Source organism: Lissotriton vulgaris, chromosome 7, assembly GCF_964263255.1.
Source record: "Lissotriton vulgaris chromosome 7, aLisVul1.2, whole genome shotgun sequence".
NCBI classification, from domain to species: Eukaryota; Metazoa; Chordata; class Amphibia; order Caudata; family Salamandridae; genus Lissotriton; species Lissotriton vulgaris.
The window spans coordinates 734,021,624-734,093,712 of record NC_141695.1 but is presented as its reverse complement, the minus strand read 5'-3'; positions in this window follow the sequence as shown (position 1 = coordinate 734,093,712).

Sequence of the window (72,089 nt, the reverse complement as noted above, 5' to 3'; positions counted from 1 at the left end):
GCACACTTGTCTTCCACACCTTCACTTACCCAGACAGTACCTATACAGTCAGGCAAATACCCTGTCACTCCCCATGCACTCCTCCAGTCAGCCATTCCGCACCATGTACTAATCCATTCACTGCGCCAAAACCGAAACATATATAAATTCACCCACATACTCTCGTTGCAGTTCTCTAATCATTCAGTCAGTACCCAAGTACTCATGCAGTGACCCAGGCTTTAACGCATGTGTGGCTCACTGGTTAGAGGAGACAGACCTGGAAGCAGAGGTCAGCCCGGGACCAGGGTTCAATTCCCGGCTCGGCGGGGTCTTGAGTCTTAAAATGTCCATGGACTCGACAATTCTCGCTCCGGTGCCTACTCGATTCACGGGTTCACACTCTGCGACTCTGGGCAATAGCTTGCTTAATCTCCACAACGGCCCCTCGCGGCAAGATGCCTGGCTTTCACCTTGCGGATACCCTGCCAGGGTTATCTCACAGGGAAATACCAGGGCGGGTTCCCTAAGCAAGCACTTAGAAACCGCTTGGTGATTTGCGCTATATAAATTCCTGTACATTTACATTTACATTTACTGCTACAAACCCCTGTCCACTACGCATGCAGCCCTATATATAACCACCTACACACTTGTATTTCACACCTTCAATTCACCAAGGAGTATCCATACACTCCAGCAATCACCCTGTCACTCCCCTTGCACTCCTCCAGGGACCCATTTAGCACTATGTACTAATCCATTTACTGTGCCGAAACCCAAACACTTATCAATTCACCCAGGCACTCTCCTTGCAGTACTCTAATTATTCAGTTACTACCCAAGTACTCAGGCAATAACCCAGGCCTTAACACATACACTGCTGCAAACCCCTTTAGACTATGCATGCAGCACTCTAACCACCTACACACTTGCCTTTCACACCTTCAATTACCCAGGCAGTACCTATACACACCAGCAATCACCTTGTCACTCCCATTGCACTCCTCCAGCGACCCATTCAGCACTATGTACTAATCCATTCACTGTGCCTAAACCCAAACATGTATAAATTCACCCAGGCACTCTCCTTGCAGTACTCTAATCATTGAGTCAGTACCAAAGTACTCATACAATGACCCAGGTCTTAGCACCTTCATTACCCCAGTCATTATCCATACACTCCACTAACACGCTATCATTCCCCTAGCATTTCTCCAGTGACCTATTCAGCACCAGGTACTAATCCATTCACTGTGCCAAAACCCAAACACTTATAAATTCATCCAGGTACTCTCCTTGCAGTACTCTAATCATTCAGTCAGTACTGAAGTACTCATGGAGTGACTTAGGCCTTAACACATGTACTGCTACAAACCCCTGTCCACTACGCATGCAGTCCTGTAACCACCTACACACTTGTCTTTCACACCTTCAATTACCCAGGCAAAACCTGTACACTCCAGCAAACATCTTGGTACTCCCCATGCACTCCTCCAGCCAGCCATCCAGCAAATATACTAATCCAAACACTACGCCAAAACCCAAACATGTGTAAATTCATCCAGGTACTCTCCTTGCAGTTCTCTAATCATTCAGTCAGAACCCAAGTAGTCATGCAGTGACCCAGGCCTTAACACATACACTGCTACAAATCGCTGTCCACTACACATGCAGTCATGTAACCACCTACACACTTGTCTTTCACACTTTCAATTCCCAAGGCAATATGGACCTGGAGAATGAGTCAGTTATTCGGGGAAGCAGTGGAACAGTCAAATGAGCACAATGTATGTAGTCGCCTAACTCCTTCCAGACTACTGAGTCTCTCCTACTAAAGTCCAGGGGATAGTCTTGCCTGTCTGCAATCACACAGTGAGTCTGAGTGCAGTCTTGGATTCATCCTCACAAAAGCATGTGCTTATTTAATCTATCTGCTGACATATAAGTGCTTATAAACTTATCGTAATGATAAGTATTAGCACTATGAAAACTCTGTCACTGTGTATGCACTAGGAGAATGAGTCAGGCATTCAGAGAAGCAGTGGAACAGTGAAATGAGCACAATGTATGCGGTCCCCTAATCCCTTCCAGACAACTGAGTCTCTCCAACTAAAGTCCTAGGAATAGTTTTGCCTGTCTGCAATCGCACTGTAAGTCTGTGTCTAGTCTTAGAATCATCCTGACAGAAGCATGTCCTTATTTAATTTTTCTGCTGATACATAAGCGCTTATCAATTTATCTTGCTATCATCTACTAGCAGTCTGAGAACCCAGTCACTGTGTATGTATTAGAAAAATGAGTTAGGCTTTCAGACAAGCAGTGGTACAATCAAATGTGCATAATGTATACAGTCACCTAATCCCTTGTAGACTATTGAGTCAGTCTTGGAAAAGTCCAGGGAATAGTCATGTTTTTTTAAACATACTGTGAGTCTGTGCGTACTCCTACTATCTAATTTCTCTTCTGAAACTTAAGCACTTATAAACTTATTAGGCTCTCAACTAGTAGTAGTCTGTGAACCCAGTCACTGTCTCTGCTCTTGGAGAATGAGTCAGCATTCACACAAGCAATGGTATAATTTGCTATGAACAAGTACTACTCTAGGTACTCATTTACTGTGTATGCATTTGTAAAAAAAGTATTATCTGTAATAATTATTCAATTAGTACCTGTGTACTTCAGTAAATTAATTATGATTACAAAAGGACATGTTTAAATGGTTTTAATATACAATGTGTTTGTTTAGTAATAGAAAAGTATATTTCAAAGATGTTTTATATATATTTATTTTTTACAGATATTGTTTATTATCATTAGAATACACTCATCATGACAAAAAACAGAAAAGAGAAAAGAACAGAAAAGGACTATTAATTTAAGAAAATTCAACAACAAGTCTTGGATGACCAACAACATGTGGGGAAATAAAATAGGTCTTCCAGTAAGAGAACAAACGAATCTATTAAAAAACTTTCAACACATACAAATAGTGTGCATATTGAGGCAAGTACACAGAATGCCTCAACAACAAAAAAGAATAATAAGAAAAGAAATGTACATAAAAGGAAATTACATTCAAAATACACAATGTGTGGTAAAAGGCGGCAGAGTCAGTATGAGGAAATAAGAAAAAAAATGTTTTACAATACAGTTGTGTTTAATTTGTTGAAAAATGTGAAGAAATACAACAAAAAGAGCACTATTTTATAAAAAGAAAAAGGAAATAAGAAATTATTGTGGAGAAAGCTTTTGAATTAAAAAGGACATTATTTATTTTAGTTTTAAACAGAATTCGATCACTAGATAAACCAATTCATTTTATGAAGGCCAAGAGTAAGAAGAAAAGAGTAATTAACAGAACTCATTTTTGTGATATTTGTTTGGTTGAATGGAAACACATTTCAAGTTCAGAGCCTTTCTTTAATGAAGAGAGTTATTTTCAGACCAATAATTTATTGTATGCAGTTGATACCAGTGGTCGAGCTTATGAGGTTAGAAATGGATGTCCAATTAAGAAAGAGAAGATGGTTCCCAGAAATGTAGAAGAAGTGATAGCTGATGAAGTTCTAGGTAAACGTTCTAAAGCCCCAGTGTAGACTAGGGATTGCAGTAGTATTTGTAGTATACAACAGGAATCTATTGATATTTTACATAATTTTTTACCACAGTATAGTAAAAAAGTATTAAACAAAAGATTAAGATGTGCAAGGACTAGATCCTTGCTGAGTGAAATAAACCACTGGTTTACAAGGTCATTCTCTGGCCTGTCTTTCTAGGAAAGCATGTCAAAGTGGTTTTCATCATTTCAGAATGTTAGCAGTACATCATTCTCAAATGCGGACGTTAGTCAGAAGATTGTATTATGCAAAAAGTCCAGCACTAATGTTAAATGAGTTGAACAATGATCTTTTGCGTGGGTCAGTATCAGATGTGAAGAAGGTTTATGATGAAATTGAGTTTCGTTGCTTTGGTCCTGAACAAGAGAGTGCAGAAACTGACACATTAATAGAAGAAAATGTTGAAGAGAATCTGCAACATACTACTACAAAAAATGTTGAAGAAAAAATGAAGTTTAAGGTGATTTCAGGTGAAAGGCCAAATTATTCTTGTATTTGTTGCCAGCGAACTCACTATAAAAATCAGACTAGGACTGTAAATCTATATTTAAAAAGTGAAAGAGAAAATAATGATAAGTGGAAGCAATTTGCAACTTATTTGTTGGTGGAGAATTGTTTTGATTTGGTTTCTGATCATTGTATTTGTAAATATTGTTATAACAAATTAGACGACAATAAAATGCCTGCTGGAGGTGTCCATAATAATCTAGAGTTGGTAACTATTCCTCCAGGACTAGTAGATTTAAATACGTACAAGTCTATTGTGATTAAATGTGTGCACCCATTTCAAGCTATTGTTCGTATGGAGCCTACAACAGGTAAACAGGTAAATTGCCTCCTACAGATTTACAGAGAGGATTAAAAGGAGGAGTTGTATATTTACCTCTAGATTTAAAGAAAAATATTGAAACTATTGTGTAGAGAAGGAAGAAAGTGAACCACTAGTTATTCTGACAAGAGTTAGTGGATGTTAGGAAAGTACAAAAGGCAACATTATATCTTATAAAAAACAATGAGTACTACAAAACAGTGTATGTGGAAGAAGAAGAAATACTTTTAGGAGATGATACTGCAACGTCAAGTGGTCAAATTGAAAAAGTGGACATGCACAAAAGTGAAGAAATCTATGAACATTATAGTGCACATCCACTTCATTCAAAAGAAATGATGGGGAATACTATTGAATTATTCCAAATGAAAAAAGCAAAGGGGAGTCCCATGAGTGTATGGGAAAAAATTTGGAAGCTCGTTTTCCGCAGCTGTTCCTAACTGGAAAAGGTGGACGATATGATGAACGATCAGTGCAGATGTCTGCATCTGAATATCGGACAACAAGATTGTATGCAGAAGATCCAAGATTTCGACAATGTATCCCATATATATTTCATCTTTTGTTTGAGAGTGACTTGTCTGGACTTTCATATGCGGTTAACCACATATTAAAAACAGGAGTACCTATTCAAAATATTTATGCAAAGGAATTTATGGATAAAGTACATAAGAGAGACAATCATTTAGAATCTCAGCTGATTAATTTGATGGCATGTCAGCGTGATACTAATGAGTATTGGTACCATCGTCATGGAGAACTAAATGTATGCTAAGGAGCTTAGGAACTCCTACTTGGTTTGAGTTTCTTCGAGAGGCAAATTCGAATATAAAACATATTGAATACAAGACACCTGGAGAATTGTGCTCTTTGGATCCTGTTAATGTAAGCAGATATTTCAATCATAGGTTTGAAGCTATGATGTCTTTTATCTGCATTAAAAAGAATCCTCCTCTTATAGAAGTAGTGGATTTCTTTTGGAGAAAGGAGTATCAAGCTAGAGGTGCTCCTCATATACTGATATGGATCAAGGATGCACCCAAATTCTGACCTGATTCAGATGACACTGTTTTGTCTTTTATTGAAGAATATTGCACATGTGCTATACGAAAAAACCCAGAAGAAAACACCTTAAGGCAACAAGGCTCACAATTCCAAAGTCATCGATGTGGAAAATACAGTCGACGAAAGTACACGTCTAAGGAAAAGTTTTTTACCAAATGTCGTTTTGGATTTCCACGACCTGTAATATCCAAAGGAAGAGTAAACAGTTTCTTGTCAACTGTGAGACATACCATGACTAGAAAATCCCTAAAAAATACTAACAATTTGAGAAGAAGGGAAGAATCAAAATATATCAATGATTATAATCCAGTTATTCTCTCAATGTGGAATGCTAATATGGATATTCAGTATGTTGCGGATAATTCCATTGTTGTTGCCCGATATGTGACATCTTATATAATAAAATCAGAAAAGACGGAGTTAAAAGAAATGTGGGAAGAGATTTTTCACAAGAAGAGTCTTAGTAAAAAATTGTACAGTTTCAGTTTGAAGATGTTATCCCATCAAGAAATTGGAGCGTATGAATGTTCAGATCGGTTATCATCTGCAAGTTTATACTCAAAATCCAGAAGAATCATTTGGGTGAGTCTAGGTCTTGCTGCAACTCGAAATTGAGTACTTAAATCTGTACAAGAAATCGAATATCTAGCAGAAAAAGATCTGGAAAGTACAGATATTGTCAAAACAAATATGTTGAACACATATTTTCCAAATAGAAGTCATCATCTTGAGAACATATGTCTCTATGAAGTACTGCAATACTACACTTTTAAAAGGAATACTACAGAAAACATAAATTAAGGAAAATATGCAGTGATTGGTTACGAAGGATGTTTGGTGAAACAAAGGAAAGGAAATGTGATTAATCACAGACAACTGAGTTGTGATACTTCTGAAAAAAGGACATTTTACTATTTAGCACTTTTGCAACTCTTCAAACTATGACATACAGAATTGGAATTTCTTGGAGATTTTCAGGGCTATGAAGATTCCTTCAATGCTTGTAAAGATACCATAGAATGTACAGTTTTTCCAAATTATCTCAAAATGTTGAACGATGAAATTGATCAAGAAGCTACTATTGCAGATGAGATTGTGAGAGACAGTTCTCAAGACAGTCAAAGTTCTGCTCCCCTGAGTTAAGATCCACTAGGACAACCAATTCTTGAAAATTAAGCAGCAATCACCATGAATGAAATGGAAACAGCAAAGCATTAAGCTGAAGAAGATATTATGGACTTAGGAAACTTTTAAGAACAAGTAAATGTTGAACAGAAAGAAATATATCAGCAAGTGAGACAACAGATTGACCATGGATTTGTTCATGCAAAGAAAGAATGCACATGCTCATCATTTCAACCTATCCGAAGCAATGTCAGTGGTCAAGCTGTAACAGGAAAAAGTTTCTTAATTAAAGTATTTTTTCATTTTAATAAGGTTTTTATTTTGTTTAAGAAAGATAGTACAGTATAATATAACAGCATGACATATAACAGAACCGATATGCAATAATCATAAAAGATAAGTGGAGATGAAAAAAGGTTCAGAGAAAATATGAAATGGAAGAAAATAGTAGAGAGAAAGAAAGAGAGGAAAAGAAGAGAGAAAAAGAAGAAGAGAGAGAAAAAGGAGGGAAAGGTTAGGGAGGGGGAGAAGAGGATAGGAAGGTAGAGAAAGGAAGCCAGGTAAGGTCAGATTTAATTTTTAAGGTGACAGAAGAGGAGGAAGCAATTGCAATTCTGTGCTCATCACATACAAAATTCCACCATGTATGTACAGACAGTTTAGAATTATCCTTCCAACAAGACAAAATTACTTTAAAAGCAGTTGCAATGAGAAGATCAAACAATTTAGCATTATAAGAATGTAGATCCAAAACATCAGATAGAGAACCTAAAAAAATATGCAACGATGAAAATGGTTCAGAGAAATGAAAAATACGCATGCAATATTTCCAAACTGCGTTCCAAAAAGTGAGAACTGATGGGCAATCAAATAAGAGGTGAGTAAGTGTGCCTGGGTGAGAGGAACAGGACCAACAAAGGGGTGAGGAGGAAGGGGAGAATTTTGTTATGCTTACGGGGGTAATGAGAGCTCTATGGTAAAGAAAAAAAAGTGACTGAGTAATACGGGCTGAAATCGAAGTCTTAAACAGTTTAGACCACAAACGATCCCAAACATCAACAGATAACGAGAAAGATAAATCATTTTCCCAAACAGTTTCAATAACAGTTTTAGGCCTAAGGCCTACATTCTCTAATAACAGTTTATAAATTAACGCAGCTTTGGGTATTTGTTGAGTAAACATAGTATATAATGGAGTGGAAGGAGTAAGGGAAGGGAGGGAATCAAAAGTAGGAAGGGTAGATAGGTGAGATAAAATGGCAGAAGTAATAATGTCAAAATCTTTGCGAAAATGTGCAGGTAAATCAAACATAGTTTGCATTATATCAAATGAAATAATAGATGAATCAGAAAAAAATTGGTACACAAACATAATATCCTTTTCTTTCCAATACTTGAAATAGAAAGATTTACCCTTGTACTTTAGATATTTGTTATACCATACGCTTGAGGAAAGAAAAGTTTGTAGTGGGGACGAATCTTTCGAGAATATATTATGCAACAGAGTATGTGAGTATTTCAGTACAGGGTGTATAGTCAAGAATGAGCAATTTGACATGAAAAGGGTGTGCTGGAAAGAAAAATCCTTTAACAAGGACCTTTCGACAGCAATCCATCTGGGTAGAGGGGTATCATTGAAATCGAACGCCAATGAGAAGGCTTGTTTTAATAAAAAGGCAGAATGGTACAATTGAAAATCAGGAAAGCGGACTCCACCTTCAGATTTTGGGCGTATAAGTTTATGTAAGGAAATACGAGGTCTTTTATTATTCCACAGAAATTTGGAGCAGATGGAGTTCAGCCGATTGAAATATAATTTAGGGATTTTCACAGGTAGCATGGATACAGTATATAAAATATGTGGAGAAATCATCATTTTGATGGTGTCTAAACGACCCCACCAGGAAAGGAAAAGGGGAGACCATAATTGAAGGAGTGATTGGATCTTTTGAGTAAGGGAGGAAAAGGTCAGTTTGAGTGTGTCACGCAAGGTAGAGGAGAACCAAATACCCAAGTATTTGATCTTGGATGGACACCATTCAAAGTCCGTCGATGCAAACATATATTGGTAACAAGATGAGTTGAGGGGTAGGACCTCCGTTTTAGAAAGATTAAGCTTATACCCAGAAACAGAGGAGTATAAGCGGACTTCTTCTAAAAATGGAGGAAGGGAAGAAACAGGATTAGCCATGTAAACCAGGACATCATCGGCATAGGCTGAAATTTTTGTCTCAATCGAGGACTGTTTGAACCCTTGAATTAGGGGGTTAGAGCGGATTTTAGTGAGGAAGGGTTCAAGGCAAAGAATGAAAAGTAAAGGGGAAAGAGGACAGCCTTGTCTTGTCCCTCTGGATAAGGGGAAGAATTTTGAGAATTGATTATTGACAAAGACACTAGCACGGGGAGCAGAATATAGTAGTTTAACTAAGGAAATGAAGTGGGAGCCAAACCCAAACCAATGTAATGCTTTAAACATGAATTTCCAATTAATTCGGTCAAACGCTTTCTCAGCGTCTAAGGATAGGGCAGCTAGAGGGGCTTTGAACCGTTTACTGTAGGAGATAATATTGGCAAAAACACGGGCGTTGTCAGCAGCAAGTCTACCTTTCACAAAACCAACTTGATCGGTTGTGATTAGCAGAGGAATAAGGGATTCAAGGCGGGTCGCTAAAATTTTGGCAAACATTTTACAATCGTAATTAATAAGGGATATGGGACGATAGTTTTTACACAGGGAATGGTCTTTATCAGGTTTGGGGATTATGATTATTAGGGCATCCAAAAATGAGCCAGATGCTTTGGCATTTGCGATAAAGGAGTTAAAAAGTTGTAAAAGATGGGGGACAAAAATAGAGTGCATGTTGGCGTAAAATTCAATTGGGAGACCATCTGGACCAGGGGCTTTCGCTTTCTTGAGGGAGGTAATTGCCTTGAGAATTTCCTGAGGGGTAATTTCAGACTCTAATTGAAGGAATTCGGTAGGGAGAGAAGGGGGAGGAGGAAGGTCTTTGAAGAAGCGGGAGACGTCATCATCATCAGGGTGCGTGTCATCAGTATAGAGAAGTTTATAATAGTTATGAAAAACTTGTGCAATATCCTCATCAGAAGAGACCTTTGTATTGGTTACCTCATTGAGAATAGAGCTAATTGATTTTCGCTCAGATTTAATTTTGAGATAGTTAGCTAACATTTTCCCCGCTTTATTCTAACCCCCATGAAATTTAGATTTAACCTTCAAGAGGGTATTGCAAGCTTCAACTGTGGCAATTTGATTAAGTTCAGATTTGGCTTTAATAAGTTGGTGGAGAGCGTCAGGATTCTTGGACTAGAAGTAAGAGTGTTCAAGGGTCTTAATGTTGGAAAGTTGGGCAGTGTATTTATCTCGATTGAGTTTTTTTTTCCGAGATACATAAGAAATTGTGAAGCCTCGTAAAGCAGCTTTAAAAGCATCCCAATTATTTGAAACTGACGTGTCTTGGGGTAAATTGAGGGCGAAGTATTCAGAGATAAAATCCTTAACTTTAGACATAAATACAGAATCGGAGAGAAGGAAAGTGTTAAATTTCCAACGATTGAAAGAGGAGGAGGTTTGGGCTAGGTCAAAAGTGGCATAAACAGGTGCATGATCCGAAAGAAAAATAGAACCAATTTCAGATTTCTGAATCGCAGGGAGAAGGGATTTACTGACTAGGATATAATCAATTCTGGATCTGGTGTGGTGAACATTGGAGTAGAATGTATATTCAAGTGAATTTGGATTACATGTTTTCCACACATCAAAGAGGGGCCGTGAGGCGATAGCATTTTGGAAGGATTTATGTGTCTTATCCGGCTGGAATTTGGAGGAAGATAGTCTATCTGAAAAGGGGTCCAACCATTGGTTAAAATCACCAGCTAAGACAATATTAGGGCAGTCAATGGAGGAAATGAGGATTTTGACATCAGACCAAAATTTGGGATCAGGACGGACAGGACCATAAATTTTGAGAAGCACCATAGTTTTTTTTTGTATAGTCACCTTTGACATAACCCAACGACCTTCTGCATCCGATTGAGAGGATAGAATTTGAACATCCAAACCTTTACGAAATAATATAGCAACACCACCTTTTTTATCAACAGCCGGAGAAAATATAACTTGACCCACCCACGCCCTCTTAAGTTTCAATGATTCGACATCTGTACAATGTGTTTCTTGGAGAAAAGCAATCTGAGCGTTTAACTTGGATAAGTGGGACAATACCTTTTGACGTTTAACAGGGTTGCCGAGACCACGAACATTCCACGTAACAAAGTTACACATGATGGAAGGCAAGGGAGGAGGGTAACAACCGGGTCCGATACACTGCAGGTAGGGAACAACAAGGAGAGACAATGGAGATAAACATGTCAGAAATGAGATTCAAATACGCAATATAAACAAAGGCAATACAAATCGGGTAAAAATAGAGAAACAGTAGACAAGGAAGCAACATATTCATTAGGAGAGTTGAGGAGGAACAATGAGGAGTACTGGAGTTATTAATAAGAGAGGAAATAAGTGACACAACTAAGAGAACGGAGCACAAATGAGGAAGGGATAAACATGAATGGCCTGTGAAAAGAAGAAGAAAAAGAAGGGAGAAAAAAAGAAGGAAATAGATAAGAAGCAGATCAAGGCAAAGACGCCAGATCTGAGATAAAAGAGAATGTTTAGATAGTAGGAGCATGGAGACGCCAACGCGGGCGTCCACCCCACAGAGCAAGGACAACGCGGGAATATAGAAAGGAGATATTCAACAAGAAGAGAATTCGTAGTGAAAAATGACACAAAAGAGATCTGGACAAGGCCACAACAGTCGTCATGACAGAAGAAGAATGGGTGCAGAATTTAGAAAAGAGTTATTTTCAGTCATTAGTGTCCATCGTGGAAGTAGAGCTTCTGTGGATCATCAAAGGTACGGGAACGACCATTGTGTGTTATTCTGCAGAGACAAGGATGAAGAATTCCACATTGAATGCTTAATTCCCTCATACGTGGACGCAGATTGAGGAACTCCTTGCGGCGTGCATTCGTAGCATTCGATAAATCCTGGGCTATGAAGATGGTGTGACCTGACCAAATAAGGCGACGTTTCGCTTTTGCAGCTTTAAGAACAGTCATCAATTCAGTGAATTCCAGAAAAAGTAGAATAATGCCTCTGGGTTTGGCCGGGTTAGATGTTGGACGTCCCAAACGATGAGCACGCTGTATATTTAGGGGAGTAGATTCCGGTTGGAGTTCTAAAAGTTCGTAGAGGAATTTGCGGATGAAGGACACCATATCACCCTCCCCAAGGGACTCCGGAACACCATAAATACGGAGGTTATTCCGCCTGTTACGATTTTCAAGGTCCTCTGTGTGGAGCTTCAACTGCTGTATCTCCTTTTCAAGAATAGGAATTTTTGTAGAGACATCCTGGACGTCACTAATGCGTTGTTCTAGTTGCAGGACTTTGTTTTCCATGACAACCCATCTGTCTTCTATCTGCTTGAGCTTCTCATTAGTTGCCACCATGAAAGGTTGTAGGCCACGAACCTCTTCTAAAATGGAATCCAGCACGGGGTTCTGAGAGGAGCGAATTGGAGATGGAGGGTCATTCTTAAGGCGTTTCGGTGTGGTGCCGGTGACAGACGATCTCGCATGGCCTGCGTTCTGAGACATGATGCCAACAGAGGGGCAAACTGGGAGGACGCAGGAATGTAGGTCACACCGTAACAATTGGTTTGTTGAGACCCTATGAGCTGAGGTATACGAAGTACTGCAAAGAAGAGGTCATGTAAGAGGTAACATGTGGCAATGGAGAAGCAATATTGCAAACCTACATGGTATGCATCGAAATGCAGCAAAACTCAATTTTATGCGAAGCCAAAGAAACCATCCAGGAATATGGTATCAAAGAGACAGCAAAGCGTCCATGAAATATGGGACCCAAGGTAAGTAGTAAGTGTACCATGAAGGGTTAACAGCGTAGGGAAGGAAGGTATGAGGTAATGCGCAAGGAGCACCTCAAAATGGCCGCCAAGATGTATTGTGAATGGAATCAGAAGTCCTGAGGAGAACTGTGGCGGTAAAAGTCAAGAAAACGTATTGGTAGCAGGAGACGCATACCTTGGCACATACCTTTTCCCAAGATGAGCATTCAGTGCAGTAGACGGGCCATTGGAGCTGTGGAAATGCCAGAAAACGGGACGCGAGCGCGGCGGCACAAAATGGCGGCCGCCCGCGTCCCGTGACAAGTGGAGAAGAGACGGCAGTCAAAAGATAGGAAAGCGGCAATTACGAGCGCCGCTGATGCTCGTAAGACACGGGGACCATGTTCCGCCGTGTATTGATGCCGTTTGCCAGACTCCGTGTGCGGAGAAAAATGCAGAAAAACAGTCAGGATTCCCGCGTAGGTCCGGAGCTCACGGGTGAAACGCCATCGCACGCCGGCGCGTAAGCCACGCCCCCCATTAATTAAAGTATTGACCAGTTATCTACAGACAACAACTGACTCACATTTGCCTTGTATTGCAACTGCTCCAACTGGGTTGGCAGCACACAATATTAAAGGAATCACATTACATCATTTACTAATGCTACCGGTAGAGCATGAAAAATTGGAATAAGATAAACTATCTGGAGAAGCTTGCTATGAAGTTTCAAGAGTGCTAAAGAAAATGAAACTTCTGATTATTGGTGAGGTAAGCATGGTCTAAAACTTAATGCTTGCTTTTGTGCATTTAAGAATGCAGCAAATTCTTAGAACAGAGTGCGATGTCTTATTTGGAGGAAAACATGTCATAGTTTTTGGAGATCTACTGCAACTTACTCCTGTAAAAGGACAACCAGTATTTAAAACACTTGTGCATGAAGACACCAGAAAGTATTTGGGAAGTGTTGAAAATGTTAACAATAGGTCATATTTTGAATACAAAGAACTCATTACAAATATGTGATAGGCAAATGATGTTGATTATGGAACTATTTTTCAAGATATAAGAATTGAAGGACTGACAGAGCATGACAAACAAGCTTTGCAAAGTCCACTACTTACAAACTTGTTTCCAAATGAAAATAGAGTTCCTGAAAAATTATATATGAAAATTGCAGAAAATAAATCTATAATCTGCTTAATACCAACACTGCGTGAGTGTTTTATATTCAATGAACAACTTTTGAAGCTAGAAAAGGAACACATAATACAATTGGAAGCTATTGATAAAATAAAGCATGAAGGAATCACTATTATGTTGTCTGAAAAACTGAAAGAAAATTTGATTCTTTAGAAAAATCTATATCTAAAACTGCTGGTTTAGAAAATAATCTATATGTATGTGTAAATTGTCGGGTAATTTTAAGGCGTAATTTGGATGTGGAAAAAGGTTTAGTAAATGGAGCAATGGGTAAAGTTGTTGATTTTGTTAATTATCAAAATAGAGATGGAATTGAATTTTTTAAAATCAGATTTGATCAAATTCAAGAAGTAAAACAAATTGGTTGTTGTTCAGGTCGTTTTTTGCTTTTTAAAGATTTAATGTCCATAGAAAACAATTTCTACTTTCTCTGGCATATGCATTGACTTTTCATAATTCTCAAGGTTTAAGTCTAGGCAGTGCTTTGGTGAACATTGGAAGTACCATATTTAAATAGGGTATGGCATATGTTGCTTTGTCCTGAGTCAGAACTTTATCTGGATTGTATTTGATTAATTTTGATGAGAGAAAGATTAGTGCAGATGCAAACTGTGTAAAAGAGTATAATCGGTTAAGAAGAGCATATGCTCGCAATTTAGGTGAATAGCATGTATTTGAAAGGCTTGTAGTAGGTTAAAAAAGAGGATATGAGAATATCTCTAGTGAAGTTATAGAAAAGGAAACAAATCAAGATATTTTGAGATTGTAAGCGAAAAGGACACTATTGAAAAGATTGTTAGGTATCAGTTAGAAAATAGTTCAGGTATCGACTGCTATGCTAATGCAGTGGTCATTGTTTTTTTTTTCTAGAATGTTTGCAACAGCAAATTATGGAGACTAGTAAAAAAATGTTTGTTCATTGTTGCATTGTATTCATGAAGAATTGAGATCTGATATAAGGAAAATCCAAAATGTTTCTGATATTTGTAATCTTTCAGATATATGTTCTGGTTCTACACAATTTTACGCAGAATACTCAACAAGATGCTCAAGAATTTCTAATGTATGTGCTTGCAGTATTGGAAAATGAAGGAATAGAAATTGAAAATCTTTTTGGCCTTCGTTATAAATGATAACATGAATGTGAAAATTGTATGTTTACATGTAGCACTAGCATAGATACTTAAAGATTTCTATATTTGACATTACCGGACTGTAAAACAGTGTCTTTAAACAAACTAGTTAAAGCAGCAAATCAAAACATGGAGTGTAGCCAATGCAAATCAGAAATGTTATCATCATAATATATTCAAAGATTTGGATAATATATACATTTAATGATACAACGTTGTAGAGCTGATTGAAGAAAATTGGAAACTTTAATTAAACTTTTTGTAGCAAGTCAACTGTCAATATCAAAAGAACTTTTGTAGCAGTAACAATTATTTTCCATGATGGTCCTTCAACAACATCTGTACACTACACTGTCTATTTAAAATGCAATAAAGGATGGACATATTGTGATGATGCTCAATTTATTTTTAAACAATGTTTGCCTAACAAATTACCAAATAACTACCTACCTTTTTAAAGCCAAAGTTTTAAGAACATAATTTGGCCTATTACTAATATGTTAAAATATATTAATACGATTACTATTGGACAATTTCAGTATAAAGGATTTCAGGAATACCATTTGGCCTAGAGGAAAGGTGTAAATTTGAATTAAGGACTTTTTCTTGCACATTCTCACAGCATATATTTGTAAAGAACATAATTTACAGTGTATGGAAATTAAAAAGAATTGTTCATTGAATTATTATTTGAGTTTTTTCATATTCAAGTAAGAAAATTCTCTTAGAGGGAAGCATTTTATGTATGTGTGATTTGTATTATATGGTATGTTATTGAGGATGTTGTTTTTATGGAATGTTCAAAAATAGTTGAGTATATTAAAAATATTTTAATCACAGATTAGTTTTTTTAAACAATCTTATTGATTGATTTTTTTTGCCCGCTGTTATGTGATGAGTAACATTGAAATCACTGTTTGCAGTGAAATTGAATATATTCTGACGACAGCAAAAAAGGCAAAAAAAATATTTATATAATGTTAAAATGATGTGTTGTAAAAAATATAATATTATATATTATAACTATATTTTTTCTTCTCATTCACCGATCCTAATTGTAAAATATAAAATTTTCTGAAAATTAAATTATAAAAAACAACGGAAAATAATGTTTAGTATTTTTTCATATCTAATACTGTCAAGGTAAGATTAACTAAGTATTAAAACGCACAATGGGCTGCATTTGCAAACTGGTGAAGAACGGGGGGAATGAGTTGACATGTGTGCAAACACGCTCTGTGGGCGTTTTAAGTTACGGGATAAAGTCCCCTTGAATCCTGAGGGTTCCTGGGGACCAACTAACCCACCAGGTATCTGCAGTAAGTGCCACAGAGTTGCATTGCAGAGAGGTGTAAAATGGGGCATGGCCTCGGACCACCTCTCTGCAACGCAGCTCTATGATGTTTAATTGAGAGACATGGTGGGCTAGTTGGACCCAGGGACTTACAGGGGACTTAATTCCTCAACTTAAAACACACCACAGGGTGTGTTTGCACATGTCATATCAGACCCCATCCCCTCCCTTCACCACTGTGTAAACACGCCCCATAACCTTTTTATTTTGGGAGATTAAGTCACCTTGAATCCTGAGGATTCTTGGAGCCTAACTAGCCCACTACGTATGTCCAGTAAGCACCACAGAACTGCGTTGCAGAGAGATGTAAAAAGGGGCACAACCTAGACTACCTGTCTGCAATGCAGCGCAGTGGTGCTTACTGGAAGCATATATTCTCTTTAGAACAATGACATTATGTTATTAACTAGTCAAGTTTCAAAGGAATGGACTAAACAGAAACACTAGTACAGCTACTATATTCTGTGCAGTATGTATGCAAACGTCTTATCACCTACATAGAATTGATACACTCTTTTAAATACTCAGTTAGAAACTGAGCAGTCTAGGAAAACTACTGTCTTTCCCAACCACATGTCCATTCATCCATCCAGCACTATGTATGTATCCTATCACTTTGCCAAAACCCAAGCACTTATACATTTATCTTGCACTCTCTTTGCAGAACTGAAATTACTCTAGTTATTAGTCATATACTTAAGGATTGGCCAAGCCGTTAACCCTAGTATAAGTCAATTTCTTTATATACTATGTATGCAGACCTGCAAGAAGCTACAAAGTATTAATACACTCTTCAAAATACCCAGTTTATGCCTATGTAGTTTTGGAATCTCTCTGTAATAGGATCCCATGTGACCTGAAAAAAAAGATTTGATTGGTTCATAACATGTCCCATTGTACCTATTGAAAGACCACAACCATTTCAATCGTTCTTCTTTGAGCATCTTTGGAGGGATATCTCTGTGCTTACCTCCTGTCACTCTCATGTAATTTTTCAATCAACTAGCAATATGTTTTTATTATAATAGTTTGCCAATACCTAAGCACTTATGAAGCAGATTTAGAAGCATCCTGTGGCAACAATATGTCACTTTTTGTAACATAGTGATGGCGCCAGACACTCCTTCATATTTATAAGAAGAGGAAAAGGCACCCTGTTTAGCTTTTCTTCTCCTTGTATGTGGGTGCTTTTACACAACACCCATAGAACAAGACACATCTCCAGATTTATCAGAAATTATAAATCTGGAGATATGTGTGAATGCTGCACCATTCAGTTGGTGTAGCAAGTCACAACAAGGAGAATTGTTTTCCTTTCTCCTCATTTTTTCTCTTTCAATGTATGCTGCATTGCACAGCATACATTGAAAGAGGAAAATGCCTTTACTGATTGTGTTTGTGCAGGAAGGTGTACCTTCCTGCACAAAAACAATCTCTCCATGACACAGACATGCTTGCACCATGGTGCAAGGATACCTGTGTCACTGTATGTCTGCAGTTTGTGCAGCAGTGCAGAGGAAAGCATAGAGTTGCAACATATTTATGTACATATGTCGCATCCCTGTGCTTCGGAAGTACCACAGCATAGTGCAGCTAAAGAATTTACAGTGTCACGCTGCAGCACTTTCTTATAGTTCTGCACTTATACATTCACCATGCACTACTAATGCATTCTTTCAGTCAATTATACTCTACACATACATTCAACCAAACTTTCAAAAAGTTAACATACAAATATAGTTCTATCTTTAACCAGAGAAGTTAGTTCTGAAAATAACTTTTTTTTTCTTTTATATTTGTTTTGGATTTTTCGGAACAATTTTGTACATTTTACAGAAAAAACAGGAAACTTCAGAAATTCCCAACAAAATTATCAAACAAAAGTCTAGCAACGATGATTGCATTGCGTAGCACAAACTGCATCGACAGACAGCTCCCCAAAAGAAATACGTTTGTTGCACTTTACGCAGCACTGTTTAAATATAGCAAATTCAGGGCATATGTCCGGTGGTGATGCAGCTGTAGATGCTCGAGAGGTACCAGGAACTGCAGGTGGAGGGTTCCTCTCTGCTCTCCTACACTACTCCCGAGCCAGATTGACCGGATGTAGAGTCTTTAGATGCTTTTACATGGAGGTAGTACCACAAGAATATTTCTTTTCTGCACTACTTCTGGACAAAACTCTCTCACAGATCTGGCAGGTAACCTTATTTGCGTTGACTTTCTTCTGCCCTTCCAGAAAAGTGAAGAACTTCCACACCACCAACAATGGCCTTTGAGGACATGGAGCTTCTGGCAAAAAATCTTCCTCCGAAGAATGTTCCAACTCCTCCTGAGGCTGGTGCGATGTTCTTTTGGTTTTGAAAAACACCACAAAAAATGATGAAAATAGGGTTCTTCTAAGCACAGAGAAGACTCTCCAAAGAAGCTAAAAGAAGAATGATTGAAATGGGTGGTGTTCTTCAATAGTTACAATTGGAAATGTTATGAACTAATTAAATCTTTTTTTTCAGGTCATATGGGATCCGCGCACCGTGCGCACACCCAGCACGCACCCTGCTCGACTTCGCGAAATTGAAGTTTAAAAGTAGTATAAGTTTATTACAAGTAAAAATATATAATTTTTATGAATACCTTCAATAATGTCTTGCCCTAATATGTATATTAAAGACATATATATATATGAATTTAGACATAAAAAAATTTGCAGGAGTCACATACAGTAATGCGCATGTGTCGCGAATGCGTGGGTAGCTAGAGTCGCATACCGGTCGCATAGCAATTACGCACATCCCAGAAAATATGCACCCGTCGCACACCGTGCGCAGATCCTTCACAACATTTCTAAAATGGCGGCTAGAATCTGCACACCGAGCGTAAAAGGTATGCTTTGGGTGCGCGACTCCAAAAAAACATAGGAAAAAAAATATCTAAGAAAATAATAAAAATATATTAAAATAAAAATATTAAACAAACAAAAAACATTTCAGTTTCAATATTTTAAAAAAACATTCTTTAATCCATTTATATTAAAAATATATAATGTAATTTAAAAGAAAAAATGTGTAAAAATTAAACAGTTGAAAAACTGTAGAAAATCGGAATCAAAAAAATACATATACCTTTTATTACATTGAAAAAGTATTATTTAAAAAACTTTCGTAATTCACTGAAAAAATCATAAGTTTCAGACATGTTATAGTTAGGAATTAGCATTTTAAAAACCTTAGAAATTCTCTGAAAAAAACCATAGGTTTCAGAGCTGTTATAGTTAGCTGGACATTTCACTCGTACAAAACCATTGAAATTCATCCGTTATAGTTAGTTCTGCTAACTACAACTCGCGCGCCTGCAATGCACTGCTGATGATCTCACATATTACATCATTCATGACATGGTCAGTGACATCACTGATGACATCTGAAATGACATCACTGATGACATCATCCACGTGACAATCTGATACACCTCATCACACAGTAGTATAACTTTTGATCACTCACTATAAAATTTAAACTACCATTTTTGAAACCATTGACACACCAATACAAGCTTCTAAAAAAACACTCAATGATACCTAGATCTGCACACACATCTAATCACTTACCAATAGATTCACTCATACATGCTGTCAATGATCAATAGAACACTATCAAATGCACTTATACACCTATGTCGATATTACACACCAGCACTCATCCTACTCACTTATGCAATCATCCTACTCACTTAGGCAAACAATCGATCATACTTACATTTACTCAGCTACACATTTATACAAACACCACTTCATTTAATAATACAGATACTAACTCATACTTAGGGGCCCATTAGAATGTTGGGAGGATCGCCACAGCCCGCATGGCATCCTTGCCCGCCCACAACCCATATTCCCCCCACCATTTTACTATGGCTGGGGGGACAGCAGCAGACGGAAACACAGTCCGCCGATTTTCCACCTTGGTCGCAAGGCGACCGGGCCGGAAAAGGGTTCATATGGTGGCGGTGTCTATCAGACACCGCCAGCCATATTATGATGGGCTTCGTCAGATGCCTTTCTGTGGCGGCAATGCCGCCATGGAAAAGCATGCGGTCTTTACTTTGGGGGCCCCCTGCGGGCCCCCATGGTGAAGGTGAGGTGGGGGTGCTCATGGGGCTCGGTGCCTGCCGCTTTGTGCATGCAAATACATAGCTTGCATTTATAACATTGCGGCGGGTGCTGGTCTGAACATAGCTCACCGCAATGTTATAAATGCATGATGCGTCCGCCAGTGTGGCGGGTGCATCATAATGGGCATGGTGGGACCGCCGCTCAGATCGCGGGCTGTCCCGTTTTCCATGAGGATGGCGGGCGGGCAAAGTCCGCCCGCCATCCTAACGGGGCCTTAGTGTTTTATAAAATCACCATTACAAATATATAGTCATCCATGCAGTCACTCATACGATCACTGAGTCTTATGTATAGTTATTTATATACAACAACTGTCACATACACTGCCTTTTATTTTTCTACTTTGTTGGACATGTAAAACTGAGAGATATATTTGCTCATCACCACACCCATAAAGACACTCACTCACCCATACAACTGTTTCCACATGCACTCCTAACCTCATAGACCTACTGAATCAACTATTCACACATGTTTACACAGTCACACACCCCCACCCATCCACACACACATTCACTCTCCCATACAAATACTCAACTTACTAATTAATACCTAATATAGGGGGTCATTAGGATCGCGGACGGACTTGAGTCCGTCCGCGACCCCAGAGCATGAGGGAACGTCCGCATGGGCTGCGGCGTTCCCTCTGTGCAGATTAGGATGTGACCGCCAGGGTGGCGGTCACATCCTCTATTTTTAACATTGCTGCGGGTGGAGCTTCAAGCTGCACCCGCAGCAATGTTAAAAATGCATGCACAGCATTTACGTGCACAAAGCGGCAGGCACCGCGCGGTGCCTGCTGCATTGTGCACGCAAATGCAGGGGGGTACCATAGGTACCCCCCATGTGCACCCCCACCCCCCACTACACGTAGGGGGCCCGCAATGGGCCCCTGCAGTGCAGTTACACATGCTTTTCCACGGCGGAAAAGCCGCCGCGGAAAAGCATGTTCCCAAGCACATCCTAATCTGGCTGACGGTGTCTAAGAGACACCTTCACCATTTTAGTGCTTTTCCGCCGCGGTTGTAAGCCAGCCGCGGCGGAAAAGCTGCGGACCTAAACCATGACCCACCAGCCATCCTAATGTGGCGGTGGGTCCTGGTGGGTCCGCAGAGGATTTTCCGCATCCTCCGGGCCGGCGGTGGCTTCCGCCGGCCCGGAGGATGCGGAAAATCCTCCATCCTAATGACCCCCATAGACTTTCATGTAGCTAGTAACCAACTGATCAGCAGTTTACACAACAACAGCCAGAGTCATACAGACATTCACACAGTTTAGTCACCAACCCATATATTTAGTAAGACACTTTAAATTAGTCACTTAAACAGTCAATCACACTGCTACTAAATCCTCCATCCAGACACTTATACATCCACTCATTCTTCAATTACGATTGCTATATATATAATACATATCTAAATATCTAACCAAACCACATTCACTGGATGATGTCATCAGTTTTGTCATCAGTGATGTCATTTAAGATGGGGGCGTGGCTTGGACACCAATGTAGGCGGCAGCGGACTCCGGAGCTCCTCCGCAGCCGCCCTTCTCCCACATACATCCTGGCCATATGTCCGGGTCCCCGACCCCAGATGACACTCCCCAGAACCCCGTGCCCCTGTTGAACGTGTGGGGCACGACAGACCGAGTCCTACGAGCAGCGTGGCAGCACTCTTGGAGCAACCCGAGGTGGCCTTGCTGTGCGCTCCCAAAATGGCGGCTGGAGTTGCGGGATGGACGCCTGACCAGGGCTTCCCCCCAGAGTGCGATACGACCCCTGGAGCTCTGCACGGTGAGCGGAGTGTGCGAGGCCAATGTCATTGTTGCCAGGGCAGATGGAGAGCCTGCAGTGAAGCCCTGGGTGCTTCAGTGAGGTGATAGCTGGAGGCCTGCCTGACCCCAAGATGGCGGCGCCCTCGTGGTGTCAGGGCGACATCTGAAGGGGCACCGATTGCGGTGTGCATGCCCCAGGGAGGCGGCAGATTGCGGACTGGTACTGTGCTTGGGAGAGCTCTGTTAGCACTGCAGAGAGGAGGGTGCCCTTGCCTGTGAACTGCTGAGGTGGGTCCACGAGAGCGAGTCCAGCGCTAGCCTGGCCACATGTATGGGGCCACGACTCCGGACTGTACCCCCTTAACCCTGTGCACTTGTGGAGCGGAGGCAGGCAAGGTGCTGTATCCCACACGCAACATGGGGGAACCTTCTGACAAGCGCGAGGTGACCGAGTGGCGCGCTCCTAAAATGGCGGCCGGCATCGTGAGGGTGAGTGCCTGACAGAGAGCTTTGTCCTGTGTGCGAGGGGCTCCCTGGAGTTTTGCGAGGTGAGCGGTGGGAGCGAGGCCTGCGAAGGCGCATCTAAAATGTTTGTGGTGAGTCCCAGAGCGAGGCTACTAGAAGATACTTTGGGGACTGCCTTTCCCCAAGATGGCGACGACCTAATGATCCCGGAGTGACATTGACAGGGCCACCAACAGCAGACTATCAGGCTCCGGGAGGCGGCAGTACACTGGCTAAGACTGCGATACGTGCACCCTGCTGGCGCTGAAGGAGGAGAGGTGCCCTTGACCCCGGAATTAGTGGAGCGGGCAGGCGGACGGGAACCCAGCTCGTGGAGTGGTTCTGCAACCTGGCAGAGTTTCCTAAATGGACCCCTCTGCATTACTTGGCCACTGTGTTGTTATAGAGTTGTTGGGGAGAGACGGGCGGTGAGTGGCCTGGCGGGACCGCGGCTGGAGGGAGTAGAACAGTGTTACCGGTGGTGAGTCCTGAGGAAGAGACCTGAGATACTCATAGTGCGGAACAACGCAAGACATCATTGTTGAGGGTCACTGCTTACAAGAGCCCTAATATTGAAGGGTGAACCCTCCTGAACTGCGCTGCCTACCGCGAGTGTATCTTGGTCCTGGAGCCGGGAGGCGAGGCTGGTCGCTAGCTCACGCACCCAAGATGGTCCGGGGAAACAGGAAGAAGGCCTTTGAGGCGCTAAGACTTGATGACCCAGGGCACTCCATGGAAGAGGAGAATGTGGCGACTGGTCCTGGTGGCTCTGCCCAGTCACAGAACCCTTCCCTGAGCGATATCACGCAAGCTATCGTGCCCTCGAGGGAGACTTTGGAGAAAAGATTGGACTCCATCGGGTCTGACTTATCTCTCCTGAACGATGACCACAGAAAGCTGAAAGAATGGGCGGCGACTACTGAGACGGTCATGAACGACATTCCAGATGAGGTTGACGCCCTGAAGAAGTCGTTGACTGAGGTGGTGCAGAGAGTCCATGTATTGGAAATTCAAGCAGAAGACAGCGAAGGGCTTTCTCGACGGAAACCTCAGAATAGTTGGTATTCCGGAGTGTGAACAGGGATCGGATGCCGTTCATTTTGTGGAAACCTGCTTAAGGGCGGAGGTGGCCCTGGAGGGCCTTTCCCCCTTTTATGCGCTGGAACGGGCCCACAGAGTTCCGGCGTGCCCACCTAGGCCTGGGGCCCAGCCGAGCCCAATAGTGGTAAGACTCCTTCACTACAGGGACCGGGACCACATCCTGAAGAAAGCCAGGGAGCTACAGAATCTGCCAATCGGCAACAGTAAAGTTATGATCTTCCCGGATTTCACCAGAGACGTTCAACGTCAAAGGGCCTCCTTTTTGGCGGTAAAACGGAAATTACGGGCGCTGCAGCTTCCTTATGCAATGTTGTTCCCGGCCGATTGAGAGTCACTGATGAGGGGTTTACGCACTTTTTCCTCACGCCACAAGCAGCCTGGGACTGGATAGAGGCCCGGTGGGAGACTGGTGGGCTCGCATCAGCTACAACCTCACCTAGACGTCGCTCTCCCATCGTGACAATGGCTCCTCTGCAGGCTGTCGGCAAGAACGGGACAAGGCGGTATTGGCAGTGGTGGCCATCAGCCAGGGGGATGTCAGCCCATCCAGCAATATGTCGGAACGCACAAGGAGTGGTGACTTGAGCCCTGGTTCCAGCAGTGTCCATGGGTTTTCGGAGGCGTACTTGCTGGTGGTCACTCCGCAAACAGCAGACGGAGTGTTGGCTGAGGGGACTGTAAGGACGTTAAGGCAGCCTATGTGAGCTACCGGGGATATATGATGGGCCTTGCGGTGTCAGTCAGAGAGGGGGGGAGGTTTTTGTGGATGCTCTGTGGTGCTACCATGGGGACCTGGTACATAGAGATGAACTTTTGGGAGGGGGGGAGGGGGACTTCCGGACCACTTGGGTCGACGTTCCAAGTAGCCTGACTTGAATTAGACACTATGTGCACTAGTTTTTTTGTTGTGGGGATGCCACGTTGGACCCCTGTCCTGGGGAGGGGGAGTTGGGGGGGTTTGGATTGCTTTGTTTATGGGGTATGGTTCAAGGGGCCTGGGCGTGCCGCAGAGGAAATTGGAGTGGAATATCAAGTAGTCCAATGTCTGCAATGGGACCCGCATTAGGATACACATGTCTCACGTGGAATGTTAGGGGTATGCACACTATGCATAGGCGCCACAAGATACACTCCAATTTAGTAAGACGAGGCGTTCATATCGCCTTTCTACAGGAGACACACCTCTTGGCAAAGGAGGTGAAAGCTCTACAACGCTGGTGGAGGGGTCAAGTTTTTTACACTGTATTCTCGGCCTATGCCAGAGGGGTCCTTATATGGATACGGGCGGGGGTTCCATTTCAATGTGTGACACCACTGGCTGACCCGGAGGGCAGATACGTAGTGGTACTGGGGAAATTAGATGGTGGGATTTAACAATGGGATGTCTGTATGCCCCAAATGTAGAGCAGCCCACTTTCTTTTCCTCGTTGTCCCGTACATTGGCTTCAGTCCTGGTAGGCCCATTGCTCCTTGGAGGGGATTTTAATTGTGTCACAAATATTGCCCTAGACCGATCACACCCCCCCATCACCAAATGCACAGGTGAGCAAGCTAGCAATTGTGCGATCTACCTGGCAGCGACAGTGGGGATTGGTTGACCTGGAGGGATCAGCATCCAACAGATATGGATTATTCCTTTTTCTCTGCCCTCCACGAGTTGCATATCCGTATGGATGCATTCCTGTGCTCCCCTGATGTGCATGGAGAGATATGCACTAGTGAGTATCTCACTCGCACGGTCTCTGACCATAACCCGCTGATGGCCCAGATGAAGTGGTCGCAACTGCGCCCCAGAATTCCTAACTGGAGACTGCGCCCGGAGGCGCTTGAGGATCAGGTTTTCAGCACCACTATAGCCGCGAGTATAGACGATTACTTTCAGATTAATGAGGGGTCTGCGGGGTCGGCCACAATTGAGTGGGTTGCCTTTAAAACGGTAGTGCGTGGTAGCTGTATTGCAACGGTATCAGGGGCTCGGACGACCTTACTCCAAGACGTCCAACGGGAAGATGAGAGGGTGCGCACCCTGGAGAAAGAGCAACCAGAATGCCTGGATAAACAAGAAGCCTCATTGGAGGCTAGGGAGGAGGCCGCGGCAACGGTAGAACGCCTCCAATGCTTTGACTGCAAGTCCTATCTTACACGGGCGAACTCGGAGCGAGATAAAATCGGAGCCCTCCCGGCCTGTCTGGCCAACCCGGCTCGCCGTGGCTCAGTTATATTGGAGCTCAGAGATCATACGGGCATGGCTCGTTTTGATCAACGAGGAATAAATGAGCTATTTTTCGATTTTTACACAGAGCTCTATCGCAGCAGGGTACAACCCTCGGAAGACAACTTCAAGAGCTTCATGGGAGATTTGCACTTACCGTAGTTGGAAGAGGAAGATGCGAAATTACTGGGTGGCAGCATAGAGGTGAGGGAGGTGAGGGTAGCCATTAAAAGTATGGCAAGGAACAAAACACCAGGCGCAGATGGCTTCCGGGTAGAGTTTTATCTCACTTACATTGACCTCCTAGTGCCCCGGCTGGCATGGCTCTACAACGAAGCTAAAAGACTGGGTAGGTTACCAGATTCTACCAGAGAGGTGATCATTATCCCAATATTAAAACCAGGCAAGCAGCCCTGGGATAGGTCGGCATATCGCCCGCTATCTATGCTCAACCTGGGTTATAAAATCTTGAGCAAAATTCTGGCGACGCGTTTTCACCCCCACATGTCCACGCTCATTCACGTAGATCAATCCGGGTTTTTCCCGGGCCGCAACACCGCGCTTAATATTAGATGACTCCTTTATATTCTGGAGGCTGACACCTATGAAGTGGAGGAAGCAGCGGTGTTTGCTGTCGACATTGAAAAAGCTTTAGATAGCTTGGAGTGGAACTACCTCTTTCATGTCATGCGTAGGATGGTGTTGGGTCCGGATTTTGTGAGTTGGATGGCTCTACTGTATAAGGATGCAACGGCCAGAGTTCGGACGGGGGAAAAATCTCGGAGGCATATGTAGTGGGTAGGGGCACATGCCAGGGTTGCCCCCTCTCACCATTGCTGTTTGCCATAGCGGTGGAGCCTTTGGCGGCGCATGCTCGGACGAGTCAGGCATATCAGGGGTTGGATGTTTTCGGGCAAGTGCATCACATTGCGTTCTATGCTGATGACCTCTTGATGTTCTTAGCGGATACCGGTGACTTCCTGCGGGGAGCGAAGTCCCTTCTGCAGGCGTTGAGTTCGGTGGCTGGGCTAAAGGTCAACTGGGCGAAGTTGTGCCTATTCCTGACTCGAGAACGTAGGGCGTGCCCCCGATCTACTGAAGGGGTGGCCTGGGAGGAGAGATGCCTTCCCTACTTGGGCATGGCAATTTACCATGACCGGGGAGACATCTTAGAAGGGAATGTGGGGAAGGCGATTAAGAGCGCCAAGGACAAATGTTGACTTCTGGGGCACGCTTACGCTATCTATAACTGGGCGTGTGGCACTCCTCAGGATGGTGATCCTTCCAAGACTGCTCTATTTTTTTAGGTCTCTTCCGGTCTGGATCCCGGCGAGTTATTTCCAAAGGTTAAGGATGATGGTCAATGGTTTTTTGTGGGGGTGGGCAGGCACAGGGTGGCGCTCAAGACGCTTATGAGGCCGCGGGCCGAGGGAGGACTAGCGGTCCCGGATTATGAGCCATACTATTTGGCGGCTCAGCTGCAGTGGCTCACGCAGTGGGTAGCGAGGGCCACCAGAGAAGAAGGGGAGTCCGGTGAGCCGGCGGGCCCGTGCAAGTTTTGTCTTGCATAGTTCTGTGCCTCCCGATGGGGGATATGCATCTATTTCAGGAATTTGCCACAGCCCGGAAATGTTGGTATAGGTACCTGCGAAGGGTGGGGATAAAGATCCCTTATGCACCCGAGATCCCACTGAAAATGTGAAGGGTACTCCCTCATGGAGGCTCATGGCAAAATTTGGAGGCCTGGGAACAACAGGGTCTAGGGACCATAGGAGACTTATATGAAGACGGCTCGTTGCTGCCATTTGACCTTCTAAGAGACCGTTTTGAACTACCTAGGGTTGGCTTTCTGGTGCATGCTAGATTAACGACGGCAATTCGTAAGCATTGGAAATTGGCCATGACAGAACCTCCTACGGCTCTGGGTTGCCAGTATGTAGTGGTGGTTGCGGGGACCATTAAAGCGGTCACGTGCCTATACAAGCGGATGACCATGGAGGCTCTGGCTCCTCTGCTAGCCCTAAAGATGAAATGGAAAGGGGACATAGAGCAGGAGATCCCTGACGCGGCGTTGAATGGAATAGTCGAAAGGCTTGGAAGGGGACCACAATGCTAGATTCCAGCTGATGCATTTTCACATCATACACAGGGCGTACCTGACCCCAGCCCACTTACATATATATTTCCCAACCCATTCAGCGGCCTGTCCACTGTGCCCGGAGGAGGTGGCTGATTTTCCGCACATGTTATGGTCCTGTCCAGCACGTGGCCCCTTTTGGCAGGGGGGTGACAGAGCTATTACGAGAGGTCACAGAAAAGGACTTACAAGCCTCAATGGCACACTGCGTTCTGCATTGGTTTCCCCACACCTCAAAGAACAAAATCCCGAGTAAATTTCTTGACCTGAGATTGATCTTAGCGAAAAGAACTATAACTTCCCAGTGGAAGGCGAATAAAGGACCCAGTGTAGAGAAATGGAAATCTGAGTTCTGTAAGTGGGCCCGCTGTGAAGGGGAAGTCCGGTTGCAAATGGCACTTAGAACGGGCAATGAACAGGCGCTGGAGAGGGCGAGGGCCTGGGAAAGATTAGTCCTTGAACTCACGCTTCCGGAGGCTGAGGAAGAGGAGTCCCCCACACATAGCCCGGTGACACGCTTGCCATAGTACAGCCTGAGATCTGAAGGGAAGCTAGATCCTGGACTGCTACCCCATTCCCATGACTAACGATGACACTGTTTGCATGATTCCATTAGTCCCTTGCTGGTTTGTACTGGCGGGGTTGGCCCCAGCCCAAGATAGTAGTACTGGGGGGGGTGTGGGGGGTTTGAGACGTTTTTTTTTTTTTTGATGAAGTGGGAGGGGGGTTGAGGGGGTAGCGGGAGGAGGGTAGGAAGTGGGTCCGTGATTGGAGGGGTGAGGAAATTTAGGAGATATGGTCTTCCGGCTGTCAGACTTTACGGGAGTATCACTTTGACATTTGTAGATTGTCTTTATGCTATTTTGAGGGAGGGAGGCCCCACGGTATGAATGTTTTCACGTGGGATGGTGGCTATGAGGGGACTGTATTTCTGATGTTTGCCTTTTATGCTGTTCTTTTGCCTTTAAAACAATAAAAATTGTGTTAAAAAAAATCAGTGATGTCATTTGAGATGTCATCAGTGATGTTCTCAGTGATGTCACAGACCACGGCATGAATGATGTAATATGTGACATCATCAGCAGTGCATTGCGGGCGCGCGAGTTATAGTTAGCAGAGCTAAATTTAACAGAGAAATTTTAATGGTTTTGTACGAATGAAATGTCCAGCTAACTATAACAGCCCTGAAACCTATGGTTTTTTCAATGAATCTACATATATATATTACCTACTGGCGGTCGCCAGTAGGTAGTTATAGTTAGAACCTAGTTTCCAGAGGAAACGCATTTTTTGTTTTGCTAATAACTTTGGATTTGTTTTACAAATCTTTCTGAAGTTGTCCCAAAAAAAGTCTATCCAGGTCATCTCCTATACTGAAAGTTTGGGGGTTATTTGTCAAGTGGAGGATGAGAAAAAAAGGGTCCCAAAACTCGTTCTCTACATTTAATTTCCATAGGGAATTCTGTGACCAGCTACAGCCCGAACTGCTGAACGGAATAACCCCAAATTTGACAGAAAGGTAGAGCTTGGATGAGAAAGTGACCTTCTTTTTAAATGGTGTAAATCCGTTCAGAATTTTTTGAGAAATTCAAAAAATAAGAGTGAAAAAATCATTTTCTCATATTAACCTTTGTGCAAGGCTACAGCCGAAACTACTGAACGGAATTACTCCAAAAATGGTGTAAATCCATTCAGTAGTTGCTGAGAAATTAGAGCAATACAAGTTTTGATATGTGGGCGGAGCCTAAGTCGCGTGTACGAGCTTCACTGTGATTGGCTGCCAGCACTCCAAACCAGTAAGTGTTGGCAGCCATCTTGTGGCTCGGTAGAAGCGAGTCACTAGAAAACTGAGAAACAAACCTATAAAGCAAGAGAAGTGGGCAGGGTAGAAACACCGTGACCCCCTAGGCCTGCTCAGGGGGTCCCAGAAGGACCTCCTGGGCCAAAAAAAGAATTAAAAAAAAAACATTGGCTTAACTGGATCAGGGTTCGCCGGTTCCTCCGTTTTATTTTAATGAGACCCCTGGGTTGGCTTTGTCTGGTGGGTATTTGTTAAAAAAAATAGCAGGGGCTCGCTGGGGCCCTCGCAGTCCCGGGGCTTTACTTATGTTGGTATGGGGGCGTTCAGTAGGCTGTGGAATTAAGTCCTGGGGGTTTTTGTTAAAAAAATAAAGGGGCGGCTCGCTGGGGCCCCAGCAGTCCCGGAGCTTCACTTATGTTGGGAGGGGGGGCAGTAGGCTGTGGAAATGAAAGCGGGAAACAATAATGCGCCGTATTGTGGCCTTTCTTTAATACATTGGTACTCACAAACGTTCTCTCAGAGGCCAAATTTACAGTGTGGTTTGTGGCCGAGGGCCGCACTGGTGGGTGCAGGCTCAGTGGGGGGTGGGGCTAGAGCAACAAAAAAAACTGACCATGAGGTTGAACACAGGCCCCTGCAATGGACGCCTTTGTCGACTGAGCCACCTGACCCGACATACACATCTCTCACACACTCACACACTCACTCACTCATTCTGTCTGTCTCCCTCTGACTCACTCACTCTGTCTGTCTGTCCCCCTCCCTCTCTCTCCCTCCCTCCCTCTCCTTCTGTCTCCCTCTCCATCTCCCTCCCTATCTGTCTCCCTCCCCTATGTCTCCCTCCCCCACTGTCTCCCTCTGCCTGTCTCCCTATGCCTGTCTTTCTCTGCCTGTCTCCCTCTGCCTCTTTCCCTCTGCCTGTTTCCCTCTGCCTGTCTCCCTCTGCTTGTCTCCCTCCTTCTCTGTCTCCCTCCCTCTCTGTCTCCCTCCCCTCTCCCTCCTTCTGCCTGTCTCCCTCTTCCTGTTTCCCTCTACCTGTCTCCCTCTGCCTGTCTTCCTCTGCCTGTCTCCCTCCCTCTCTCTGCCTCCCTCTCTCTCTGCCTCCCTCTCTCTCTGTCTCTCTGTGTCTCCCTCTCTGTCCCCCTCCCTCTCTGTCTCCCTCCCTCTCTGTCTCCCTCCCTCTCTATCTCCCACCCTCTCCATCTCCCTCCCTCTCCATCTCTCCTTCTCTCTGTCTCCCTCTCTCTCTGTCTCCCTCCCTCTCTCTCCCTCCCTCTGTCTACCTCCATCTCCCTCTCTGTCTCCCTCCATCTCCCTCTCTATCTCCCTCCGTCTCCTTGTCTGTCTCCCTCCATCTCTGTCTCCTCCTCTCTGTCTCTTTGCCTGTCTGTCTCTGCCTGTCTGTCTCTGTCTGTCTTTGCCTCTGTCTGTCTCTGTCTCTGCCCCTCTCAGTACCTGTCTGTCCCTGTCCTTGTCTGTCTCTGTCTGTCCCTGTCTCTTTCTGTCCCTGTCCCCCTCCCTCTGTCTCCCTCTCCATCTTTCTGTCCCTGTCTCTGTCTCTATCTCTATCTGTCTCTGCCTCTATCTGTCTTTGTCTGTCTCTGCCTTTATCTGTCTATGTCTGTCTCTGCCTATATCTGTCCCTGCCTCCATCTGTCCCTTCATCTAGCTCTGTCTCTATCGCTTTCCACCTGTGTCTGTCTCGACCTCCATCTGTCTCTGCCTCTATCAGTCTCTGCCTCGGTCAGTCTGTCCCTGTCTCTGCCTCTAACTAGCTCTGTCTGCCCCTGCCTCTAACTGTCTCTGCCTCTATCTGTCTCTACCTCTGTCAGTGTGTCCCTGTCTCTATCTGCCCCTGCCTCTATCTGTCTCTGTCTTCATATGTCTCTATCTGTCTTTGCCCCTATCATTCTCTGCCCATATCTGTCTCTGCCCCTGTCTTCTCTGCCCCAGTCTGTCTCTGCCTCTGTCTGTCTCTGTCTCTGCCCCTGTCTTTCTCTGCCCCTGTCTGTCTCTGCCCCTGACCGTCTCTGCCCCTGCCTGTCTCTGCCCCTGTCCATCTCTGTCTTTGTCCATCTTTGCCTCTGTCCATCTCTGCCTGTTTCTGCCTCTGTCTGTCCATGTCTGTCTCTGTCTATCTGTCCCTATCTGTTTGTTTCTGTCTCTATTTGTCTCTTCCCCTATCTGTCTCTGCCCCTATCTGTATCTGCCCTATCTGTCTCTGCCTCTATCTGTCTCTGCCTCTGTCAGTCTGCCCCTATCTGTCTCTGCCCCTACTCTGCCCCTGTCTGTCTCTACCTCTATCTGCCCCTGCCTCTATCTGCCCCTGCCTCTATCTGCCCCTGTCTCTATCTGTCTCTGCCCCTGTCTGTCTCTGCCCCTGCCTGTCTCTGCCCCTGTCTGTTTCTGTCTCTGTGTCTCAGGCAGTAGACACGTACTGTGTCTACTCGTCCCCGTCACCAGCCCAGGGACAGCCCCCCACACCACCCCCTCTCCCTGTGTAATGTAAAAGCCAGCTAGTTTTCTCTCAGAATTTGCTGCTTTGTAGGGTTTGTGTCCCACCAATGGGCCTGGAATCACAGCTATCAAGGGCTTTAATTCCGACTCTCACCCCCAAGCAGTCATACCAAAGCCCCCCTTTGGCGCCAGTCACCCGAGTACTTCACAGGTCTTTAAAAGACCATTTATTTGTTAATGAGGCCTTGTTGTATTTGACCTCTTCTTAGCGCCCCTACATCTCCACTCTGACTACGCCTGGATTCGCCCGGCCCCCATAAATCAGCAACCGGCGGTGTTTGCAGACACTTAAAAAAAAAAATAACACAGGTATGATGTCTGCAAGGTCCGCGGGCAGCACATAAATGTTTGCTGGGCCGCTGGCGGCCCGCGGGACGTACTAGGAGTACCTGTGCTTTAATATAATGTGGAAGAATGTTTATTTATTATGCAGTGTTCACTTTTGCTACGGATAGAGTCACTTTGTTACAGGAAATGTATTAATATGTGGGAGGGCGTGTTCTGTATGTGTGCGTGGAACAAAATTAACGTTTAATTGTCTGAGGTGTTCCAACAACAAGGTTAATGTTTATTGGGTGGGAACCATCGAAAGTCAAAGTTTTTCCTGCCATTCACTTCTCCTCTGCAGAGTAGCAAGGACATCTAATTGGCTCACATGTTGTAAGGAGGACCTTCCTGAGCTTAATGTTGATTGGCTGCGAACTATTGAAAGTCGAAGTGTTGCTAGGTATTCCCTTCTCCTCCACGGAGTAGAAGGGACATCTGATTGGCTGACGTTTTCTAAGGGACAGCTTCCAGAGCTTCATGTTGGTTGGTTGCGAACTATTGAATGTAGAAGTATTGCCAGCCATTCACTTGCTCTCCGCAGAGTAGTAGGGACATCTGATTCGCTGGTGTGTTCGGAGGAGGAGCTTCCAGATCTTAATGTTGATTGGTTGTAAACTATTGAAAGTAGAAGTGTTGACCGCCATTCACTTGCGCTCCAGGGAGTAGGAGGGACATCTGATTGGCTGCCTTGTTCGAAGAAGGATTTTCCCAAGCTTAATGATGATTGGCTGTAAACCATTGAAAGTAGAAGTGTTGTCAGCTATTTCTTCCCTCTCCACGGAGTATTAGGGAAATTTCATTCGATAAAGTGTTCCAAGCTGGACATTCCGAAGCTTAATGTTCATTGACTGTGAAGCATTATATGTAGAAGTGTTGGAAGCCATTCCCTCCTCCTCTGTGGAACAACATGGACATTTTATTGGCTAAAGTGTTCCGAGCACAAGTTTGCTCCTTATTGGGTGGGAACGGTTCACTGTTGTCAGTCATTTTGTGACGTGCTTCCAAAGGAGTACGGGAAAACAAACTTGTAGGGGGGAGGGTAGGATCACTATTAACTCTCTACAGATGGTGGACAGGGATTGTGTAGGTAAAAATAGTTTTTTATATATTTTAAGGGGCCGTTTATATAATTGCAGTGGGGTGTACAAATCACGGCGGAAAAATACCAGTTGTCTTGCGGTCTTCTTTTTATCAAGTTTGCGGGTGGGATACTTACCAGGAGCACTATTTACTTTTAATGTGGTGTTTACTTTTCTGACGGGGAGGTGTGGTTGTGCAGCAAAAATTTCAGTCTAGGTTTGAAACAGTTTTTATTTAGCATTTACAAATAAACTTTCTTCCAAAACTGACGCTGTATATATAAAAGGGGTGACAAATATTAATATAACACCCTCCTTTTTTCCCTATAATTTGTAAAAGTGTTCCCTATATTCTTGACAATATAAGAGGGCATCAGTTACTTTTAGATAAGGTAGAAAAGAAGTGCTATAACAAACACTCACGCACTACATTATCTGAGGTCAGAAGAACAAGTAAAAAACTGTTAAACACAAATGATTTCATATTAGATTGAAATGTATGCATTATCATTTTTCAAATTTTTATTTTGTAGAATTCTGGAACGTTCTGTGGTAGTGCTTAGAGATCGCACACTGTTCCGCTAACAAAGCACATACTCATTTAAGAATATATTGGATAGTACTATTATAATATACAGTACTGGTCCTAAATATTCTTCAGGGAGAAAGTGACTAGGAACCGCAACTGAGAAAAACAGAATTACAAAATATCATTCAGAAATGTAGGGTTTATCAAATATTAAAAGTTACAAATGTATGTATGAACGGTACATTTTTTAGACTGCAATTTCAGAAAATGCTCACTGAAAAAATATCTGATCAAGTAAGATATAAAGGTTAGTAAACAAGTGGCCCGATAAGTCTTCAATTCCTCTTCTGTAACAATAGGACAGTCTATTATAATATAACGAATGACACCATTGTTACACAAAAAAGAAAAGGAAAATAAAGTTATGAATAGAACAGAAGATCCATAACAAAATACTTTCGAGCAGTAATTATTTTCTGAGCTTCTTTTCATAAACTCCTCTGAGATCATTGTACTGTGAAAATGATAATATACATATTCACATTATATGATCAAAACGGGGGAACAGGCTAAAAGCCAGAAGCTGGTGATGTTGCTTATATATCTTTACTCTTTGTGCCGACAGGTCATAAACTCATCTGAGATTACCATGACTGTTCATATTATAATATACATATTAACAGTATATGATCCCTAGGTGTAAACAGACTAACAACTGGAAGGTGGTGACGTTAATTGTAAATGATTCGGGTTTGCGCCGACGGGTCACCAACATGATGTAAAATGGAAGTAAGATCCGCAGGCACAGGTAAGCTTTAAGTGAGCTTTATTGCAGCACAGAGATAGTAGGTCAGCTCCAAGTCCAACCAGGGCTCCAACTGCCAAGAAGGCAAGGGAAGCGCTCCAGAATGCAGAACACAAGGAGAGATCTAGAGTGCAGGCTCAAGGGAGAGCAAAGCACTGTACAACATATCTCCTCTCCTTGCAATAAAAAGAAAAGACAAGAGCAACAGGAAAGGAAATGCTAATGTACATAGTCATCCAAATACATAGGTGGGCGTCGGGAGCGAGGGCTCCTCAAGCAGACATCAGATAAAGAAGAGGAAGGAGGAGCAGGAGTACAAGGTACGGAAGGAGAAGCAGGAGTAGTAGAACTGAAATCAAGTACAGACCTATTGTGGTAGGTACACGAGGAAGTGGAAGCATCACCACCACCCACCTCCCCCCGACTAGCTGACAGTGGCATGGGAGAAGCAGGACAACCAGAGGACAATAAGTAGCCATTACAACCATCTACATTGGCAGGAGGCAGGTCATCAGAAGAAGAAGCTTTGCGTTTCTGGTAGAGAGCTACTCTCCGGTAATTCCAGCTCTCACCATTGGATAGAACAATGAAGTTGGGAAAAACCTTCCTAACCTTGTAAGGACCTCTAAATTTACTAAGGCCCTTAGCGAGTCTGCCCGGCTTAACTTTGACCAAGTCACCCACGGAAATGGGCGAGGAGGCACTGTCATGGACCAAAGGAATTTCACTGCTAGAACTCAGCCAAGAAGGGGTCAATTTGCTTGCTGGTGAGCGGCCCCGCATTAGCTCAAAAGGAGACTTTTCACCAGACTTGTGGGGTGTGGAGCGGTAAGCCCAAACCAATTCCTGGACACGCTCATTTGAAAAAGAGCCAGACTCCACGAACATCTGAATCACGCCCTTAATCAGGCGATTCACCCTTTCGCAAAGGCCATTGCCCTGTGGGTTGTAAAGACTCGTCTTCTGATGCCTGATGCCACAATCATTAACAAAAGAAGTCATCTTAGAGGACGTGAGTTGCGTCCCGTTGTCAGAAATGAGAACAGAAGGATACCCCTCGTTGTTAAAAATACCCTTCAAAAACTTAATGGTAGCATCTGTAGTAATTTCCTTTACAAACTGTACACACAACCATTTTGAAAAACAGTCGATAAGGACAATTGCAAACCGGTGATCAGTAGGAAGCTCACACATGGGGCCTATGAAGTCAATGCATACACTATGCCAAGGAGTATTAGCAAAAGAAATCTTGTGAGTGGAGTGGGAGCCTAAAACTTTGAGGCGCTTCTCACCCTCCTTACAGAAACTGCATTTCAATACACAATCCACAGCGTCATTATCAATAGAGGGCCACCGGAAGTTCAATTTGACACGACGTTGCGTGAGGCTTTGACCCAGGTGTCCCTCATGGGCCAAGTCTAGAATTCTCTTTCTCAACAAAACAGGGGGAACAAAACGATCACCCCTCATGAGAATATCTTTACCTTCTAAGGAAAGTTCATCCAAAATTTTTAAAAAGGGTCTGACAGAAGGACTTACCGCACTTTCTCTCCTGGGACCATTAGAAATGAGACTGATGACGGCCTTCAAGGTCAGATCCTCCTCCATACCTTTGGACCAGTCATCACGAGTAAATGTGCCACCACAAGGAGATGCTTCAATGGGCTCAATAATCCCCCCTTGGAGCATTTCCTCTAGAGTAGCCTTAACCTCATCTCTCAAAGCAAAGGGCACTCTTCTAACCTTGTGCTGTACCGGCAAACTGCCCTCTTTAAGAATTATGCGATGAGAGTATCCAATAAGTTCACCTAACTGGTCTCTAAAAACATTTTTAAATCTGGCCAAAATGTCTTCCACGGATGAAGTCTCAACTATGGAAACTGGGTTGTCTGACCTGGGATCAACTACTATATGGAGATCGTATTGGTGATGACGGCCCAAGATTGCTGGACCATCAGCTGATATGTAAATTTTTCCATAGGCTGATCTGCCTTTGAATACAATTTCAGCTTCAAAGAAACCCAGCATGTCTATTCTCTCCCCCTGGTAACCAGACGGGAAGATGTCACACACTTTCAAAGCTCTTTTCCCCCAAACATTTTCCAACAGGGAAAAGGGAATTATGGTCCACTTCGACCCTGTATCAACCATGAGTGTAACAGTTTTGCCATCAATTATGAAATCATCTTTGAAAGGATTGCCCCTCTGGTTATCACACGCACACACAGTGTCAGTCAGAACTAAAATTTTGTTCACATCACGTCTTAAAACATCGCATTCGTCAACAACCGTAACTTTAGAGTAATTCCTATTCTTACACATTTTAGCAAAGTGTCCCGTTTTACCACACTTTAGACACTCTTTGTTATTTGCATAACAAAACTTCCCATCTAAAGGATGAGAAGAAGTACCACATCTCGAACACATTCTCTGATTGTTCTTGTTGAGAGATGTTGCTTGCACATTCTTTCTTTGAAGAATGTATCCTTTTTTCCTGACGATTGCGATGGCGGCAGATTCATCATCGCTATTATCACTTGCAATATTTTTATGAGAAACTTCAGCCACCTTGGACTCTAAGCCACTTTTTTGCAGTTCTCTCATGCATTTTTCACTTTCCTCTACAACTTTGGCCAGCTCTATTGCGTCTTTCAATGTTGGGTTCTTAGCCGCCCACAGACGTTCTTGCACCTTCCTATTGTTGGCTTGCACAACCAATTGGTCTCTAATTAGCTCGTCTGCCATCTGCCCAAAGTTACATTTAATAGATAATTCACGCAGTCTTGCTACGAATTCGTCAATGCTTTCTTCAGCCAATTGCTTATTTTTATAAAATTTATATCTCTGAAGAATGAGATTCTCTTCCTTGCCAAAACGAGTCTCAAGTCTTGTGACAGCCTCTTTAAATTCGTCAAAATCGGCTTGTGAACCTGCAGGTAGTACTTGTGGTAGGTATCTGAACAAACGCTGCCCCTCTTTACCCAACGTGGTCATCAACAGTGCTTTTTTGCGTTTAGGCGAATAATCCTCACCATCTAGAGCCTCAATATAGTTATGGAACATAACTATCCAGTCCTCCCATGCTATAGGAGGATTGCCTGGCTCTGACAAGAATTGAGGAGGAAGGGCAACATTGATTGATTGTGACATGACTTTTAGCAAATGTCAGTAGGTACAGAGAATAAAGTACACCCAACAGTGGAGCAAACAAGAGTATGAAGCAAATGCTTACTGTTAATGCAGCTGATGGTCTGGTTGCTGCTTTGTCACACTCGTTTCAAGCGCTCTGAAATGCTCGTTTCCAACAATTCCCACGAGTGAGAAATTGTACACAACAACCTTCGTAGCGTTAAATGCGTTAAAACGGAGCTGGGAGGCACTTGCTGAAGATTTCGCGTTGAACGCGAAGGTCTTGTGCACCTCGGCGCGTTACCTCGGCGCGTTACCAAGGCAACGGTAATGCCGTCTAAAATGGCCGACAACGTCGTGGCGTCGTGCGTGAGCGTCACGCGTCAGACGCCGACGTTACAAGTCAATAGCTCATGCGCCCTTGACGAACGCGCTCAGAGGCAAAGCGTTGCTTAGCAACTCACCAACAAAGGAAGTTGGTTCGGGTGACGTCGCTGCTTGTGAAGATCGCGTTGCCAGGATACGCGTTGCAGCAGAGTAGACGTTGATGAAGATGACGTCAACGCTGTGTGGAAAGCAGGAAATGGGCAAAAATACCACAAATGGATCACCACGAAGTCGCTGTCGCCGAAGAAATGGAGGCCACTCTTCTTCACTAACGCAGAATCACACGCGCAGATTCTTAATGGAGTTGAGGCACTACTTCTCTGGAAAACGAGCTCAGGCTGCAGCGGACACAGGAGACAGTGGTCGGACCTCACACCAACTCAAGTCGCCAAATGATGTAAAATGGAAGTAAGATCCGCAGGCACAGGTAAGCTTTAAGTGAGCTTTATTGCAGCACAGAGATAGTAGGTCAGCTCCAAGTCCAACCAGGGCTCCAACTGCCAAGAAGGCAAGGGAAGCGCTCCAGAATGCAGAACACAAGGAGAGATCTAGAGTGCAGGCTCAAGGGAGAGCAAAGCACTGTACAACACAACACCTCTGAGGTCAAGTACTGTATCAATATTATAATATACAAAGTTACAGTATATGAGCTCAAAGGAGCCAGAAAATGAGCAATGTTTGCTGTAATCTGTCTGTTTCTGAGAACAAGCTGCTAACGTTACAGTAAAAAAGGCAAAAATATGCAATATTATTTTTTTCTACATATAAGTGTTTAAATATTGAGAAATAGCTTTGTATTATAACTATCTACTATCCCATAATCAAACAACTCCAGAATATGTTTTCTTGACCCAAAACAAAAATACAATGCTAGAAAATGGAACCTGCATCACAGAATGGACACGGAGAAATAAATCGCGAAAACTTAACTAATCGCACAACGGGTGTGATTTATATAGTTTTTTGTTATTGAGTAGTCTAGGGAAGGAAGATGCGGCTCCGCCCATTTAGATGTTTCGTTTTACAGTTTACACATGCTCACGTTTTAACTGTTTAACGTGTTGGGAAAAGTTAAAACTGTGAAGCTGTAAAGGTTTCGATTTCTATCGTAACACGTATAAGGTCCCTAATATCTACATATGTTGGAGAGTTTAAGAAGTGTTACCCGGTAAACCGTCTCATTTGTATTCTCATGATTAAAAACATCTAAATAGAAGACATAAAAAAAATATCAATCACAATAGAGGAAAAAAAGGACGCACTAATATTTGTCATCACTATGCTGTTAAATTAAAAAAAGGCCAGCATTTGTAAAGCGTAAAGCTACCCCCCGAAAGGTGTGCCGGTGCTTGGGGGCTTTGGGAAGATTAGGTAAGGTATTACTCACAGTGAGATAGTGGTGGGTTAAGAATAAGTATGGGCGAAATGCGAAAATTTGCGATCCGCAAATTTCACGAATTTGTGGGAATTTGCGAAAAATTTTTTGGGTGTTCGCGTTTTTTTTTGCATATTTGCGGGTCGCTTGCAGCGCACCGACCGTGAAGTTACCCATGCGGTCATACATGGGCACGGCCATCTTGTGCGTGTTGCGTATTTCCGTTTCCGGGCGCTATTGGCAATCTCACGTTGTGTGCGGCGCGCTATTACAAGCTTGTGCGTGTTTTTGCGTGCTCGCGGGGGAAATATCATGCAAACTTACCCACGCGGTCCTCAATGGGTGCGGACATCTTGTTTTTCATTCATTGCTATGGTTCTGGGCCTGGCTTTTCTATCCTCTTTTAATCTTTGCAATCCTTTGTTTCTTTGAACTTTTTTTTGCTCTTTTTTGCTCATTATCTATCTCTCTATTTGTCTAGATCTATATTTTGTGTTTTTTTCTACTTTTGGCTGCTTCAAAACTACCTTTTTTTACCTCTTCTTTTATTTACTTTTTCCCTATTCTCTTTCCTATTTATTATTTCCATTCCTGTCCAGGACCATGGCAAAGGGAGCCGGGAAGGACAAGGGGAAGGGTCCCGCACCCCGTACCCAGCTCCCATGTGGGCGATTGAGGGTGAGCAAGTCGTAGCCCGGGAGATCTTTAGCATGGAGGAGGTGGCCGCACTGATTCTTTATGTCCAGCGCCGCCTCCCGAAGACCATTGTGGCAGGTGGCAGGATCGCTGGCGGGTAAGGGCTCCAGGAGCGTCGGCAGCTGTGGTGGAAGGTGTGCCGGGCCATGTATCAGCAGTCTCGGGTCCGGCGCACCTACAGCCAGGCCAAGCACCGGTGGTCTGATATCCTGGACCGTGAACACGACCTGCTAGGCGTCATGATCCCTGGGCTTGGTGAGTAGTAGTAGCTATTAAATCACTACTCTGTTTTCTCATGCTCTATGTTATCATATTGCAAATCTTTGTTTTTTACGAAGAGCAATAATGCTGCCGAGTACATTGTAGGTAAATTATGTTTCAAAATCCTCTGTGATTGCATTGCAGGTGCAATGCTCGCCTGCTCAGTGTCGGTGCTACTATGCTTACTTGTTTTTGATTTTGTGCTCATTTAATTGGCCTGAGTGATTATTTATGAGTGTACTTTACAGAACTGCGTAATGCTAGACACTAAGGGGCAGATTTACAATTACTGGCGCATCCCTGCAAATTAGCAGGGATGTGCCAGTAATTGTGCGCCACGCCTCCACCACCCATGGTGCACCGCATTTACAATGCGGCGCACCATGGGGCAAAAACGACACAGATGCGTCACGCATCTGTGCTGTAATGGCGGCACATTCCTGGAGTTGCGCCGCAAGCATGACGCAGCTCCAGCAATGCTCTGGGGTGCCCTATCTCCCCAATGCTGCGACAAGCCGTACGTCTGCTTCAAGCAGGCGCAGCGTTTTGACGCAGCATTGGCCTAAAAGTGACTGAGTGAAATCTTGTAGATTTCCCTCAGCCACTTTTAGGAGGCGTTCCTGCGCAGGAACGCCCTCCCTAGTGCCGGAACGCCCCCTGATGGTGCAGGGCTTTACAACGTGATGCATATTCCAGATGCGTCAGGTTGTTAATATACCCCGCACCATGGCGACTCTTTTGCTCTGCCGCTGCGTCACAAAAGTCACACAACAACGGAGCAAAAGAGCCGCAAGGGGCTTGTAAATCTGCCCCTAGAGACACAAGTCCAGTCCTTCCTTTGTACTCCTGCCACTAAGAAGAGATAGTGGTGGTGGATTGATAGTTTGAGTATATTATGACTGGGTATTTAGTAGGAAACTTTTTAGTGTTCTCACTGGTCTGCAATCACGATGGACTGTGTCTGTCACTTCGCCTGCTGCGGAGTGCTGCCTGCCAGTCCTAGTCGAACCTCTTTGTACTTGGTTTAGTGAGTTACATAACTTTCCAAGTAGATGGCCCGCGAATCCAGCAATACTAATATCCTAGTAGATCACATCAGATAGGTCAATAAATTTAGTGCAATTGTTGTCTATTTCCTCGGAATAATTTGCTATTTTTTTTTAAATGTTTGATTTGGTTGACAACAATCATCCATGCTTGTGTCTTTCTTTCATGTTGTACATCAGTATACCCCAGGGGCAAGGGGACACAGGAGGAGGTAGCGGCGCCGGCGGAGAAGGGACAAGATCAGGAAGGCCAGGATCGGTCCGGCGAGGGCTCCTCTGCTGGCTCCAGTAAGTTATCTTGTTACTATTAATAATTATACTTTCCTATCTTTTACAGCACATATTTTTTCCTAACGTTCCTCATTCAATTTTTTCTAAATCGTCTTTGATCTTCTTGTAGACTGTTTCTAAATGCTTATCCTGCCTCTACTATGACTCCCTGTGGTACTACTAGATTATTATTAGTCTGTCTGTGTAGCTAATTAAGCTTGCACAGTTGGCAAAAGGTGTTAAACAAAACTCCCATTCTATTCAGAAATAGCTCTATGCACTGAGTGCAGTCCTCTGGGTTGTCCATAATGTCTTTTGAAGTCTTCTAAATGTTTATGCTTTGACAATTCCCAACAATAAAATGTCAATGGCCACCAAGAAAGAATAAGATACTAGTTTACTTTTTGATTGGATAGGAGGACAATCCATACTACTACTGTTGCAGGGACTATTCTGCACAAACAGAACTATGGACATGAAATAGTGCATTGTTTATCAATTATAATAGGCGCAGTTAGCCTATCCACATACCTCAGTCATAACAGAATTTGACCCCCAATCTCCTTACTGACTAGCTAGTGTGTCAAAGTCATTTAGCTCCCGAATTCATTGATGATTGATCCCCAATGATTATACAACCCAGGACATAAGACTACGGAGTCAGAGTCCCGACCTCTCAGAGCCACGGACTCATGCTTGCAAATTCCAAACCCTTTCGCTCACTCACTCATGACCAAAAACCACAGAGTCTGTGTAAGTTTTAAAGCTTTATTAAAAGTAAAAACATTTATTAAAATCAATTTCATCATACAACATAAACGGTGGATTGAAAATTGAAAAGTGCTTAGTGATTTCACATATTAATTATGGGCAAGCCCTCACCTGGTTGGAACTTCAATTCTTCTTTCTGGTGCTGAATCGTTGCTGACTCCGTCCAAGTGATGATGATCTGATCAGTTGTAAGCTATTATATTCCTTACTTATTGAGATTGCAGACTGCAGTGTGCTCTCTGCACGCGTGTATATGTTGTACAGTACAAGTATACTTTACTGTTAAGAAGACTTACAAATTTAGAACTAAGTTTTTATCAACCAGGTAGTAGCCTCCTCAAATTTGACTTCAACTCAGCTGTGAAAGTTTTATCGAGAAGCCAAGTCAGATCAGAGATGAACTTGATCGATGGGATGAACGAAAAGGGAAAGAAGGGTGGAAGTAAGTGTGGAAGGGTAAGCGAGTTAAAAGTAATGATGACTGGCAAATAATGATACGTGTTTTTGAATGCTGCCCGAGGTGGCTGGGAATATGATGCATGGCTGGTTGAAGGGTAAAGCAAGGATGGGTGGTAGGAGAAAGGGAAGAAGACTGCCTGGTTGGGTGAAACAGAAACTGTATGTGTGCGCAATATATCCTTTGGTTCAAATTCAAATGCAAGTCAAGCACAGATGCAAGGCTTGCGGTTTCCAAAATAAAATGAAAATGTTGTTTTTCCTTGAGAAAAACTAAGGTGTGTCCAGTTGAGACATTAAGAAGAATGATTGACATTTACTTTGAATGGATGGATGCCTGGATCATGGTACTATCTGACTCATAGCTAGCATATGTGTATGTAGACAGAGTAGACGGTCACTGGATGAAGTAAGTGTTACTTTGAAGAGCATGTAACACCGCACCCACACGTCCGTTCCAGTGTAGCAAAGGCAAGGAAAAGAAGTTGTAATTTTTCCAAATACTTCCATGAACAGTAGCAGTAGTTTTTATTGCAAGCACAGCATATATCCGGTGATTACGGGGGCCACTCACTACCTCTGTTAATAATTGTAGTACAACTCTGTCATTCATGTGTGGCCTATCAATGTTCACTCAATAAAAAACAAAGCACCTAAAGTCATCCCATATGTAAGCAAATATCCTGTGACGGGATAGATGATCATATTATTTATCTTTTTCCTTTTCCTTTTCTAGTAGTCATTGGCACTGTAGGGTGAAAGTTAAATTAATCAAGCAGTAGCCCTTGTAATAGAGTATTCTCAGTGCCACCCATAATAGAAAAGTAAAAGCTTCACCACCTGCATGTGCTGGACTGGTACAGTAACGCAAGTATGTGTCATCATGGCTTGCATCTGTTTTTCTCGGGTGCAAGTTTACAGTGCTGGCTTTATGTCGGCTTCCAGAAGTTTACGTACCGATTTTGCTAAACAAGAATGAAGAAGAATAAGTCTGGTGTACTGTCATAGTCGACTCTAATGTAGTGAGTCCATATAGTGCTCGTACAATTGATTCCTGAAACTCCCACTAATGTTAGAGCAGAGGCTGCCGAAGTGGGAGGTTAGATAGAGACAGGCCACAAATGTTATGTACTGTGCTTGCAAGTTGCTAGTTCTACTGTGACAAACTTTCTGCTGAATTATTTTGTCTTAATCTTAATGAGCATTGTTTACAGTATGTCTTTCTTTCTTCATATAGATGCTCCTTCCAAACTGACACGGAAGGAGCTGGCTACACGGGCCCGGCAAAGGAAGCTGGAGGCGATTGTCGCCGAATATCGGCGGCTGGTGGCCCAGGAGGAGGAGGAGTCCACCACAACATCCACCGCGACAGCTGCATCCTCCTCCGCGCTCCCTGGGTCAGCCAGTCAGCGCAAGCCTTCAGCGGTACGGAGCCGTGGTACCCGCCACCGCCAAGCAACCAAAAAATCAGCTGCCCCCCACAGCAGGTGCAAGGCCCGCATCCACCGCCTAACCCTCAGGGTGTCCAACCTTGAGCAGGAGATGGAGAGAATGAAGAGCCTGCTCAAGAAGAACCTCCGCGGGGAGCAACGGGCCCACCTGGCCAAAGGACACCGCTGTCGGCAGTAGAGGAGGAGAGACTGTCCCTTGCCCCTTTTTCAAAGAGTTTTTGGGGGGTGGGAATTGGGAGTTGGGTTTTTTCTTGGACTTTGGGGACTTTTTCACAGACATTCTTTGGGTTAGGGAGGGGGTGGGTCTTGCGGTATAGTTTATTTTTGTTATGGATTTAAATAATTATTTACTTTCAACTTAAACATTGCATACGCGTTTTCACTGTTTTTTGGGGGGGAGGAGGGGGGGGGAGTTAACTGTTTGTCTGTTTTCCTGAAACTTAACTGGGTGCTTGATTCAAATCGCCCAAATGTTTACAAAAGTAAGTGCCACTCACAGAGTTAATTAATTCAATTGTCCTACTGCTTTAGTAGTACTACCGTCAGTCTCTCCTCTCTCCTCCTACTCTATTATTCTTTCTCCCCCCAAATGCTTATCTTACCTGTGATTCGTGTTTGAGAATAGGCCTAGGGCTAGGCACAGGGCTGGCTGCATGTCAACTGGCGATGAAGGTTGGCAATCCTGGGCGGATGAAATGGTATTGTGTGGTGCTAGTAGTGGTGGTACACAGTGGCAGTGGCAACATATGAAAAAAATAAAATGAAACCTTGAATGGCCTGACGGATCATTACAACAGTACGATAGATAGCATAGTACACACGAACAGTGCCATAATTTAGCCTAACTAATGCTAAAGTTTCCAAAGTATACTAGTTGCGTGGAGTTTGGCTTTGGCTACTACAAGAAATAGTAGTGAAGGTGAAGGACACAGCAGTGTAATCATTCGCCACGTGTAGGAGGAGATGTTCTTGATGATCAATACAGTTGATGGCGCCCATGAAAATCAGATTTGATTTTCAAATAGTCCTGGGTCTGTGTAAAGCTGAGTAAGAATATCTCCTTGGATTCCTTCACCAGCCTTTAAATTGATTTTCTGTTGCTTTGACCTTATCCTCCCCAGCAAGTATGTGGAATTATTGTTGTAATTTACTCACACCTCAATCAAAACCACACAGCCTGGGGAAAGAGGGTTAGGGTTTGAAAGTTGGTTGTGAATGGGGTTTGTGGGGAAAGTTTTGTGGAGAGAGGAAAAAAAACACAACATGGACATACAACAAATGAAGATGAACAAATCTTTGGATACAAAGCTATCCATCAATCTTTTAAGGGACATAAGGGAAGTGCATGCACTACTGCATGCATAAAGTTGTTTGCTAAATGGATAGGTTACTGTAAAGTAAGTGGTACTTTCTACAATGTACTAACTATGAAGAAACAATGTGACAGTACAGGGCTGCAGTAATTATGCAATTTCACTTGCCTATCTGCCCTCAGAGAGAAGAACCACTTAGTACATTAAATTAGTTTAAAAAATAGCAAAGAAAAAAGTAAACAATGGCTGGAGGGATGAATTGATGCAGAGAGCAAACAAATGCACAGTGTCACAGCAATAACATTACTTAAAAGATAAGTAGAAATGAAGATGGATACTGTATCTGTATGTTGTTGTAGTTGCCCTGTTGAATTTGGGAAGTTACATGCATCCAGCCATTCCTCTTTTTCGCGGTACTCCTGCATTCCATCTGAGAGATGGGTCACGTTGTAATGCTCTGCGTCATCAGGAGGCGTTCCGGCGCAGGGGAGGGTGTTCCTGCGCAGGAACGCCTCCTAAAAGTGGCTGAGTGAAATCTACAAGATTTCACTCAGATTTTACTCAGTCACTTTTAGGCCAATGCTGCGTCAAAACCCTGCGCCTGCTTGAAGCAGGCGCAAGGCTTGATGCAGCATTGGGGAGATAGGGCCCCCAGAGCATTGCTGGAGCTGCGTCGCACTTGCGACGGAGCTCCAGCAATGCGCTGCTTTTACGGCACAGATGTGTGACGCATCTGTGCCGTTTTTGCCACATGGTGCGCCGCATTGTAAATGCGGCACACCATGGGTGGCGGAGCTGCGGCGCACAATAACTGGTGCATCCCTGGGGATGCACCAGTTATTGTAAATCTGCCCCTATACATTTAGCCAATGAGGGAGCACTCACTGATTAGACAGTAGAAAGTACTCCTGTTGAGTAGAGGCATTGCACAAAAAGGTGGCATCTTCGTGGACAAACACGCAGGGCGGGATTCATTCTGCCCCCTGTTAGACTCGTTTTTTGTGCCCTTCTGCCCTCTGTTAGACTCGTTTTTCTGCCCTTCTGCCCTCTGTTAGACTCATTTTTCCCTTGTTTTTCCGCCCTTCTGCCCCCTGTTAGACTCGTTTTTTGTGCCCTACTGCCCTCTGTTAGACTCATTTTTCCCTTGTTTTTGTGCCCTTCTGCCCTGTTAGACTCTTTTTTTGTGCCCTTCTGCCCTCTGTTATTCCCTTGTTTTTGTGCCCCTCTGCCCTCTCTTAGACTCATTTTTTGTGCCCTTCTGCCTTCTGTTAGACTCGTTTTTGTGCCTTTCTGCCCCCTGTGAGACTCGTTTTTGTGCCCTTCTGCCCTCTGTTAACTCGTTTTTCCCTTGTTTTTCTGCCCTTCTGTCCTCTGTTAGACTGTTTTTTGTGCCCTTCTGCCCTCTGCTAGACTCGTTTTTCCCTTGTTTTTCTGCCCTTCTGCCCTTTGTTAGACCGCTTTTTTTGCCTGTCTGCCCTCTGCATCACCACATCATCACTCAGCGCTAACCCAGCATCACTCAGCACCACCACGTTATCACTCAGCAACACCACATTATCACTCAGCACCACCTGAGCACCACTCAGCACCACCACAACATCACTCAGCAGCACCAGAGCATCACTCAGCACCACCACAGCACCACTCAGCACCACCACAGCACCACTCAGTGCCACCACAGCATCACTCAGCACCACCACAGCATCACTCAGCACCACCACATTATCACTCAGCACCACCACAGCATCACTCAGCACCACCACAGCATCACTCAGCACCACCACAGCACCACTCAGTGCCACCACAGCATCACTCAGCACCACCACAGCATCACTCAGCACCACCACATTATCACTCAGCACCACCACAGCACCACTCAGCACCACCACAGCATCACTCAGCACCACCACAGCATCACTCAGCACCAGTACAGCACCACTCAGCACCATCCCAGCATCACTCAGCACCATCCCAGTATCACTCAGCACCACCACAGCACCACTCAGTATCACCACAGCACCACTCAGCACCACCACAGCACCACTCAGCTCCACCCCAGCATCAATCTGCGCAACCATTCAACAACAACTGGTTCAAATATGTTGTCTCAATGTTTTAAGCTTTATTACAAATGTCACAAAAAGATGTAAATATTTCACTTGTGTTCTTGGATTTTCGTCACAATAAAATACACTGAACATTATCTTCACAAAAGTTATTTACAAAAGTTTAAGCTATTGCCATTATAAATTAAAATCACTTTTATTTAAGTATTAATTATTAAAAAAAATTTAAAGCCATTGTAATTTGTACTATCAATACATCTAAGTCACGTAAATACAAAACATGTTGCGTTACAAATGCTATAGGTGTCACATTTGCGAAAGTTATAACTATTGGCATTGTAAATGACAAAGCTATTAATTTAGCTATTTTCAAAACTAACCCATAAATAAAAAAATTGTCATTTACAAGACCAATAGCTCAAACTTTCCTAATGCGAGACAGATTGCATTGCAAATGCTTGTTTTTATATCTGTTTTTATATCTGTCAGTGCTTCCTGTTGAGGTTTAATTTTCGTGACAGGCGCCTCATTGCCTACTTGTAACCATTCTCTGATCCTGCTTCAAGGGTCAGAGCAGGGTCAGAGAATAGTTGCAAGTAGGCAACGAGGCGCCAGGAAGCACTTACAGGCTCACAGCAGCAGGTGCCCAAGTTGAAGTTAATTTCTTTGTAACCCTTTTGTAAAAGGTTACAAAAAATTAGCTTCAACTTTTCCACCTGCTGCTGTAACCCTGTAAGTGCTTGGCTGAAAATTCGTCCCCGCTGATTCGCAGATTTTACCGCGATTTTGCGAGATTTGTGGATCGCGAAATCGCGGAAAATCCGCAAATTCCACGAGCGGAACGAATTTTCAGCCCATGCTTAGAAGTAAGCTGACCCTCCAGATGACGCACTGATCAAGAGGCTGCCTTTTTCTCGCAGAGAATCCAGCTCCAGTGTTTCCAAGCTCCCCTTGCAGGGTGTTGGGAAATCAAGTCCCGAGACAGAGATACCAGACCTCCTTCATTCTAACTAAGGTATGGAGCTGATTAGAACCTAGAGAAATCTTGGATAGATCTTGGCAAAGAATACTAAACCTATGCTACACAATACTTACTTCTTCCCGACCAAAATAGATCAGGTCCGCAACAACATAGCTGCAATTACAGTGGACAGCGAAACTTTTTCATCAGATAAGGATATTAGGAGGGCCTTCAAAGTGTGGGCTGGCTGGGGGAAATTGATTTACCCTAATTTTCCTCTGAGCAGTCACAGTTGCTGGATAGTATCATCACAGAGGAAGAGGTACGGTCTGCCATTAAAAAAAGTAAGAAAGGGAAGGCAGCCGGACCCGATGGATTGCCGGCTGAACTTTATAGAACCTTGGAAGCCGAAATAGCCCCATTTCTTACAGTTTTTATTTAACCAAATCTTACTCGAAGGTCAGTTCCCTCCTGCATCTTTGGACAATGCTTCCATTACCCTCATCCTGAAACCTGGTAAAACAAAAGACGCCTTTGATCTTATAGGCCAATTTCCATCTTAAATGTGGATTACAAGATCTTTACCACAGTTTTGGCATCTAGGCTGGCCTTGATTGCGCTTGCGTTCCTTCATTCTGATCAAAAAGGATTTGTGAAGGGACGACAATTATACGAATTAACTTACGACCTGATAGGCGCCATTGATATAGCATTTGCCGAGAATCTTCCATTGGCCACCCTCACGTTGTATGCAACCAAGGACTTCGACAGGGTCAATTGGGTCTACCTGTCAGGGGCTTTGGCCAAGTTTGGCGTGGGAGCGGGGTTCCGACGGGCGGTTGGCCTTCTATATCGTAATCCATCAGCGCGCTTGTTAGTAAACGGAGACCTGTCTGACCCTTTTACCATCTCAAGTAGGACACGGCAGGGTTGCCCGCTCTCCCCCCTACTATTCGATTTTTACATCAAACCCTTCGTGCAACAACTGAGGGATGAGGCTACCATCAACCTTTTTGTTATAGAGGGAGGAAGAAAAAGGTAGCCATATATGCCAATGACGTGCTTATTTTTATGTCAGATGTCAATACCGCGCTTCCCGTAATTCTAAAACCTGCCCGAGCCTTTGGTCAAATATCTGGGTATGAAATCAATGCGACAAAGACCGAGATGTTAGTCTGGAATGACGATGTGAATATTGCGGAGGTACAGGCAGGCTCCTCACTGCGATACTTGGGCTTGAATATCGTGAAAGATATTACAAAACTTGCCTTAGTAAACTTCTCAGCTGTAGTAAAAGAGTGTCGCAAGTGTCTGCAATCATGGTCTCACCTCCCACTTTCACTAATTTGGAGGGTCAATCTAATTAAGATGTCGATCTTACCCAAAATTTATTTTTTATGTAATACCATTCCCCTTCATTTTGATCAATCTTGTTTAGCTAAGTTTCAGTCAGACATCTCATCCTTTATCTGGAATACCCATCTGCCAAGAATAGCCTGGATAAACTTAGAAGGTGAAGAGACAAGGAGGGCCTGGCTGCCCCTGACTTAAAACTATATGCATGGGCTTTCCACCTTTCTCACACCCGAATGTTGCTGAAAATGCCCACTGACTATGGGGTGGGCTTAATGTTTTCAGCTATGTTGGACGGGGAAGGTGTCAGTCAGACAGGCTTTCTCTTTAAATTTTGCAACCCAAAGATTTTTTTAAAAATCAAACTGAAGGTCCAACAAGGATTTGTAAAAATGTGGGCTGAAGTAACAAAATCTATAAAGCAGGGTTACTTTTGTGACAGAGCACCATTATGGGAGTTACCAGAAAGTCCTGCTTGGCTAGGAGATAGCTTAGGGGTACCCTTGAAAGAGGCAGGCCTGGAGGTTTGGGGGACCTCTTTTTTGAAGGAGACTTGTTGTCATGGGAACATCTCCAGAGTAAGATCGGCCCCAACCTTTCCAGGTTTAAATATCTGCAAATGGCCAGCTGGGCTCAAGCCTATAAATCCTTACCCCCTAGAGGGAATAAGTATGTGCTTGGAGGCTACAGCATACTAATTACTAATGTAGTCAACAGTGGGCCAGCAAAAAAAGAGATCTCCCAGTGGTACAAACTGATACTAGAGGAAACGACGGGGACTTCAGCCTACTGGACTCGTCTTGGGGTTCTGCAATTACCGGCTACAATTTGCAAGATCGCTGGTCGGCTTCATTCGGGCTCTTATGGAACATTGTGAAGCCATCCTGGTTATGCAGAAACCATTTGTACACCCTGAATAGGGCATATTACTCTCCTCTTAGGTTATCCAAATGTACTGAGGGAAACTCAGTGGCATGTGCTAAGTGTGGGCTTGTGGCCGAATCCGATGCTCACATGTTTTTTGAGTGCCCTCGTTTGGTTACCTTTTGGGAAGCTATCAGCAACACTCTCACAAGATCATTGGGTGTCCTGGTTACAATCGACTTGCCTCTTGTCATTTTTGGGATCCTAGAAGGAGTATAGAGTTCAGCCAAAAGCTTGGTGTTCTACGCAGTGCTATTGGCAAGAAGGGAGATCTGCAGGAAATGGAAGGATTCTTTACCACCCTCCTTCAGTGACTGGCAGAGTTCTGTCCTGCAGACCTCCCGTATGGACCTGGCTAGGTCAGGAAACCAGAGTAAAAGGGCCTTTTGGTATCAGTTGTCATGGGTGCAATAAATTACCCAGGGTTGGGTGTTTTTTTCCCCCGGGTCCGATGATTACATTACTATGGTGTCCTTTTGCTCAAACCATCTCTACAGCTGTTGTTCGGTCCTAGCCCGGCCCGTGTTGGCTGTTACTCCTACCTAGGTTACGGTTGTGCAGGTAATCGGTTGGTCTTACGCCTTTTCGGTGGTGTCCTTAACAGCTGAGGGATGGCTGGGCCCCACTTTGTTCGCTTCTTATCCCTGCCAGTTTTTGATAAGCTGAGACAGCTGGTTGAGGGTCCATCCGTTCAGGCAGTTGGATCCATGGTAGTAATGAGGACAAAAAAAAAATACTTACTTCTTCCCGCGTACTAGACTTAAGTTAGGTACATTGGGGTAGGCGCATGTTAGAAACACCAGTTGAATATTTTAGTCAATGTTATTTATGTATGTATGTTATGTTATGTTATTAAAAATTTATAAAGCGCACATACGCCCAAAAGCTTCTTGGCGCTGGAAAGAGATAAAAAACATAACAAGGGGTGAGTGTGCAAGAATCTATTTCAAGTATGCCTGTGTAAAGAGGTGAGTCTTAAATGCTTTTCTAAAAGCAAGAAGATCCTTGCTCTGTCTGCGGACTAGTGGCAGAGAGTTCCAAAGGGTAGCTGCTAAAAAATGGAAACTGCTGCCTCCTTGTCGTTTTTTCTTGAAGCGTGGTACCTCAAGTAGGTCTTTGTGGGCTGATCTCAAACTGCGTGAGGGAACATATCTACCAATCAGCTGCCTAATAAAAAGAGGTCCCTTGCCTTGCAGAGCCTTGAAGATGATACACCCAGCTTTAAATTCGGCTCTTTGGGCCACAGGTAGCCAGTGCAGGGTCTCTAAGCCTGTTTTGATCGATTCCCATTTGGGTACATTGCAGATCAGCCTAGCGGCCTGGTTCTGCAAGTACTGCAGTCTTCGAAGTTGGCCTGCAGGTAGGCCAAGATATAGACTGTTTGAAAAGTCGATGTGGGAGAGGACTAGGGCCAAGACCACCTGAATTAAGGCGGGATGGGTGAGGAAGTGTGCAATTTTCCTAATTTTCCTCAATTGAAAAAATCCAGAAGAAACCACGGTTCCAATTTGGGATTTTAACGTGAGGTCCTCATTGATGGTTATCCCCAGACTTTTTACAGTCAGAGATTTCTTAGGTGGAAGGCCCATATCAGCAGGCCAGAAATTAGGACTCCAACTGATTCCACTCTTACCGGGCAGGATTAACTCAGTTTTTCCCGGGTTTAATTTAAGATGATTTGAGGACATCCAACTCTGGATTAAAGTCATAGTGGCTTGAAAGTCCTCCACAGCATTTGGAGAATTGAGTACAAAGACTAGCTGCAAATCATCTGCATAATTGTATACAGTGACTTTATGCTTTCTTAAAGCAAAAAGAAGGGGCCGCATATACAAATTAAACAATAAAGGAGATAACGAAGACCCTTGGGGTACCCCGCAAAAGGACTTGACTTTAGCAGCAGAAAAAGAGCCCAGGCGGACAGCCTGGGTACGTTCAGAGATGAACGATTTCAGCCAGGCTAGAGCAGAGTCCCTGAGGCCTGCCTGTTCGACACGTTGACCAGAATAGAATAGTCAACCGTGTCGAATGCGGCAGACAAATCAAGAAGTACCAGGGCTTGATGAAGATTTTTGTCAGCATTGGACCTCAAGGTGTTCTGAACGGCCAATATTATTGCCTCAGTAGAATGACCAGGCCGGAATCCTGCTTGGTTGGGTTGGAGATAGCCCGATTCCTCCACGAAGTTTGAGAGGCAGTTGGTAACATAGGCCTCCAACATTTTGGATAGGAAGGGCAGCAAGGATATAGGCCGGTAATTCGTGAGGTCCAGCGGGTCAATGCCAGGTTTCTTGGTAAGGGGTATCAATAAGGCCTGCTTAAAGCTAAAGGGCACTATCCCTGAAGTGAGAGAAGCGTTGAGCAAAGGTATCATGCTATTGGGCATGGCTCGACCGATTTCTTTCATGATTTGGGGGGGGCAAGCATCCATAGGGGAGCCTGATTTAACTCTAGAAAATAGTTCCAGAAAGGTTTTCAAATAAATAGGGGGAAAAGAATGTAAAGTTAAAGGATTAAAATAGATGTCGTCCACAGGGGCGCAAGCTGGAAGTGTGGAGATGTTCTGTTTAATCAATAAAATCTTATCGCGAAAAAAGTCGTTCAAGGAGTTGCATAGCGCTTGTGTAGGAATTACAGGAGGAGAGGTTCTGTCATCATTGCATAGGTCATTTACTATCCTAAAAACTTCCTTAGACTTATTGGTAGAATTTAGAATTTTAGATGAGTAGTAGATAGTCTTGTGGTTATGTAGAGTTTTCTGGTATGTCTTCCTGGCTAAACAATACATGGCCCTGGCTAAAGGGCAGTACTGAGAACGCCAAGTTCTTTCCTTTTGCCTCACTTCCAGTTTCAGTTTTTTGAGCTCAGGTGTAAACCATTTATGTGCGTCCGGACTTCTAGAGCTGCAAAGACGCGTAGGAGGGGCATAGATGTTGATTGCTGTAGTGAGCCATTCATTAAACCGAAGGTCGGCCGCCTCCACATTGGAGCTATCAAGGGGAAGGGAATCACTCAGGAAGTTTAGAAAGGCTGACATATCCATAGAAGTCCATTTCCTAATGGTTTTACTGGTTTGTAACTTGAATTGGGCAGTCTTGTCTATCTGGAAAGAAAAACTGATGCTGTGGTGGTCAGACCAACAGCAAGGTTTTAAATATATGTATTTTTATATGGCTTAGAAACCATACAATGCTCTTACAGTATTATTTCATATTACTATTCACGCTGTTCGCATTATACTTTGCAGTCTGCATAACGATTCTAGCAGTTCACTTCTCTTGTATGAGAAAGAAGACTGTTCAATAAACTTTTTTATTGAAAACGCCTGTCTCTCTATTTCTCTACAACCTCTGTTGAAATGAAGCATGCACGACTCACTGATAGAAATACTTATCTATTGTTTCCACGACTCTAGACATATATTTCTTATTCTTGTGAAACAAAGCTGTCATGTTTATGCAGTTGTCAGAAACTAATCCCTTCTTGTGAATTCGAGAAAGTTTCTGGTGATCTCTGAGCTAGCTTGCCTTTACTATTAAGTTTAATATTTTCGATAGAGACCTAGTCGACCTCAATACTACGTCTATTCTGTAGGATATGTTATTCCAATACGCAGAGCCTATTTGGAATATAGGAACTACACTACAATATGAATGAAACGGTCAGTGCTTCAGGAATATTTATCAGACAAATAAATATAGAAATATACTCATTTCAGATACATTTTTTACAAAACCCAAAATATATATGGGTAAATACAGATACAATTATGAAAAACAAATATGGATAAATACAGAGGGAAATGCCCAAAAAATTAATACCATAATCCCAGGAGCCATAATTATAAGTAATTAAAGACTAATGTTAAGTTCGTTTTCACTAAAAAATGTATACACATGTTTTTAAAATTTACTTACATTTTTTTATAGGTTATAGGGACATTGTAGTTAGAAATTAGCATTGGAAAAACCTTTGAAATTCACTGAAAAAACCATAGGTTTCAGTGCTGTTATAGTTAGAAATTAGCATTTAAAACACCTTAGAAATTCACTGACAAAAACATAGATTTCAGGGACTTTATAGTTAGTTGGACATTTTACTCATACAAATCCAGAGAAATTCCACTATTATAGAAAGTTCAGCTAACTATAAGTCGCGCCCCACAATGCACTGCTTATGAATGACGTCACATATTACATAATTCATGGCCAGTGACATCACTGATGACATCTCAAATGACATCACTGATGACATCACTGATTACATCATCCACGTGAAAATCTGATACACCTCCTCACACCCTAATGTAACCTTTGAAACACCCATTCTAAAATTCAGACTACCATTTTTTAAACCATAGACACACCAATAGCAGTTCGTACATAACCACTCACTGATTCTTAGATCTACACACACATTCACTCATTCACCCATACAATCATTTATACATGCAGTCACTCCTCAATACAACACTATCATATGCACTCATACATGTATTCAGACAGTTACATACCACCACTCCTCCATGGAGTTATTCACAGACCTAGATTCTCATGTAAAGAATCAATGACACTCCTATTTGGTCACCTATACAGTTATACATACACAACCTCACTAATTCAAACAGATAGTAGTGCATACTTAGGGGCCGATTAGGATGGAGGATTTTCCGCCTCCTCCGGGCCGGCGGAAGCCACCTCCGGCCCGGAGGAGGCGGAAAATCCATTGCGGGCTCACCAAAGACCCACCGCCACATTACGATGGCTGGTGGGTCTTGGTTTCTGTCCGCTGCTTTTCCGCCGCGGTCGGATTACAACCGCGGCGGAAAAGCTCTCATTTGGCTGGCAGTGTCTATCAGACACCGCCGGCCAAATTAGGAAGCATTTGAAAACATGCTTTTCCGCGGCGGTTTTTCCGCCGTGGAAAAGCATGTGTACTTTTGATTTTGGGGGCCCGTTGCGGGCCCCCAGGGTGTTGGTGGGTGGGGGGTGCACATGGGGGGTACCTATGGTACCCCCCAGCATTTACATGCACAATGCGGCAGGCACCGCGCGGTGCCTGCCGCTTTGTGCATGTAAATGTTACACATGCACTTTTAACATTGCGGCGGGTGCTGCTTCAAGCAGCACCCGCCGCAATGTTAAATATCCAGGATGTGACCGCCAGGGTGGCGGTCACATCCTAATCGCACATGAGGGAACGCCGCAGCCCATGCGGACGTTCCCTCATACTCTGGGGTCGCGGACGGACTCAAGTCTGTCCGCGATCCTAATCGACCCCTTGCTCTCTAATATAATCAATGATACAAGTACACAAGCATTTATACAGCCACTCTTGTAATCACTCACTGTCACATATAGTTATTTATATACAACATCACTCACATAAACTGCCTTTTATATATGTAGCTACTTACTTGTACCACTCAGATCTCCATTCACTCACAAACACACCCATACACACACTCACCCAGTCATAGAGCTGTTTCTACCTGCACTCTTGAACCCATAGAGCCAGTGAATCAACTAGTCATACATCTATGCACAGAGTCTCACACCTCCAACCCACCCACACACACACTCAGGTGCCGCTACAAATACTCATGCAAACAATAAGTAACCCATATAAACTGTCATGTACCTACTGACTAACCCATGTACAAGCTTATACAATAACAGACACTCTGATACAGACATTCACACAGTTTAGTCACTAATGCATGCTTTCAGTAAGATAGGTTTAATCAGTGACTTATACAATCAGTCACACGCCTCATAAATCCTTCATCCAGACACTTATACACCCACTGATTCTTCAATACACCTTGACATATATATATATAATATATTTAAGCTTTAGAGAAACACACAGTCACTGGATGATGTCATCAGTGATGTCATTTGAGATGTCATCAGTAATGTCATCAGTGGTGTCACTGACCATGCTGTGAATGATGTAATATGTGACGTCATGAGCAGTGCATTGCGGGGGCGTGAGTTATAGTTAGCTGAACTAACTATAACGGTGGAATTTCTCTGGTTTTGTATGAGTAAAATGTCCAACTAACTATAAAATCCCTGAAACTTATTTTTTTTTCAGTGAATGTCTACGTTTTTCAAATGCTAATTTCTAACTACAACGGGCCTGAAACCTATGTTTTTTTTCAGTGAATATATATCACCTACTGGTCGTTGCCAGAAGGTAGTTATAGTTAGGACCTATTTCTAAAGGAAATTCACAACATTCTATTCCCAATAACGTAGGCGCCGGTTGACGAATCTTCACAAAATTCTCAAAATTCGTGGCCCGCTCCGGTCCGCTCCTATCTGAAAAAAGGTTCGGGGTGATACGGCAAGTGGGGCCCGAGAAAAAAGGGGGTCCCAAAACGTGTTTTCCCCATGCAATTTCCCATAGGAAACTTTAGACACGGCTACAACCCGAACTGCTTTACAGAATTTCACCAAATTTGGCAAAAAGGTCGCCCTTAGTTCAGAAAGATCCCTTTTTGTTAAATGGTGTTAATCCATTCAGTAGTTCCTGAGAAATTCAAAATGAAAAAAAGTTTTGATACCTATGGTCGTGCAGGATCCGCACACCCTCCCGATCACGAGCTTTATGGTAATTGGTTGTCAACACTCCAAACCAGAAAGTGTTAGCAGCCATATTGTGCATCTGTAGAACTGAGGTACAAGTAATCAGTGAAACAAATGTGCAAAATGAGAAAAGGGTGCAGGGTAGAAACATCCTGACCCCTTAGGCCTGCTTAGGGGGTCCCACAAGTACCCCCAGGGCCCCCCACATTTTGCAAACAAAATTGGCAAAATCACGCTTCATTAATATTTAGCCCCCGGGTAGGCCAAATCCCAGGGGCAATATGTGTATTGGGATGGGGCCGAAAGGGGCCCACACCAGCCCCTGGACCGCCACCCCCAGGGCTTGGAAAATAAATAGTTGGGGGCTCATAGCCCCCAGTCTCGGGGACCCCCACCCCGGGGCTTCAACGATACATGGGTGTGGGGCTCAAAGGCCCCCTGAAGCCTGAGGGACCGCCCCCACCCGGGGTTTTAAGAACATTTTTGCGAGGGCTCAGGGCCCCTCCGCAGCCTGGGGGACCCCACCCCTGGGGCTCGTGTTTTAAAAAAACTGATTAAATAACCTGTGGGGGGGGCTTGAGCCCCCCAACACGCCCTGGGGACTGCCACCTCTCCGAGGCTCTCAATATTAAAATTGGGGTGTCTGTGACGGACCCCAGGCCCCAGGGACAACCACGTCCGGGTTTTTCAAATGTGGGGAGGGGGCCGTACCGCCCCCCTCCTGGAGCCCTGTCATGGACCTGGGGACCGCCACCACCCAGGGCCAGCTCCTGCAGTATGCCGGGGTGCCTACCCCTGGGACACTGCTGTTTGCTATGGCAGGGTGGGAGCCTCACGGCTCCTGCCCTGCCATAGCAATTTGCTTTGGTTTTTCCGAGAGAGAGCAGGGAAACCCGCTCTCTCTTCCAAAAACCAAAGATGATTGCTTTTCCACATGGGGAGCTGCATCTTAGCAGCTCCACATGTGGAAAAGCAATGCCTGCTCCCGCAGGAGGTGGGGAGCCGGCGGGACCCTGGGGGGATTGGGTACCCCCCACGGTCCCCAACAGAGAGGGCCAGCCCTGGGGAATGGGGCCCCCAGGGATATTAGTGGCCCACACCGCCCCCTCCTCAAAGATAAAAAAAAAAAGAAAAACAAAGGCCGGCCTGGGGGATGGGGTCCCTATGGCCATAAAGGGCCTGAGGAGGGTGGCAAGGCAGCCCCACGCCAAATACATATTGAAAGAAAAAACCACCATGCCCCAGGGAATGGGGTTTCCGGGACCAATTATAATAGGAAAAGGGGGCTGTGTAGCCCCCATCTTAAAATTCTTTTTTTTAAAAGACCGGCATTGCGCCGGAGGCCACGCTCCCTCCTTGCAGCACTCTGCAAACGCACCCCCTGGTGAGTTCCAGGAAAAAACAAAAACGCAACATTACCCAGATTTCCATTGTACTGATCTCTTAGTTTCAGGTCTAGTCGTCCGAACGGCACACACACACTCCCTCATGCCTGGTATACACCCAAGCCACATCCATCCAGCACATGCGTCACAACACTCATGACCCAACAATAAAAAAGACGAGGCGCACGTGTTCTACGCCATTTTACAGTTGTTCCCATCGCAAGCGCTGTGATGGCCCGTCCTAGTGGTTCAGACGCCTCGTGTAGTCCCAAACCACCGACCAATCCCTTCCCTTGAGCAGATTTTCTAAAACAGTTCATTGACTGTTGTGCGCATAACTGTAGCTTCCTGAGCCTAATGTTGATTGGCTTGTTTTTTATATGTGACCTTATGATAACCTCACCATGTACAAAGCCACTTCGTAACGCACTTTAAGTTGTGGTAGGGTGTTTTTAACTTATACTGTCTACTCTGCTTACGAGTTTGTTGACTTTGAAGGTATTTAGAAATATTTTCTAATTTCTATTCTATCATAATTGTTGGCAACTTTTTATTAAATGTATAATTCTTCAAACCATCCTTGAAAGAAAAATGCACAAGTTTTCCAAATATTTTTATTGAGTCTTTTTAAATCATCACATGGGTGATGATTTATGTATTTTTAAATATACATTAACAATATGTTCCGTCTGAAGAAATGAAAGATATTCTCAAGATGCTTCTGCAGCCCTGTATCATTACCTTCCTTGTAGTTTCTTTACCCTTATTGATTCTCTGAAACAAAACTAATCATCCCACTGGTGTGGTTTATATACTTTTTTTAACACTTTATGGGATCAATTTATTACTCCTCCCTCTCGTTTTTCAGTTGACAGGTCCTCTAATTTCATCTGTTTAGTACTTCACGTGTTTATGTAAACGTGCCTCTTTCCATACTTTTTAACTTTCGAATAATTTCCAAAATGGTTTATGTAAATTTGTTTTTCTTATAAAAGCATTTCTATAGGCTACTCTCTTTTTTTAATATGAGTATTTACATTCATTCCCCTTTTTTTCCGACTTATTATTCTATTAACTGCCTGTTCTTTCTAACATTTTTTTTAATACTCTTCGTCACCCCTATTTTCACTGCATCCCGTGCCAGAGATACTCTATTAATCTTCGAGTATTCTAATTCATACTCGAGTATTAATTTATTTAATTTAATTAATCAGTGTTTTCATACATTTCTGTAACTTATATTTATAATCTTTATTTATAGTTTATGCCTACATTTTAATACACTAGCCCACCCAAAACCCCTATTTTCCCTGCATCCCATGCCAGAGATATTCTCTTTTATTCTTCAACTATTTTAATGCATACCCTAGTATTAATTTTGTATAATTCAATTAATCTGTGTTTTCTTACATTTATTTATCTAATATTTATAATCTTTCTTTATAGTTCTTATCTTGATTTTAATACACTACCCCTCCCCTATTTTCCCTGCATCCTGTGCAAGAGATACTCTCATTTAATTATCGAGTATTTTAATTCATACTCAAGTATTCTTTTAACTAATTCCACTAATGCGTTAATAAACTAAATTGTATATTATAAAATAATAACTATGTATTATTATTTAAAGCAAGTACTTATTTTCATTTTTTTTTAAATTGCGTTGTAATGGCTTGCGTTGTAATTGAATAAGCGTTGTAATGTCAAGCGTTGTAATAACATGCGTTGTAATGGAATATACGATGTAAATTACAAAGCGTTGTACGGACAGACCGCACTGGAGTTAATCTTTTTTGACTACTGAATTTTCCCACAATAAATAAAATCCAAACCAGATTACTTTTCCACATGCATGTTAGCAGCTCCCCATGTGGAAAATAAATGCCGGCTCCCGAAGGACGCGGAGAGCCGGCGGGACTGTGGGGGCATTGGGGCTTCCCCTATGGTCCCCAACATTTTTTATACGTCCCAGGGGCTGGGGTCCCCGAGGACATTAGAAATTACTGATAGGGGCTATTTTTTTACAGTAAAATTAGAAGTTGCGCACCCAGCGCGGCACTCAGTGCGGTCCCCTGGTATGCACGTGTTGGATGCACAAATCATAATCTGTAGGATGCGCAACTCCAGCGTGTTTGGTGCACAACTTCTACGAGTTTGGGAGCCGGCATTGCTTTTCCACATGAGGAGCTGCTAGCAATCTGGTTTGGATTTTGAAAGAGAGAACAGATTTCCCTGCTCTCTCTTTCAAAATCCAAACCAAGTTTGCTATGGGAGGGCAGGAGCCGCAAGACTCCCGCCCGCTCATAGAAAATAGCCGTGTCCCGGGGGTTAGCACCCCAGGACACTGCAGGAGCCGGCCCTGGGGGTGCCGGTCCCCAGGGCCCTTGAGGGCTCCAGGCAATACTCCCACAATACAGAAAGCCCCGGGGCGGGTGGTCCATGGGGCTAGGAGGGCTGTTCAGCCCACCCACAAATTATACTGGGAGGGGCTTTTGAGCCCCTCCCAACAATGTATTTTATAGCCCCAGGAGGTGGTGGTCCACAGGGCTGGGGGGGCCCTCTGGGCCCCCTTTAAATGTAATATTTTGCCCCCGGGATTTAGCAACCCGGGGCTAATTATAAAAGAAGCTCCGTTCTATTTCCCGCGCACTTTGCGTTTAAAAAATATTTAGGGGGCGTGGAGTCCTTCTGGGACTCCCCTAAGCAGGTCTTGAGGGTCAGGGTATTTCTACCCTGCCCCCTTTATACATTTTCCACACATATTCCACAGACCTCTTCAGGCTCGCTGCTACCGAGGCACAAAATGGCTGCCAACAGTTCCTAGTTTTGAATATTCACAATCACTTGACAGCAAATTAGCAGTCAGCCCGTAATTGGAAGGGTACGCTCAGGATGCGCGCAGGGTGCGCGGATCCTGCGCGGCCATAGATTTATAAGTGCTTTTAACTGTAATTTTCCCAGTAGGTACTGAACAGATTGACACCATTTAAGCAAAGGCACGAGTCTGAACTGAGGACTACCTCTTTGCCAAATTTGGCGTAATTCCGTTCAGCAGTTCGGGCTGTAGCTGTGGCTAAAGGTCCTATGGGAAATTGCATGGTGAAAATGCAATTTAGAACCCCCTTTTTTCCTCGGCCTCCGCTTGACGAATCACAATGAAACTTTGTTTTCCCCATGTTCATTGTATAGGAAACTTTAGACAAAGCTACAGCCCGAACTGCAGAACATAATTACACCAAATTTGGCAAAAAGGTAGGTCTCGGTTCAGAAAAAGATTTTCATTAGTTCCTGCAAAATTAGAAAAAGGAAAACATCGATATCTGAGCTCCGAGGAGGAGTCGCAACTCCTCTCTGCCACAGTCTTCACTCTGATTGGCTGCCAACATTCTAAACCAGAATGTGTTGACAGCCATCTTGTGACTCAGTAACCAAGTCACTAGAAAAAAGTTGAAAAAAAAGTTAAAAACATGAAAAGAGTGCAGGATAGAAAGACCCTGACCCCCTAGGCCTGCTCAGGGGGTCCCACAGGGACCCCCAGGGCCAACAAAAGCATTAAAAAAAATAAAAAATCAGCAGAATTCACATTGGGTGGCCCGAATCCTGCTGAAAATTTAAAAAAACGAAGCGCAGGCTCTTGCGCTTCATTACTAAAAAAGCCCCTGGGTGGGCCAGGTCCTGGGGGCAATATAAATTAAGGTGTGGGGGCCCACCACCTCTCTGGGGCTTATTCATTTGAATGCAGGGGGCACACACCCCCGCAGCTCCGGGGACTGCCACCACCGTGGGCTTCCTTAATAAATGAGTGGGGAGTTTCCAACATCCTCAACGCTGCCCTGAGGATCGCCACCTCCCTATGGCATTTATGTAAATAGGATGGGGCCTCGCGGGCCCCCGAGCCAAAGGGAACCACAACCTCCCTAAGGCTATAACTAATAATTAATGAGATTGGGCTCAAGCTCCACCGAAACAGCCCCAGGGACCACCACCTACCCGGGGCACTTAAGATTCGATTTCGGGGGTCCGTTATGGACCCCTGTACCAGGGAGCACACCTCTAAGTGCTTTGAAAATTAAGAGAGGGTGGCCACGCTGCCCCCTTCCTTAACCCCTTGATGGCCCTGGGGAACGCCATCCCCCAGGGCTGGCTCCTGCATTGTCCCAGGGTGCCCACTACGGGACATTGCTGTTTGCTATGACAGGGCGGGAGCATGTTTCCCGCCCTGTCATTGCAAACTCTGCGTTGCTTCCTTGAAGTGAGAGCAGGAAAACCAGGATTGCTTTTGAGCAAGGGGAGCTGCATTTCAGCATCTCCCCCTGCTCAAAAGCAATCCCGACTCCTGCAGAAGGCAGGGAGCCAGCGGGACTGTGGGGACATTGGGGCTCCCCCCACGGTTCCCAATGGAGAGGCCAGGCCCCGGGGGATGGGGATCCCCGGGGCCAGAAGTGGCCCAGGAGTGGGGCCATGCAGCCCCCCTCCCTTTTGTAATAAAAATAATGGTTGGGCCCTGGGGGATGGGGTCCCCGGGGCCAGAAGTGGCTCAGGAGGGGGCCATGTAGCCCCCCTCCCGTGATAAGAAAAAGAAATATGGGATGGGGTCCCCAGGCCATATAAAAGCCTCAGGACCCCCTCCATTAAAAAAGACAAAAAAAGTGTTTCTGGCCATACTCCGGGGGATGGGGTCCCTGGGCCGAAATTAGCCCCGGGAAGGGGGACGCATGGCCCCCTTCCTTTTTTTTAATTGTATTATTTTTTTAATAAACACAGGTCAGACCCTGGGGGATGGGATCCGCAGGGCCACAAAAATGCCAGAAGAAGGGGGCCCACACAGCCCCCATTCTAAAACAAAAAATATTTTAAAGAAAGCTGCATCTTCCCTGTAGGCCACGCCCCCTTTCTCCACCATCTGCAAACACACTACCTGGAGCATTGTAAATTGGGGAATGAATGCCCCTTGAATACTGATGGACCCTGGGGCCAACTTGCCCACCAGGTACCTCCAGTAAGTGCCAAAGAGCTGGATTGAAGAGGTGGTACGAGGCCACGCCCATTTTTACACCACTCTCCAAACAAAGATCATGGCGCACTGCTGCTCGGAGGATGAAGTCCCTGTGTGTCCTGAGGATGTCAGAACACAAGTGAACTTCATTCTCCAAGCAGCAGTGCACCAGAAGCAGCGTTTGCAGAGTGGTAAAAGGGGTGTTGCCTCAGACCACCTCTCTGCAATCCAGCTGTGTGGTGCTTACTTGAGGTACCTGGTGGGTTAGTTGGCCCCCACAGACCCTCAGTTTTCAAGAGGACTTAATCCCCCAACTTAGAACACCCCAGGGGGTGCGTTTGCAAAGTGGTGGAGAAAGGGGGTGTGGCCTTTGTCCACCATCCAGAATTCCACTGTGTGGGGCTTACTGGAAGTAAGAGATAGGATAGTTGGGCCCTAAAGGACCCCCAACAGCAAAGGGGACTTCGATCCCATCCAAGAGTGCACCAGGGAGGACGATTGTAGAGTGGTGGGGAAAGGGGGCATGGCTTGCACTTCGAACTTTGCAATGCTGCTTTGTGGGACTTACTGGAGGTAATAGGAGGGGTACAGGGCCCCCAAGGATGTCCTTGGGGCCAACTACCCCTCTTCTTACCTCCAGTAAGTTCGCCCAGTGGGATTGCTAAAACGTCTTCGGAGGCCATGCCCCCCTTTCTCCACCATTCTGAAAACGCACCTCCTGACAGACTACGAGATGGGGGATAAAGTCTAATTTACGCCTGAGGGACTTTTTAGGCCAAGAAGCCCTACTGATACCTCTTGTAAGCCCTACGCAAGAGAATTCCTGAGCCCTGGTCACAGGCCCAGCAACCTTTCTCCACCACTCTGCAAACACGACTACTAGTTAAAGAAGTGTTTGCAATGTAATAGGTTTCACATTTGTAAGAATTAGAGCTATTGGCGCTGTAAATGCAAAAGTTTTTTACTAATTTTTTTTGGAGTGGAGTGGAGTGAATGTACGTTGTGTGTAGTGGAATTATGTGATATGTTGTGCAGTGAAGTTATGTGGATAGAAAGTATGTGGTATTTGGTGTATTATGTAGAGTGGGATTATGTGTTATGGAGAGTAATTATGTGGTATGGTAGTCTGTGTTGTGGAGTGGTAACCTCAGGTTTAGTCTTCCTCATTTCCAGAAGCTCAACTATGAACTCAGTGAGTCAAAAAAGATGGAATCTCTGAGGAGCACTTGTGGACCTAGTCAGAGGTATGAGCAGGGCCACTTGAATTTTGTGACTGTTTGGCTGCACCGACTTTCGCACAATTATGCATTTTTCGCATTAGCCACATAATTTATCATCTGAACCCTAATCTGCAGATTTGAACAAAAAAAGTCTTCTTTCTAGCTGAAACGGGTCAAACGTTACCGAAAATGCAGCGACAAGTGTTACAGCGTGGTGGAAGGCCCTTGGCAAACCTTGAATGGCCTGTTACTTATTGCTAAATGTGGGAGTTAAATTGGTACTAATGGTTGCAAGCCACTCTTGCTTCCCTCTGAGCCTCTATTGCCTCTTTCTGCATTTCTGTTGCTTCTTTATGCACGTTTCTTTCTTTTTCTGCACTTCTCTTGACCTCATTCTTCAAATCTCTTGTACTTTCTACACCTCTCTTCCCTCTTTCTGCTTTCTGCACTCATCTTCTCTCTTTCTATATCTTTTGTGCCTGTTTTTGCATCTCACTTGCCTCTTTCTGCACTTTGCTTGCTTCTTTCTACACCTATGTTGCTTCTTTCAGCAATTCTCTTGCCTCTTTGTGCACTTCTCCTGGCTGTTACTGCAGTTCTATTGCCTCTTTCAGCACCCCTGTTGCTTCATTCTGCACTTTCCATGCTTCATTCTGCACTTTCCATGCTTCTATCTGCACCTGTCTTGCTTCTTTCTGCACCAGTGTTGTCTCTTTATGTACCTCTTTTTCCTCTTTCTGTACTTTTCGTGCCTATTTCTGCACCTCTCTTCCCTCTTTCTGCACGTCTGTTGCCTCTTTCTGTACCTCATTTGCTTCTTTCTGCACCCCTGTTGTCTCCTTCTGCAATTGTCTTCCCTCTTTCTGTGCATTTCCTGCCTGTTTTTGCATCCCACTGTCATCTTTATGCACTTTTCTTGCTTCTTTCTACACCTCTGTTGCTTCTTTCGGCAATTCTCTTGCCTCTATGTGCACTTCTCTTGCCTGTTTCTGCACCTCTCTTGCCACTTTTTGCACCTCTGCTGGCTCTTTCTGTACCTCACTTGCTCTTTTCTCCACTTCTCTTGCCTCTTTCTGCACCCCTGTTGCTTCATTCTGCACTTTCCATTCTTCTTTCTGCACCTGTCTTGCTTCTTTCTGCACCCCTGATGTCTCTTTATGTATCTCTTGTGCCTCTTTCTGCACTTTTCTTTCCTTATTTTGTAGTTCTCTTGCCTCTTTCTGTACCTCTCTTGCTTCTTTCTGCACTTCTCTTGCCTCTTTCTGTTCCCCGATCCATCATTCTGCACTTTCCATGCTTCTTTCTGCGCCGGTCCTACTTCTTTCTGCACCCCTTTTGTCTCTTTATGTACCTCACATGCCTTTTTCTGCACTTCACTTGCTTTTTTCTACACCTCTCTTGCCTTTTTTGGCACCTCTGTTGTGTCTTTCTGCACTTCTCTTGCCTCCTTCTGCACCTCTTAGTTAGAGGTAGTTTTAATCTCTTATACCATTATATACTAGGGCCATACAGGGGAAGTCATGCCAATCACAGGGGTACCCCAACCCAAAGTGTACCCTAGTGGATGTAGGTGTTGTCACTGTATTCTAAGTGTCTTTCAGCAAAGCACTGGCTCCTGGCCTGGTTAGTCAGAGTCAGCTACCACCAGTACCCATCAGCAAAAAGTTTGGGGCACAGGATCACTTTGCTACAGGGCCTCTTTCTGCTCTTCTGTTTGTTCTCTTTTGCACATCTCTTGCTTCTTTCTGCACCTTTCTTCGTCTTTCTGGACTTATGTTGCCTCTTCCTGCATTTCTTGTGCTTCTTTCACCACCTTTCTTCCTCTTTCTGCACATGTCCTACCTCTGTAGGCATAATTAGAAATTAGCTTTAAAAAAACCTTTGAAATTCACTGAAAAAAACATAGGATTCAGGGACGTTATAGTTAGAAATTAGCATTTAAACAACCTTAGAAATTCACTGAAAAAACCACAGGTTTCAGGGACGTAATAGTTAGTTGGACATTTCACTCTTACAAAACCATAGAAATTTGGCTGTTATAGTTAGTTCAGCTAACTATAACTCATGCCCCCGCAATGCACTGCTGATGCTGTCACATATTATATAATTCATGACATGGTCAGTGACATCACAGATGACTTCACTGATGACATTTCAAATGACATCACTGATGACATCATCCACGTGATAATTTGCTACACCCACTCTAAAATACAGACTACCATTTTTGAAACCATAGACACACCGATACCAGTTAGTACATACCAGCTCACTAATTCATAGGTCTACACACTCATCTGTTCATACAGTCACTCATACATGCTTTCAACCATCAATACAGCACTATCATATGCACTCACATATCTATACAGACACTCACACACCCCCACTCATCCATAGTTACTCCTACACCTAGCCAGTCATGCAAAGAATCAATCACACTTCCATTTACTTACCTATAAAGTTATACACACACCACCTCACTTTTTCAAACATATACTATCACATACTTACACTCTTATACAACAACTAATATAAGCACACGCTCATCCATACAGTCACTCTCACAATCACTCACTCTCACATATAGTCATTTATATACTCCAACACTCACATATACTGCCTTTCACATATGCAGTTAATCACATATGTACCACTTAGACATCCATTCACTCACCGACACATCCATACACACACTCACCCACCCATACAGCCCTTCACAGATGCACTCTTGAACCCATACACCCAGTGAATCACCCACTCACACATATATGCACAGAATCACATACCCCCAACCACCCACACAGACACTCAGGCACCCATACAAATACTCAGACAACCAATCAATAACCCATATAGACCCACATTAATCTACTCACCAACCCATGCAACTGCTTAGACACCAACTAACAAACTAAACTGTGTAAATGTAGTTTATGTTAAGACATGTCACTAATGATGAAACACTCTCTACTAAATACATCAATAAAAATATCAAATGAATTGTATCTATATAAAGGAATTCTGCAGGGTGGGTAGCGCCAAATGAAACATCATTTACACTTAACAATTAACACTTATTTTCCTGCAATTAATAGCCGTGCTCAACTTATCATTACCTCTTGAATGCTAACCGAGGGTTAGCTTATTTAATGCTTGCCCATAAGTCCAATGTAGATGTTTCCCCTAACGTTTAACCTTATTATGTTCTATTACTTACACTCAAAATTGTTTAATTTGTCAATACCTTGTTGCAGGGGTTCTTCTCAGTCACAGAACTGTGCACAGAGACTCAGGACCTCAGTGAATTAGGGTGTACCAAAACTCACCTTAGTACCCAAAATCCCCTACCAAACTAGCCTCAGTGTCTCATTAGCTCCTTGTCCTATAGCAAAGTCACCAATGATTAGACAACCCAGAATATGCGACTTAGGATACCTCAGGTAAGGTGGGAAACATGAACACTCTTTCGTTATACTCTCATACCAGTCCAGAACAGGGAGTAAAGGAAGACACGAGCAAGTTTAAAATGTTTATTTGTTTATTTTTATTTTTTTTACCCCCCTCCCCTTTCCTCCTCCCATGGATCACTGCAGGAGGATAATCGGGAAACATAGGAAAAGCAACAAAAGGAAGAAGATCAAAGAAAAAGGAAATCCATTTCAAGAGTGATTTCATCAGGTTACCCACTATGCAGGTTTTCTAAATTCATCCAATTAGTTACGGGCTCCCAAATTAATTCCGCCTCTCTCCTAGCCCTCAGGCTTCTCCTTTTAAATACTAACAACTCCCATTTACAGAAATTAATAAATTTGCTGAACCATTCATGTACATTCGGGGGGGGCAGAGTCTAGCCAGACCGTTGCTGTAGACAATCTCAATACAGCCATAGCTATAAAAAATAGCTTTCGCTCTGGTTCGGTCATGTTCAGATCCGCTACCCCCAGCATTATAGCCTGTGGTGACAATGGTATAGCATAGCCAAACACTTGTTCTAACTGTTGTTCAATTTTGTTAATCAATGGTGTCAGACAGGGGCAAGAGGAGAATATATGAATGCTATCTGCCCCTAGCTCCCCACATCTAGGGCAGTTAACTCCCGTCAGCCCACCCCGTTGTTATATACGATGTGGGGTTACACGCAGATTAAACCATGTCTTTAAACATTGAACCTGGAGATTTGCAGATATAGTAGCAGTTCAGCTAAAAGTTAATGAATCTTCACATATCTCCTGTCCGGCCTGTAGTCCAATCTGCCAATGTGCTTGGATAAATCATCAGTCCTCCTTTCATTAACCCATTTATATATCAAAGAAATAGTCGATTGGCCCCCTTTATTGCTTCTACTAATGGGATGCGGGTCCATCTAACAGTTTTTCTAGAAAATTTTTTTTGAATCTGTAAAAATTTGAAAAAATGCTGATTGCTAATACCAAATTTCTGTCTAATACATTCAAATGTCAACACCCCTGTTTCAGAAACAATATCCCCTATTACAATGACTCCTTGAGTTGTCAATTCTCTAAAATATCCATCCCTAAAAATTTCCGGTAGGAGAGTATTTGTAATAAGTGGGGTATATAGATGTATTCTTGCAATATTAAATTACTTCCGAACGGCCGTCCAAACTTTGAAAAGCCCCTAACAACACCGTAAACCTCACCCGCTTAAAATAAGCAAAATCAATATGTCTGAAAAAAGTCCCCTAACCTCTTCACCATAAATTAAACAATAGATTGATGTATCCGAGCCTTCCGGTACCTGATCATCTAGTAATTCGGGAATATGTTTCAATGTTATAGCCCAATAATAAGTCTGAAAATTTGGTAAAGACCAACCCCCCCTTTCTGTAGGTAGCGTCATGTACTTCATAGCTTGCCTAGGACGTTTACCTGCCCAAATAAACCAGGAAATTATTCGGTCCAGTTTCTTAAACCAAGTTTGATCAAACAATAAGGGAATAGCTCTGAAAACATACAACATTTTTGGTAAAAAAATTATCTTAAGCACATTGCATCTACCCATCAATGTTAGCTGCAGATTATTGATACGGCGAGCATTCATTTCTATTTGATCTAGCAAAGGGTTTAGATTGATCTCTACTATCTCTTCCGGTTTAGAGCATATCTCAATCCCTAAATATTTAGCTTTACCGATGACCCGTGAAACCACCAACGTAGCTTTGTCATTACATATTATTTGGGTTTTGTCATCATTTAAATGATATCCTGACATCCTGACAGACTGCAGCGTCATGTTCTGGATTTCTAGCAATGCAACCAACGGAGAATCTGTCAGGATAGCAAGGTCATCAGCATAACTTAAAATGTTGGTGTCTCCACCTTTAGCTTTAACCGGAGTGATCAAACCATTTAGAATTTTCTTTTATTAAAGGGTCAATATAAATTGCAAATAATAAAGGAGAGCAAGGGCACCCCTGTCGTGTACCTCTTAAAATGTTAATTGTCCCTGTCAGGGTTCCCATGACCGAAATTGTAACCGTAGGTTCTTGATAGCACAGATACATTTCTCACCAAGACCATAATGCCTCAAAACAGCCCATGAAAAAAGGCCAGGAGACCCTATCAAAGGCTTTTTCCGCATCCAGCAGAATTAAAGCCATAGGGTCTCCTGAAACCTTAGTATAATCAAACAGCGCAATTGTACGACGTATATGATCCATTGTTTCCCGGCCGGGTATAAAGCCATGCTGTTGACACAATACAAGTTTCTTAATTACCCCAGATAGTCGATTAGCAAAAATCTTGGCATATATTTTAATATCACTATTGATAAGTGTGATTGGACGGTAAGACCCCATATCTAACAGACTTTTATCTTTCTTTAAAAATGTCACAATTCTAGCTCTTCGCCAGGACCAACTGCTTTGCCAGCAGGGAGAGAGTCTATAGCTTGCCAAAGCTCATCAATACGAATATCTGCATCTAATATCTCAAGTTCTTCTAGGGATAATCCATCCACATTGATTTCCTCAAGATATTTCTGAATTTCTATCTGTAATGCCATATTATCGCAGATATCCTCATTGTAAAGTTTTTGATAGAAGTTTTGAAAAGCTAATGCTATGGCACCCTCTTCAGTTACTAGCCCCTCATCTGGATCCGAGATGCTTTTAATGCGGGTGGCAGACTCCCTTTCTTTAATTCTTGCAGCTAACATATGCCCCGCTCTTTCACTGTTCTCAAACATTTTAGATCGCCATGCTACAATCTTA